We start from the raw sequence: 72,089 nt of genomic DNA, 5'->3' as shown, positions 1-72,089 counted from the left end.
GCACAAACAAGTCACTGGGTAAAAAGATATCACCGACCAGAACAGGGCAAAATGAACAGAAATGGCCTAATATTATAGTCTCCCCAAGGGCGTGGATACGATCAATCCCTCACTAGCAGACTCTGTCAGTAAGCCAGTCGATCGGTTAAAATCCTCAGACATGAATGAGTGCAAAGCACCAGAATCAAATAATACTCAGGCGATGCATGAAGAGACACGAAGTATACCCTTAATGACTCCTCCAAAGGTCTGTGGGTCCTGCTGAGCTGCATAAAATCTAGCCTGAGCTGGCTGTGGAGGTGCCTATCCCCTCTGAGGTCCCTAGTGTTGTGGCTGTCTCTGCGACGCCCTGTACTGCTACCTTTGCTACTGCTGGGGCCTCGGCGGCTGAGGTGGCTACGGTCGCTACTGCTGTAGAAGCTGCTGTGGTGCTCTTGGCTGCTGCAAATGAGGGCGAGGGCACTTAGACAGGCGGTGCCCTATCCCACCACATCCAAAACAGGTCCCTACAAATCGCTGCTGGGGTGGCGCTGGAGGTGCTGCAGGGGCGCTGGAGATACAAGCCTTACCTCAAGTACAACAACCCATCCCTACCCAATATGAGTGGTGATAATAATTACCACTATTAAAATTCTTAAGGCCCGCCTTAACATTTATTTCTCATTCAACTTGATCATAAGGTCCCAAGGATTTCAATGGTTTCAATGGTTGGATAGTTTGGATGAAGAGTGTGGTCCACATGATAAATAGATCTGTCTTATTTTGGTCTCAAACCTAAAAATTATCTTTAAAAAATGGTTGGACGGTTGGATGCAACACATGCATCATAGTGGATCCCATAGGGATGGGAAGGATGGATGACAAAGATGAGGTACATACCTTGTGGTGGGGCCCACACTAATGGGAGGTGTGGATCACAATACATATATAAGTGGGTCCCAAGTAGGACCCACCATAATGTTTATTTTCCACCCAACCTGTGGATAAGGTCACACAGGTCCTGGGCCTACCATAATGTTCATTTTCCACCCAACCTGGGGCCCACTGTAATGTTTATTTGCACCCAACTTGTCGGTAAGGTCACATAGACCTGGGGTTCACGGTGGTGTTTGTCTGCCATCTAAACTGTTGATAAGGCCACTCAAACCTGGGGCCCATCGTACTGTTTATATGTCATCAACCTATGGATGAGGTCACACAGACCGAATGAAGAGGAAAAACAAATATCATATCTAATCCAAAACTTTTGCAACCCAAAAGGGTTTCAATGCTATGGGTCCAATCCAACTGTTCCCTGTGATGTGGGCCACCTGAGCGCCACATGTGGCTAATTTTTGAGCGTCCCACAGTTGGGAGGAAGGCCCACCAAATGCAAGGTGTTGATGGTCGACACACATCATGGTGGGGTCCATAACTGGGGCCGTGGGTCCCAGCCCGCCCATGCATGCCAGCGTCCACGCAGACGCTACTGCGTCCTCGTGTCAGCGGCTGCTGCCTCATGTCTGAAATTTTTTTTTTTTTAAATTTACAAATCTTGCGGTTTTTCCCATGTGGGGCCCGCATCAGATAAATCCACTCTAGTCATTGGATTCCACGGTCCAAGACTGACCAAATGAGTCCAATATATAGCCTGTTTTTCAACGGTAAACACCACTATTTCCTATGGTATGGCCCGCCAAAAAAATGGGATCAGCTTCATTTTTCGGCTCAACGCCTAAAATGAGCTGGGGAACGGAATGATGGCTTGGATTATATACAAACATCAAGGTGGGGCCTACATGAGTAGCCCACCTCAAAAGCACCCCTTTTTTGTGTTAGCTTTGTTAGTACACACCCATGTCAGTATATGCACCCCATGTTAGCTACACACATCACTTGGACCCACGTCCAGCGTCTCGATAAACAAGGATATCATGGTGGGTCCCACATGCACGTGGCCCACCTGTTTAGACCACCTGATATTTATGTTTTCCTTCCATCTGGGCCCGCTATGGCGTAGATCCAACACATTCATCCGATGGGTCCCACATGCAATATGTGATTCATGGTGCGCCACACTCACCCCTTCATCATCATCACCATTCAAAGAGAGAGAGAGAGAGAGATGGTAATAGAGGGACCCCGCCACTATGGGCCCCTCATGGATACAACACATCCATCAAATGGGTCCCACAACAAGTGGGCCCTTAATGGAAATTAACGGTGGATCACCCACCTATTGGCCTTCTCCTTGGTCCCTTAGCCTCCTTAGCTCCTTACCTTCTCTTTTGATGGTGGTTGATAGAGTTTTGATGGTGTGGATGAGAGATGAGACGGTGGGGAAAGTGGGCCACACTTGTTGTTTAGGAGGGGGAGAGCTTGGACATGGGATGCTTGGGAGATTTGAGAAATGAGAAAGAAAAAGGGGTGATGGGATGATATGGATGGGATGATGTAAGGAAGGGGATGGGAGGTATGGGTGAGTTTGATTTTTTTGTAAAAAGGGGATGGGTTTGTTTGAAAAATTGTAAAAGAGGGATGGTGAGGGGAGAGAGAGTTGACTTTTGAAAAGGTAGGGATGGGTTGTTGTACTTGGGGTAAGGCTTGTACTTGACATTGATTGATGGGACATATCGTAGAGATTCCCTCGAAATTTGCAACGCGCGGCGTTTCTTCGAAATAAACACGGGCCCACATCTTCTGACCTGGGTATCAGTTCGGTGCGCAAGTCGCTGCGTTAGAACCACGGCGACGGCACGGTGGCTAAGGTACAAGTTTTGAATCAAGCTGACATTGGTATGTGGGACCCGGCTTAGGATTGCGTGCAAACGTCAAATATGGGTCGAGGATTGCCGAAATTCGATCGGAGGGACCGCGGAAGCCTATGGAACGGTACGGACTAGGATACGGGCCTTACACGTAAGCATCTGGTTCATCTAGAGTGAGCAGGATGTCGAAGTCTTGGATGAATTCCATCATTTCCCATTCTTTGATCATCAGATTAGCTAATAGTGAATGCTTCTTCTTCCGACTCAAAGCATCGGCCACAGAGTTTGCCTTGCTGGGGTGATACAAGATATCAAAGTGAAAGTCCTTGAGCGTTTCCATCGATCGACATTGCCGCATATTCAAATCCTTCTACGTGAATATATACTTCAGCCTTTTGTGGTCGCAGAATAACTGAAAACTCTCTCCATAGAGGTAGTGCCTCCATATTTTCAACACAAAGACCACGGCCGCCAACTCTAGGTCACGAGTCGGGTAATTCTCCTTGTGCTTCTTCAACTGGCATGACACGTAACTAATCACCCTGTCGTTTTGCATTAATGCACAGCCCAGGCCCATTTTTGAGGCATTGCTGTATACTACAAATGTTTATCCCTCTTGCGGAAGAGTGAGTACTGGTGCAGAGGTCAGCCTCATCTTTAGCTCTTGAAAGGTTACTTCCGTGTTCTCATCCCACGTAAACTGGTTGTTCTTTTTCGTCAGTTGGGTGAGTGGCCACGGAATCCGGGAGAACTCCTTGATGAAGCGCCTGTAGTATCCAGCCATGCTGAGGAAACTCCGTACCTTGGTAACTGTAGTGGGATACTCCCACTTAGACACTACTTCCACCTTTGTTGGATCAATTGCTATCCCATCACCCTTGACTGTGTGTCCTAGGAACTTTACCTCTTCTTTCCAAAACTCACACTTAAATAGTTTGGCATATAGCTGATTTTCTCTGAGGGTACTCAGAACTGTGTGCAAGTGATGTTTATGCTTCTCCTGGCTCTCATAATAGACCAGGATGTCATCAATGAACACAATCATGAACCGGTCTAGGTACAGCATGAAGACTTGATTCATGAGGTTCATGAACATCGCTAGAGCTTTTGAAAGCCTAAAGGACATTACCAGGAACTCGTAGTGCCCGTAGCAAGTTCTAAACGCTGTCTTAGGCATATCCTCATCCCTGATTCTCAGTTGATGTTACCTTGAGCATAAATCTATTTTGGAGAAGTACTTGGCATCCTTGAGCTGATCAAATAAATCATCGATGCGCGGCAGGGGGTATCTATTCTTTATCATGACGTCATTCAGACGTCGATAATCAATCCAGAGGTGCATCGATCCATCCTTCTTCTTCACAAAGAGGACTGACACCCCTAGGGTGAAACGCTGGGGCAGATGAAGCCCAAAGTCAGCAACTCATCGATGTAGCTTCTCAACTCCTCCATCTCGCACGGAGGCATGCGAAATGGGGGTAGCAAAATGGGGGCAGTCCCTGGCTTGAGATCGATGTAAAAATCCACTACTCGCCTAGGAGGCAGCCTCGGAATTTCTTGGAACACCTCTGGGAATTCCCCTACAACCGATATCTAACTAATGAAGGCTTCCTCTGTTTCATCTTCAGCCAGAGCTTACAAGCTCCCGAACTCTTCGTGCCTACCTTTCCCTTTCAAAGTAAAGGGGGATTGCCCTGAGATGGTTATGGTAACTGTCTTGCTACAACAGTCCATGATTGCGCGCACGAATGTAAGCCGATCCATCCCCAGGATGACATCAAATTGTCTGACAGGCATGATGACTAGGTCTACGGTCACCTGATGGTTTGCGAAGACAATAGGGCATGTTCGGCATATTTTGTCTGTTTCTACAAATTTTCTCATAGGGGATGCTACTACTAGGGGAGTATGTATGCGGGTTGCATTCAGTTTTAATCTAAATGCAATGGTAGAATCTATGAATGACAAAGTTGCACCAGAATCAAGCAAGGTAAGTATAGGGGTACCATTAATGTGGGCAGTACCATGGATGGTCTGTAGTGGGTCCTGCTCGGCCTTTGAAGGGGCGACTGCATACACCCATGTCGAGAGCGCTCTCTGCTAGGCTAGGGATCCCAACCTAGGCAGGTGGGGCTTAGGTGCCGGCCTAGTTGTCATGGGGCCCTGCTAGGGACAGTTCCCTGGAAGTGGAATTCCTTGGTCGCGCATTCTCCTGAAATAGTTCTGGGTGATATGGTTCATCTTACCATAGTAGTCACAGCTTTCGCCGAAGGGCAAGGGCAGAGCTTGAGCCGGTAGCGGCCTGGGCCTCTCTACAGGAGCAGATGGAGCAAGAGGTGCCTGAATTTGTCTAGATTGGGTGTCTCGGGATGGGAGGCGGGAGTGAATGGTGCGCTCAAAATCCCTTTTCACCCTCATTACTTTGTCTACTAATTCCGGGGAGTTCCTGAAATCCCACATACATAGGCGAGACTGAATTCCGGGCTTGAGCCCTTCCTTGAATTTTTGCAATTTATATTCCTCATCTTCAAAGGCCTTTGGCACATACTAGGAGAGCTCGTCGAACTTTGCCTTGTATTGGGCAACCGTTAGACTCCCCTTCTCCAGTCGTAGGAATTGCGCGATTTTCTCATTACGGCAAGACCGTGGAAAATACTTCCCCAGGAATTTCGTTTTGAACCCAACCCATGTCCAGGAGTAGGTAGCTAAAATGCCCCGTTATATGCCTTGCCACCAGTCCCCTTCCAGTAAGTACGTGGCCAAGGTCACCATTTGTACATCGGAGCACTCTAGTGGGCGTATTAGTTTAGTGACCCTCGCCAACCAGTACTCTGCCTATACCGGGTCTGGTGCACCCTCGAATGTGGGAGGCCGCATCCTCTGGAAATGCTCGAAGATGTCCGAGCTCCTACCATCCCTTGCTTGGGACATTTTCCCACGATCCCTACCCCTTAAGGACTTTATCATCAGGGCGTGCATGTCTTGCTGTTGGCGCATAAACATGTCCTGCTGCCGCTGCATGGTTGCAGCCATTTGTTCGACGGCCGCAAAGGCTGCAGCCCCGGTCTGCCCTTCTGGGGATGCCTTGGCAGTAGGCGTCCTCTGTTCAAAATATAGTGGCGGTAGGCCAGATGTGAGGATCCAGGGGGAAGAAGACTCCCCAACTACTTCGAACCTATGGTCCATGTTGGCCACCCTAGGTGGGAGGCCTGGTGTGTACTCAGGACTTCGCTCCCTCTGTCGTTCAATCAAGGGTATGGGGTGAATATCCACTGTGTTGGTGCGATGCGACCGAAGTACTGGCGGTATGGATACTAGGAAACATTTTGGTTAAGACATCAGGAAAAATACTTGTAATGAATACTAGAGTTAGAGGTCCTATTACTGTCCTCACCGTGTGGCATTTTAAGTTTCATTTTAGTTCTAGATGACATCTGATCAAGATTCCAAGGGGCTAAGGTTCTGGTTCCATCTCGATGCTTCCCAGGGATCCTATAAGCTCAGTCTATGTTTCGAATTTCTCTTTAGTTAGTGTAGATGTAGTTCATTCATCCTACAACTATCCGAGTATTCTGTGTCTAAGTTCATTTGTTCTGGTTTCTTCCTAAGGGAAAACTCCTATGTTTTTCCCAAGTTATTTTGATGAGGCTATTAAATATGGATCCCACAATCAAGTTGTCTCATACTACGCTTTGATACCAACTTGTAACACCCCGATTTTCGAGACACAAGTATTTAACTCGTTTCCTAAAAACTTGGTGTTAACCGGTGATCAATAGATAATCAAATCAAAGTGCGATTAGTAGAAGCAGGCGTAGTATAGATATAACCCATCTTAAAGTGAATATCTTGGGCCACTTAGCTAGGGCCCATATACAAAATTTTAAAATATAATTGTTCAAAAGTAACCATAACAACTAGTCTATTGATTCAAGCCATAGTAGGCAGCCGCTTCCTAATACGACTCCTCATCATAAAATTCCTCTTCAACTGTGGCTGACTCTGAGTCCACCGCACGACCGTCATCACCTATACCTACCTCCTCTGTTGATGAATGAGTGGCCAGCTCAGTGTGATCTCCCCTTAAGATTACACACTGCTGTCGTAGACAAGGAATAACATAAAAGATATAAACAACCAAAACATAGTAAATGCAGTCTTGTTATATGCGTGGATGCGTGAATGTAATCATCGCCCCGGGGATGCACATTCGTGCAGAAGTTGGGCTCGTCACCCATGCAATCATTAACCTGGGAATGCTCAGCCAGTCGGAACAAACTGCGTACATCACATATGATAGCGATAGACGCTGGTCTATGCCATGTATGCATGATTAGCCAACCATTATCAGTCTGGTTACAATCAGCCATTTTTAGTAAGCTCAAGGTCACTATGGGGGCTTGACACCAGCTTAGGCTGACAGTTTGGGTATAGGTCCCATACCACCATCCCCAGCTCATGAGGCTATCACCTTAGGGTGTGTATAGAACCCATCAACACGTGACCAATCAATTCTCAATATAAGGGAACTACCACATTTGCCTGACTAGGAATAAAATGTAGAAATCATTAAATACAATGACTAAAGTAAAACTGTATGCATAGATCAATGCGAGTAAACAATGGTGGGTAAAAACATGGTGTGATTCACTTTACAGTCAGGTAAGTGGAATCACTCCATAGAGAGTGAGCCCTATAATTAAATCGCCACTCATTATAACCTCCATGTTGAGGGTCTATTCATCGCATTCGTTTCCGTTACATCCTAAGCTCGGACTCTCTTTTAATATGAGTTTTTATAGAGAGGTTTCAATCATTATGTGACTTGCAACCAATATAATCATATGATACATCAAGATATAACATGATTTACTTCTAAACATATAGTTCTAGTAAAATTAATCAAATGCTTTAGTGAATCTAGGACATACTTTTAGATAAGAATAATTATGTGGTTCAATGAATTTCTAAAACATGTGATAATGGTAAACTAATCAAAGGATCAGATCCATGATCAATGATCAAAAGGTTAGAGATTTAGTCCTTTCCAAAATATCTGCTCAATAATCGACCAATGGCTAAGTTCAATTATAGGGCATGTATTTAAGCAAGCAAGTCGAATGGTCATCCATTCCTAGGATATCATTTGCAACTGCCAAGAAAAACTATCCTTAATCTAGTTTAGAGATGGAAAGCTCAAGGGGAAGAAATCATCACATGCGTTGGTATATTCCTTCCCTGGATCTAAACTTTCAGGTGTAACTAGTGACTCCACGCTATGCATGACGATCCCTAGAGTTTAGTTATGTCAGATAGCTATTTCATAGAGTTTCTAGCATAGGATGATGAAAGGGTTAGGTGGGTCTAAGGTAACACCACGTCGGGCAAGCCCCTAATCAAGGGGCCCACCCTAGTTTACATGTTGCTTTTTCATGCCGTCCATCCATTCTTCTTACTCATCTCATGACTTGGGGTAAAAATGAAATGGATTCAACATCAGGTAGACCACACTATAGTAAAGTGGTCACTAGATCCCATTATTAAAAACTTCCTGGAATCCATCGTGGTGTGTGGTATGGCCCACCTGATTTGAGCGTGGCCTGCCTTGTTGTGTATCGTGGGGCCCACTTAGTATCAGTTGCGGCCCACCAGATTTCACGGCCAGCAAGGCCTATTTTCTAGCCTAGGAACAACCAATACATGGGCCATTTTCAGGCCCAGCCTTTGGATTGGTTTTAGCCCAGGATGTGGGCTGCTTTTCACCCACCGCACGCATGCTGAGACCGTACACATGGCCATTTTCAGGCTTGTTTTCACGGTTAGGTTGGAGCCGTTAATGGCTGCCCATTTCCGTCTGTTTTCAAGGCTGGACATCAGCCAATTCGTCATCATTTCTAGCTAGATCTCAGTTCGTTACAGATTTCTGCCACTTTCTTAGCCCATTCGGAGGCCATTTGAGGTAGTTTTTGCAGCTGCTACCCAGCTGAAAACTCAGCAATCATATGCGGTTAGGAAGCTAATTTTTCAGCTGCTCTCTAGAGCAGAAAACCCGATGTTTACTGCTAATTTTTTCAGCGGTATTAGAGCACCAGCTGACACTGTTCCACAACCTGCTTGTAGGCAAAATTGATGGCAATTTTGTAGCCATTATTCAGGCTGATGTTTCGACCAATTTGTTTTGACAAGAAAATAAATGCATTTGATTTGGGGGATTTATTCAATGATAACAAAGAATTCGATGAGAGAACAATGATCACATTTATTTTGAGTTCATTTACATCATCGGATTCCCTTGATTCTAAAAACAGAGTACAATTAATCAAAGTAACGAATGAAATATAAGACAGTCCGATGGCAATTTCAGCAGCATTTCGACGCTTTTTGATCACATCTCTAGGGGAGATGGGTTGTGCGGGCTTAAAACCCTTAATCTGACCATTGAGATTAGTTCTGATCATCCTTCCCATCATTCTTCCTTGATCTGACCGTTGAGATCAATTCTGATCATCCTTCTGTTCATTCTTCCTTGATCTGACTGTTGAGATCAATTCTGATCATCCTTCCCTTCATTCTTCCTTGATCTGACCGTTGAGATCAGTTCTGAGCATACTTCCGTTCATTCTTCCTTGATCTGACCATTGAGATTAATTCTGATCATCCTTCCATTCATTCTTCCTTGATCTGACCGTTGAGATCAATTATGATCATACTTCCATTCATTCTTCCTTGATCTGACCATTGAGATCAATTCTGATCATCCTTCCCTTCCTTCTTCCTTGATCTGACCGTTGAGATCAGTTCTGATCATACTTCTGTTCATTCTTCCTTGAAATATGGAACGACGATCATCCCTTGAAATGTGGAGCGATAATCATCCCTTGAAATGTGGAGCGGTGACCATCCCTTGAAATGTGGAACGGCGACCATCCCTTGAAATATGGAGCAACGATCATCCCTTGAAATGTGGAGCGACGACCATCCCTTGAAATGTGGAGTGATCCCTTGAAATGTGGAGGCCATCTGTCTGAGGGCGGGAGTGCACAAGCCTAGATAGGGAATGTAGAGTGCATGGATCTTACTTTAGGGAACATGGAATGCATGGAGCTTACTTAAGGACAAAAACCATGCATAAGGGCATGTCTCCTCATAAGGTGGCCCATGGAGTTTCCTTTAAGACAACATAAGGCTTGTCTTAGGACAAGTGGCACATGGACTTTCCTTTAAGACAATATAAGACTTCCCTTAGGACAAGCTCCTCTTGATGTGGCGCATGGATCATTCATGAAGACAACATAAGGCTTCCCTTAGGACAAGCTCCTCACAAAGTGGCGCATGGGATTTCTTTGCAAAAGTGATTGCGCAATGTCTTTTCTGCAAACATGGTTGCGCAGTTCGTGCAATGACTTTTCTTGCAGAAGTTGTTACACGGATGGCGCAAAGGACTTTTCTTGCAGAAGTTGTTGCGCAGACGGCGCAAAGGACTTCTCTTGCAAAAGTCTTCCTCAAAGAGTGGCGTTGGAAGCCATGTCTTAAGACAAGCTTCCCATGAGAAGTGGCGCACCAAGGAGTTCCTCAGGACATCCTTCCTCTAGAAGTGGCGCACCTTCTTTCTTCTCCTGTTTCAATTGCGCGACCCGCGCAAACCATTTCTCTCTCTTTTTCTGTTGCGCCAACCGCGCAACTCTCTTTCCTCTCTTCTTGTGTTGCGCCAACCGCGCAACACTCTCTCTCCTCTCTCCTTCTGTTGCGCCAACCACGCAACTCTCTCTCTCCTCTCTTCTTCTGTTGCGCCAACCGCACAACTCTCTCTCTCTCTCTCTCTCTTCTCTCTTCTCTCCTTTCTTTTATTCTCACTTCTATCCTATCTTCTAACCTACCAACCTCTCAAATGTGGCATGGGGAGGGGTATTTATAGGCATCCCAGTCCCCTCCCTTCTTAAATTGTGGTGATCACCACCACCTCTTCCTTCACATAATATCCAGTCCACTCTCTTAAACAATGGTGTCCACCAAGCTCCCCTTTAAATGGTGGTGTACAACCACTTCTTCCTCTATACAAGACAATACCCATCCACTCCTTTTTTACCAAAATACCCTCGGATACTGATTTTTACCAAAATACCCCCAGAGACTGATTTTTACTAAAATACCCCCGGATATTGATTTTTACCAAAATACCCCGGATACCTATTTTAGTAAAATACCCCTGGATACCAATTTTTACCAAAATACCCAAAATACCACCGGATACCAATTTTTACCAAAATACCCCCGGATACCGATTTTTACCAAAATACCTAAAATACCCCCAGATACTGATTTGTACCAAAATACCCTTGGATACCGTTTTTACTAGAATACGGAGTGAGTGGCCCTGGGAAAGCTCTGCACCATGGAATTCTCTGACCACTATAATGGAATATTTTTGTGCCTCAACAAATACACCCTCGATCCTTCTTTGATTAATTCCTGAAATCAAATGGAGGATCGATCTTCTTCCGACCAAAGAGCTGAATGAACTGCAATTGAAGGATGACTGGATGCTCATGCTTGCATGGAAGACTGAATGATCATACTTGCCCAGAAGATCGAATGATCGCGCTTGAACGGAAGACTTAAATGATCGCGCTTGATCGAAAGACTTGAATGATTGCACTCGAACGGATGATTTGAATGATCACGCTCAAACGGAAGATTTGAATGATTGCGCTCAAATGGAAGATTTGAATGATCGCTCAAATTGAAGATTTGAATGATCGCGCTCAAACGGAAGATTTGAATGATCACGGTCGATTGGAAGATTTGAATGACCGGGCTTAAACGGAAGATTTGAATGATTGCTGCAAGAAACATCAACCGGATGCTTCACTAGAGAAGATAAAATTCTCTTTTCATCGAAACTTGCCATTGTAACAGCTGTGATGACTTCGTCCCTAAGTATCTTGGTCAGAGAACTATCTTTCAATGTTGCTGCTACTGCAACGGTTTCTTTGATCAACTCTGGTGACTCTTTCTTTGAACTCTATATCTAGGGGTTGTTCTTTAATGCTGCTCCTGCCGTAACAGCTTTTTCGATTGTTTCCTTTATTCATGATCTGCATAACCCAAGTTTTCGAATGATAGTCTTTCCTGCCAAATTAATCAGAATTAGTATCTCAATACATTATATTAAAAACTTCTCCTCTTTTTAAGCTGATTGTGATATTCGCTCTGTCATCGTGCTTCGCATTGTATTCTTTGCTCATTATATCGCGCTTTTGGAGATTTCATCTTCAGCTCCAAAGATTCATCTGCTAAGTCTTTTGTTGAGTCTTTTCTGGTTTGTGCTCCTTGGCATTTCTTCATAGACTTTTCCTTAGATTTTTGCGGATTCTGAAAAATATACAAGACTTCTTTCAATTTCCATTTAATAACTTTTCAAAGGACATAGAAGTTACTGATGATGATTCCGTTTGTTCTTTGTCTCCATCAGATTTGGTACTTGGAGTCTTGCGATATCATTACTCATAATTCTTGGCATATGAATTTCTCCACCGTGCATAAGAGATTATCAGAAAGACCAAGGCATATATTACTTTGAAGACATAGATCCTCCCCCTTTCCAGGTCAACTTTGCATAAAGATTTCTTTAGAAGATAATATTTTCAAAGTGAAGGCTACTGATACCCCTGAAGGATGGATAATCTTTACTGCTTCTTTCAAAGAATCTCAATCCTTGTCAAAAGAATACGTATATTGCAATTGAAGGCTAGTATTTGATCTTGAAGACTTGAGCTTTTGAGTAGATAATTGCCAATATTTTTTGAAGGCATTTACTGTAATTTGAACCTAATTCAAGAGAAACGCATTTTTGCATGTTGTTTACTCAATATTTAAAATTTTCATAAGGCAATTGCATATTTAAGCATATCTAAAGTGAAATGTGTATCTGCAACATTTTGAATGCTACACTTAGTTTATGCTTTTGATGGAGCTAATGGGCTTTTGACTGGACAAGACTGAACTTATCTTGACTTGACTACTCTAGATTGAACTAGACTAGACTGACACTACTGGACTTGACTAGACTGACACTTACACACAGTTTAAGCTCTTAAGTAGTGGAGTCAGGTCTCATGTGATGGTATCTGTAACTCTTATGAGTTCGCTGGACTTCTCACTGCTTGGTGAGTTCACAAACCGCGATCCATCAGAGGGGCCCAGTGAAGCTACCGGGGTCGTGAACTCGGTTGGATTTATGCACAGGGTTAGTAACTCTTTAGAGTTCACGGGGCTCGCAAGGCAAGCTTTGGGGTACCAAATCTAGGGCTGTCAGTCCATCAATGAGTAGGTTGAGGCCCTTCTTCATGAGTTAATACTAAAATCAAGCTAAAGATCTGGGGGGTCTTACGTATGGTTGGCCTATCTATGGACATGGTCAAAGAGCTCACACTGCAGCCTGCGTTTTCTTCGCCTACAATGTTGGGCCCATTCACGGGAGGGCATTTTCCTCCGTTCCCTGTGACTCTCTTAGAAAGCTATACAGGTGGCATTGGTCTTACGTGTGACTGGTCGTTGAGGACTTTTTGGCCTTTTAAGGCTTTTAGTCACTGGCTTCGTCAGCTGCCCGCATGGGTATGTGTACGATGCCTTCATGGGCTTTTTACGGCCACTAGCTTCTCGCCGCTACCCGAATGACAAAATTGATAGGTCTTATGCGTAGTTGGCCATATAAGGCTTGGCTAGGCTACCTTAAATGATAAGCAACCATCACTATCGTCAACTTTATATGTGGTTGGCTATATAGTTTATTCCACTGCCAAAAGATGATGGATCAATAATTGATATTTTGCCATTGCTGATAATGTTATGAGAACATTCATATCATGTTTAAAATAGTGTATAGTGTATCATCTTGGTGATGATAGCAATTTTTATAAGCGATTGATGACGATAGTGATAGTTGCTAATTTTAGCGATAATCATCGGTACTTGGCGATTCTGACGAAAATCTTCGGCGTCGGTGACAATCGTCAATGCTTGATAGCAATCATCAACACTTGGCTATGATCATCAACGCTTGACAGCAATCATCAATGCTTGGCAGCGATCATCAACACTTGACAGCAATCATCAACGCTTGGCAGCGATCATCAACACTTGACAGCAATCATCAACGCTTGGCAACGATCATCAACACTTTTCATTTGGCGATCGTCATTAGCACTTCGCATTTGGCAATGACTTGATATGCTTGAAAGCCTGTATTTCGTTCATATACACAAAAGAAATACATCCTATGGTGAGAAATATATTTCATAGTTTTTTACTCACCTGTCTTGCCCCCTTTTGATTAGGAACATTGCTCTGGGAATCTTCATAATCAAAATCACGATGTTACGACCTTTAACAAATATACTAACGCCGCATCACTTCATACTTTTTGCCCAAGATTAGCTTTGCCCCCAGTCTCGAACTAATCAGGCCTATGTACTCTTATTTCTTCTTTTATGTCACACACCTTAACAATTTTGCCTTTATCAACCGTCTTCTGTAACTTGTTCTTCACGCTGAAACAATTTTTCGTTCAATATTCAACATAGGAAGTACATCATCTTCTTCGAGTGAATACATCCACAATCTTAGGCTGTGTAAATTCTTTCTTTATTTTCTTGGCCGTATATTTAGTCATGTTTCTCATATCAGGTACTCTTTGCCTATTCACTTTTCTTTCTTCTTCAACTGTATCTGCTAAATCTCTTCTGAGATTCGAAGTCAACTGGTTCGTATAAAAGTTAGACACCCTTGTAATGATCATTTCTAAGCCGCAAGCTTCTTCAATCAAATCTTGAAATGTATGATACGCTTGAGAAGCTTTGCCCCCTTTTTAGTTTTTGAAGTATTACGCTGTGAATCTTCTGAGTCGAAACTGCCCGTTCTTCTATCGAGTGACTATTTTCCATCGGGATCATATGTCATTACTTCCTCTTTTATTTCAAATGTCTTCTTTTATGACAATTTTACTATTGTCAATCATTTTTTGTAGAATATTCTTTTCTTCTTTGCTTTATTTCCTTTGAATACCGTAACTACGGCAGTTTGATTGCCTTCGCAGTTAGCGATTGATTCCTCATAAGCAATATATCGTCCTTCTTCAACTGTATGTTTCTCCTAGTCCTTGAATTGTCCAAACTCTCTCTACTTTCTTATTTGTAAAATCGTCGATGTCTCTTCATCAGAAGATTCAATTCTTTACTTTTTTGACAATCCTTCATTTTGCTTTTCTTTCTTCGACAATATCTGTTGTTGTTCCCTTAAGACTCTTGAAATAGCCGACTCATATGAGAGTTGAGTAGCTTTACTTTGACTCTTGCTCTTCTACTCTAGACGGTTGTGATGATGCCCCCTGGGTTCTCTATTGACTGATGAATTTTTTAATTCGCTAATTGATTCATCTACTTGTTGGCGTGCAACATCTGATTCAGTCGAATTAACTTCTCATCCAAAGGCTTTCCTTAGGGTTCACTATTGTTCATGGTAGTCGCTGTTGGAAAAGTAGGGTCTTCAGTAACACGGTCATCTAGTGAAGGCTGATTAATATCTGTTGATGAATTTCTATTTTCTACACACTTCAAATGTACTGATATCATATGAGAAAGTGAAAACTACATTGCTGATGTCGTCAAAGAAGGTAAACTGGCAGATCGAACCCTTCATTTTTCATTGATCGAACCTTTCATCAAATCTCAGCTATCCTCGTCCGCCTGCTCGAATCATCATTATGCCTGTGTGCACAACACCCTATACCTTTGTGTGGATCTGCATAACCGATCATAGTTTACGTGGGTCGCACAAAGGGCTTAACACACTTAGTCAGTCTGATGCTGCACAGATACGCACAACCTCCCATACCATTTGCATGGCCCCGCACAACTGGTCATAGTTTGCGCAAGCTGACACAAACGCATTAATATCTGCTCTTTACTTCATTCTTCTTTACGTATCCTTTCTTTTTAATCTTCTTTCTTCTTTCTTCCTTATCTTTGATATCTTCTTATCTCTCAAAATCAACGCATGATGGAAACTTCGTACACTTTTGTGTGTTAACACACTATCATCCGTCCTTCGTCTCGCCATGTTACTGATGAAACAGAAACTGCTTTGGACATTACCTGGCATTATCTGTCTTTGATCGCAACTGATTTGATCTTCTTAGATACCTTTTGGTGGAAATCTATTAGATGTGAAGTAGACAACTATGTTGGTCAGGAGAAAGGTCATTGCGGTATACCTGCCATTCAGAACAGAGTGTTAGTTATTTTGATTAAATAAAAATGTACTTTGTTTTTAGAGATGAAGGGGAGGATGTTCCCACTGAGAGTCACCATTTTGGCATCCATAAAGACGCCAAAAGGTGATAAATGTTCTCTTAATATTTTCTAAGTTACCATCGAGTAATAAGTTCCCCAGCAGAGTCACCATTTTGTTTCGACAAGAAAACAAATGCGTTTGATTTGGGGGATTTATTTAATGATAACAAAGAATTCGATGAGAGAACAATGATCACATTTATTCTGAGTTCATTTATATCCTCGAATTCCCTTGATTCTGAAAACAGAGTACAATCAATCAAAGCAACGAATAAAATATAAGATAGTCCAATGGCAATTTCGGCAGCATTTCGACGCTTTTTGATCACATCTCTAGGGGAGATGGGTCGTGTGGGCTTGAAACCTTTGATCTGACCGTTGAAATTAGTTCTGATCATCCATCCCTTCATTCTTCCTTAATTTGACCGTTGAGATCAATTCTGATCATCCTTTTGTTCATTCTTCCTTGATCTGACCGTTGAGATCAATTCTGATCATTCTTCCCTTCATTCTTCCTTGATCTGACCATTAAGATCAGTTCTGATCATTCTTCCTTGATCTGACTGTTAAGATCAATTCTGATCATCCTTCCGTTCATTCTTCCTTGATCTGACCGTTGAGATCAATTTTGATCATACTTCCATTCATTCTTCCTTGATTTGACTATTGAGATCAATTCTAATCATCCTTCCCTTCATTCTTCCTTGATCTGACCGTTGAGATCAGTTCTGATCATACTTCCGTTCATTCTTCCTTGAAATGTGGAGCGACGATCATCCCTCCTTGAAATGTGGAGCGACAATCATCCCTTGAAATGTGGAGCGGCGACCATCCCTTGAAATGTGGAGCGGTGACCATCCCTTGAAATGTGGAGCAGCGACCATCCCTTGAAATGTGAAGCGATCCCTTGAAATGTGGAGGCCATTTGTCTATGGGTAGGAGTGCACAGGCCTAGATAGGGAATGTAGAGTGCATGGATCTTACTTTGGGGAACATAGAGTGCATGGAGCTTACTTCGGGACAAAAACCATGCATCAGGGCAAGTCTCCTCACAAGGTGGTGAATGGAGTTTCCTTTAAGACAACATAAGGCTTGTCTCAGTACAAGTTCTATAACAAGTGGTGGACTTTCCTTTAAGACAATATAAGACTTCCCTTAGGATAAGCTCCTCTTGATGTGGTGCATGGATCATTCATTAAGACAACATAAGGCTTCCCTTAGGACAAGCTCCTCACAAAGTGGCACATGGTATTTCTTTACAAAAGTGATTGTGCAATGTCTTTTCTACGAACATGGTGCGCAGTTCGTGCAACGGCTTCTCTGTTGCGTGGTTCACGCAAAGGCTTTTCTTGCAGAAGTTATTGCACAGATAGCACAAAGGACTTTTCTTGCAGAAGTTGTTGCGTGGACGGCGCAAAGGACTTCTCTTGCAAAAGTCTTCCTCAAAGAGTGGCATTGGAAGCCATGTCTTAAGACAAGCTTCCCATGAGAAGTGGCACACCAAGGAGTTCCTCAGGACATCCTTCCTCCAGAAGTGGCGCACCCTCTTTCTTCTCTTGTTTCAATGGCGCGATACGCGCAAACCATTTCTCTCTCTCTCTCTCTCTCTCTCTCTCTCTCTCTCTCTCTTTCTGTTGCACCAACCGCACAACTCTCTTTCCTCTTTTCTTGTGTTGCGCCAAGCACGCAACACTCTCTCTCCTCTCTCCTTCTGTTACGCCAATCATGCAACTCTCTCTCCTCTCTTCTTCTGCTGCACCAACCGCAACTCTCTCTCTCTCTTCTCTCCTTTCTTCTATTCTCACTTCTATCCAGTCTTCTAACTGATATACATGAAATATTGACAGTTATACTCCTAAAATTATGCCTTTCAGTATCTTATTTTAGCCTAATTTCATCTGATTTTGTGAGTGTGATGATACTTACAGATAATGGAAGATGATGTGAAAAATGGAACATATACGAAAGAATGTACCTCTCCCAGATTTACGGTCCAGATGAGTCGTAAAGTTGTCCAACCCTCAGGAAATCATTCAGGGCAGGTCATGGAATTTTATTGGGTGAAGAAAATGAATGGAGATATCAGATTGTAATTATTTGGAAATCCAGGGGGCCACATGTATGTTGAATATGAAATTTTGGGATGATACTGTGACTGTATGGTTAAAATAGTATCACGACTATGCCAGATGGTCCAGATTGAATGACAACAATGTGTGTGGGCCAGATTATAGCGAGAAAGCATAAACACTACGTACAACAACGTTAAAATATCGACTTTTTCATGGAGAAAAATCTTGATCTAATTTTTTTACCAGTGTGAAGAGTACGTCAAAAAATGCCAAGGTGTCAAGTTTCACTTCAATCTGATGATCGGGAAGGAAGTTAGAAGAGAAAAATGAAAAGTAGCAATTTTTGTAAAAAAAAAAAAAAAGAAGAATAACAATTTGATGAGCTCCTCGTGTATGCTTATGTCATCCTAATTCCTTAAAATTTTGGATTATAATTAGGGATCCAATTTGGCCCATTTGATCCGTTCACCTTAAAGAGCACATGAAATTAGGGCTTAGGTGCAAATTTGGTTGGAATACGAGATGCCAATACGCCAGACGATCAGGATCTAATCAACGGACGTTTGAGTGATTTTTTTACAGTTATGGTCATCCATTGCTTGTGTCAACGATCCATTTAGGCAAATAACATGCCTGAAATACAGTAGATGATTCAGATTTCCAATCACTACCGTATATTTTAAAATAAAAGAGAAATTATATATACAGAAGGAAAGAAAAGGGCACGTCATGTGTGTTGGCTGCTGGAAAAAAAGAAAAAGGCGACTACCTCTATTCGGTCCTATGTAAAAGGGAAAAAAAAAAGAAACAGGAGAGAGGAGTCGCTATTTTGGGTTTTCAACTGGCGAAGAAATGGAAAGTAGTTTCCATTTTTCCTCCACAGAGATGAAAGAGGAAGCAGTCGTTGAAAGTTTTGGGGTAGCTTAAACAGCTATAAAGCTATGTGAAATCATCTCCTCTAAAGGGAGATTGCTTGAGAAGAGATTAGTCCAAAACAGATTGCTCCAAAAGAGATTTCTTTTGACGGTGTTGGGGTTGACAGATTCATCACAGATTGAAAGAAATCAGAGGGTGGTGTAAGGGATGTGCTTCTTATCCATAATGTGTTTCTTCTTTCCAATTGAATCTATGTTACATCCTATGAATTTTTAATTTCTTTGTTAGGGATGAGATGAACCCCCTAATTTGAATGATTCTTGTTGATTGTTGATTTCATCCGAAATTGATTGATTTATTTATTTCTCTATTATGATTAAATGAAAACTCCATACCTCTCCAATCTATGAGCCTATCCAAAGTCTAGAAATGGATGTTGTTTGGAATCTTATTCTAGATGTGCTTGTGTCTGACCATGAATAGGTTTTCCTACAGAGAAAGAAATAGGAATTTACATCTATTTTTGCGTAAACATGGATGGAAAGATGTGATCCTTGAGATTTTTTCCCAATTTCATTTTCCGTGATTCATAATCAAGATATTAAATGGTGGATGTGGATTTAAGTGGTTTGGTTGATTCTTAATGTCTGTATATACATGACAATTGATATGCATGCATTAGGGACAATTGATGTTTATTAAGGGAAAAATCACTTGTGCTTCAAGGAAATTATACATCCTGTGTGCCTGAACAAGGACACAGATTATGCTTTATTTATTAAATTTATATCAATCTGAATTACGGTGAATCAACAAGTAAAACAAGAGTTAGGATAAATAGGGGTGGATTCAAAAGTCCTAGTGTTCTCCTTGAGTGAATTTTCCTTCTTGTTCTCAGTTATTTTTCACTGATTTTTGTTATTTTACTTAATAACTAGCAAAACTATTTGTTGGATTAGTTAAGAAGAATCATAAAATACAAATTGCGACAACCAGTCCTCATGGGAACGATCTCGTAATATGTACTATGTCTACACCTGATTCGTATACTTGCAAGTTTAAAATCAATTTAAATCAGGTTGGTTTAAATAAAACATCAAGTTTTTGGTGCCGTTGCCGGGGACTGTTTCGGTCTAATTGGATTTAGTATTCTCACTTATCATAACTCATAACCCTAGAATTTTTCTCGCATCATTTCACAAATTTTAGGAAACTTAATTTTTTTTGTCTTTATTTTCTACAGGAATTGAGGAAGGAAGCTGAAAAAAAAAATTATCTTCAAAGTGACGGAGGAGCTCCCAATTCTTTGGAAATCAATCATCTCCTTTTCTGGGTTCTTTCTTCCAACTCTTGTTTGCATAGTTTCATCTTTTTTTTATATAGGAATTCATGATTTTTTAGCTCTAGTTTTATTTCTCTTAGGTTGCATCTTAGTTTAGCTTTCTTTCCTATATTGCAATAACTCAGTTTATGCTAGGACGTAGATCTCTGAACATAGAACTAACACCTTTTGATCCTGAAATAGAAAGAACATTTCATAGAAGATTGAGAAACATTCTATTTGAAATGGCGGACGAGAATGGAGTTAAAGCTCTTAGGGATTATTCAGCTCCTGTCCAATTTAATGCGCCTTCATGCATAGTGTTGCCAGCCACCACGGCAGCACACTTTGAACTTAAACCTGGGGTCATACAATTGTTGCCCTCCTTCTATGGTTTAGATAAGGAGGATCCACATCATCATGTGAAAGAATTCCTAGACATTTGCTCTACCTTTAGGTTCTAAAAATTTTCAAATAATTTGATCCATTTGCGCCGTTTTCCTTTTTCTTTGAAGGATAAGGCGAAAGCATGGTTGAATTCTCTAGAAGTTGGGTCTATCGCTACATGGGACCAACTGTCTAAGAAGTTCTTAAATAAGTTCTTCCCCATTCACAAAACTAATGCTCTCCGCAGAGAAATTACTAATTTCACACAAAAAGAGGGTGAGCACTTTCACGAATGTTGGGAAAGATGGAAGGACTTGTTTCTTAAATGTCCACACCATGGTTTTGAGAAGTGGCAACAAGTTCAATACTTCTATGCCAGTTTGACACCCCAAAATCGTCGCATGGTTGATGCCACCAGTGGAGGGTCATTCATGACCAAAAGTGATGTCGAAGCTTGAAGTTTCTTTAAAACCTTGTGTGAAAACTCCCAGCAATGGGACTATTCAAATAGAGGTGAAAGAAGTCCCCAAGCACAGAAGAAAGGTGGTATATATGAGATAAGAGTCACGCCAGATCTTTATGCCAAGATTGATAGCCTGACAAAAAAAAGTTGATGCTTTAATGTTAAATAATGGACTTTAAAAAACAACTCAAATTGAGTCATGTGTCATATGTTCCAGTCCTGCCCATCCTACACAGTCTTGTCCATCTGGTGCAGCATTTCTGAAATTTCTCTCTGAACAAGTGCATGCTATGAACACTTTTCGAAGAACTGGGAATGATCCTTACTTAGACACTTACAACCCAGGGTGGGCTAGACATCCAAATTTTTCTTGGGCAAAAGGACCACATCAAGGAGGACCATCTGAAAATCCTCCTATGCAACCTTACCCCCAAGTTGGTAGTCAACAACTTCAACAGTTTCCGCAATATCAACAACTTCCTTCACAATCAAGGAAACCATCTCTTGAAGATACACTCAATCTTTTTATGTAGAGTTCTCTTCAATTTCAAAAAGGCACCCAACGAACTTTACAAGCTAACCAGCAAAGCTTACATGCAAATGCATAATCCATTGCCAAGCTGGAAGTATAGTTGGGTCAACTTACTATCACATTGAGTGAGAGAGAGAAGGGTAAGTTCCCTGGCCAACCTGTGGCAAATCCAAAAGGACAGTATAAGATTAGCTCTAATTCAAACCAAGAACAATATCATGAGCAAGCCAAATTAATCATTACCCTTAGGTCCGACAAACAGATCGAAAACAAAGTAGAGATGCCTAGGGAAGAATTAAATTCCAAATCGGAAGACTAAAATGAAGCGGAGAGACATACTAGTGCATCCAAAGTCCAAAAGCACTCTGACTCTCTAGGAACCACTCATGTGCCATCCTATGTGCCTAAAGCACTTTTTTCTCAACGTCTGGCACCAGTTAAGAAAGGAAACAACTTTAATGACATATTGGAGATGTTTAAGCAGGTGCAAATTAACATTCCATTGCTTGATGCTATCAAGCAAGTCCCTGCTTATGCTAAGTTTCTTAAAGATTTATGCTCTCAAAAACGTAAGCTAAATGTTCACAAGAAGGTCTTCCTTACGAAGCAACTCAGCTCCATGATTCAACACAACATCCCTCCTAAATTTAGGGATCCAAGAGCTCCCACCATTTCTTATGTCATAGGAGAGAAGGCATTACTTGATTTAGGGGTGAGCATTAATTTGTTGCCATATTTTGTATATGAGCAACTAGGACTTGGTGAGCTGAAAGCAACATAACACTACAACTAGCTGATAGATCTGTCAAGGTGCCCTGTGGTGTTATTGAGGATGTGCTAATCCAGGTTGATAAATTTTATTTTCCAGTGGATTTCATCGTTCTAGATACTCAACCTGTCCAAAATCCTACTAGTCAAATCCCAGTTATCCTGGGACTTCCATTCTTGGCCACATCCAATGCTATCATAAATTGTAGGAATGGAGTTATAAAGTTGTCTTTTGGTAACATGAAGATTAAACTCAATGTTTTCAATGTTGGACAACAACCGTCAGACTCGGATGATATATTTGAAGTGAACATGATTGAGAGTCTAGTGCATGACTCTTTCCTTAAATCTTCCGAAGACGCTCTTGAGACTTGTTTAGCACATTTTGGCATAGATTTTGACATAGAAAGTTCCATTCAAGAAGTCAATGCATTGCTTGACTCTAATCCTATAATGGATACTACAAAATGGAAAGCTAAAGTGGAACTTCTTCCACCATCTGAGTCTAAACTAGTCCCGTCTATTGAGAAACCACCCGAACTTGACCTTAAACAATTACCTGAAACTCTCAAGTATGCATTTTTAGGTCCTTCTGAGACCCTGCTTGTCATCATAGCTTCTAACCTTGATAAGGAATAGGAAGGTAAATTGCTTAATGTTCTTAGAGAACATAAGGCAGCTATTGGGTGGACAATAGCAGACATAAAGGGAATAAGCCCCACTGTGTGTATGCATCATATTCATCTTGAAGAAAATGCAAAAACATCGCGTGAAATGCAAAGGAGGCTTAACCGTAACATGAAAGAGGTCGTTCGGGTGGAGGTGCTTAAATTGTTAGATGTTGGTATCATTTACCCCATTTCAGATAGCACGTGGGTTAGACAGCCCAGTTGAAGTTGTTCCCAAAAAGTCTGGGATTACGATGAACAAAAATGACAATAATGAATTAGTGCCAACCCGCATGACCACGGGCTAGCGAGTTTGTATTGATTACCGTAAATTGAACCTAGTCACAAGGAAGGATCACTTTCCTCTTCCTTTCATAGATCAGATGCTTGAGAAATTGGCAAGGCATAACTACTATTGTTTCCTGGATGGTTATTCCGGGTATAACCAGATTCCCATTGCTCCCGAAGATCAAGAGAAAACCACATTTACATGTCCTTTTGGTACATATGCCTATCGGTGTATGTCATTTGAGTTGTGTAATGCGCCTGCTACTTTTTAACGATGCATAATGAGTATTTTTTCAAACATGGTTGAGCGTTTTCTCGAGGTTTTCATGGATGATTTTTCAATTTCTGGCTCTTCATTTGATGAATGTTTATACCATCTATCTCTTGTCTTGGAAAGATGTAAAAAAAACGAACCTGGTATTAAATTGGGAAAAGTGCCATTTTATGGTTCAAAAAGGGATTGTACTCGGGCATGTTATTTCAAGTAAAGGCATTGTAGTTGATAAAGCCAAGATTGATTTAATTTATAGTCTTCCTCCACCCAGAACGGTGAAGGAGATTAGATCTTTCTTAGGGCATGCAGGATTCTACATGAGATTCATTAAGGATTTTAGCAAAATTTCTCGACCCTTATGCAATTTACTAGCTAAAGATGTTCCATTTGTCCTTAATGATGATTATCGAAAAGCTTTTAATAAGTTAAAGCATTTATTAACCTCTACTCCAATCATCCAACCACCTAATTGGAGTTTACCTTTTGAGCTTATGTATGATGCTTCTAATTATGCTGTTGGAGCCATCTTAGGACAAAGATTGAACAAAATGCCTCATGTCATTTATTATGTTAGTAGGACTCTAAATGATGCTCAACTTAACTACTCTACCACTGAAAAAGAATTGTTGGCAGTGGTATTTGCTCTAGACAAATTCAAGTCGTATCTCATAGGATCAAAGGTTATAGTATTCTCAGATCATGCAGCATTGAAATATCTTCTTTCTAAAAAAGATATTAAACCTTGATTGATTCATTGGGTTCTCTTGTTACAAGAATTCGACATTGAAACTCGAGATAAAAAGGGTTCCAAAAATGTGGTAGCCGACCACTTGTCTAGACTAGTCTTAGAGTCCACAATGGATCCTTTGCCGATGAACGAGTCTTTCCCTGATGAACAACTTTTAGTTGTCTCTCAATTACCTTGGTATGCGGATATTGTAAATTATCTTGTTACGAGTCAATTTCCTTCTCATTGGACTAAACAGGATAAATCCAAATTTCTTGCTGAGGTTAAACATTTCTTTTGGGATGACCCATACTTATTCAAACTTTGTCCTGACCAGGTTATTAGGAGATGTGTGCCTGAGAGTGGGTTTCATAGTATAATCTCCTTTTGTCATGACTATGCATGTGGTGGTCATTTTGGTTCAAAGAAAACAGCTACAAAAGTTTTACAAAGTGGATTTTATTGGCCTACACTTTTTCGAGACACTCATGCCGTTTGTTCCACATGTGATAGATGCCAACGTACAGGTAATATTTTCCGCAGGAACATGATGCCACTTACCACTATTCTCATTATTGAGATATTTGATGTTTGAGGTATTGACTTCATGGGTCCATTTCCCTCGTCATTCGGTTATATGTATATCCTTGTGGCTGTCGATTATGTCTCTAAGTAGATTGAAGTAGTGCCATGTAAAACTAATGATCACGAAGTTGTGGTCCGTTTCTTGAAAGAAAATATCTTTTCCCGTTTTGGTACTCCTCGAGCAATTATAAGTGATGGGGGTACTCATTTTTGCAATAAACTGTTTGAATCTTTAATGAAAAAATATTTCATCACCTATAAAGTTGCAACGCCATACTATCCACAAACAAGTGGTCAAGTAGAGGTTTCAAATCGGGAGATTAAACAAATTTTAGAGAAAACAGTTCGCCCTGATCGTAAGGATTGGTTGCAACGTTTGAATGATGCTCTTTGGGCGTATTGTACAGCTTTCAAAACCCCGATTAGAATGTCTCCCTATAGGCTTGTCTTTGGGAAAGCATGTCACTTACCTGTGGAATTAGAACATCATACTTATTGGGCCATCAAAACCTTTAATTTTGACTTAAACAAGGCTGGATCGCACCGTAAACTGCAACTCAATGAGTTAGAAGAAATTCTAAATGAGGCATATGAGAATGCAAAAATTTATAAAGAACGGACAAATTTTTTTCATGACAAATCAATTCTTCGCAAGACATCTGAACTGAACCAGAAAGTATTATTGTATAATTCCAGGTTACGCCTCTTTCCTGGAAAACTACGTTCAAGATGGTATGGTCCTTATCAGGTAGTCAAAGTATTTTCTCATAAAGCAGTTGAGATTCAAAATCTAAAGGACGGGAATATTTTCAAAGTAAATGGTTAACGGCTGAAACCATATTTAGAAGATTTGGTTAATAAAGATGTTGAGGAAATTTATTTAGAGGACCCAAGTTATCAAGATTGATTGATTCATGGTTCATGGTTGCTTGCATTGCTTGTCTGGCTGAAGACGTTAAACTTAGCGCTCCTAGGAGGCAACCCAACCTTTCATTTCATTTCTTTTTCCTGGTTAGATAGTTCAATCATTTTGTTTAGATTGTACAATAATTCAAGTTTGGGGGTGCTTTGCATATCCTATCTTTTATCCTTTTACTTGATTATTGCATGCTTTTACAATGCTTTATTGCTTACTTCTCTTTTGGGAGTATCCTTATAGGAGCAATTCACCGAGGTAATACTTTATCCAATCTTTTGCTTATCGTCCTTTCTTTTTATAAACATTGCTTGTGCCTATTGATTTTTCACTTGAAACATTGAGGACAATGTTTGTTTTAAGTTTGGGGGTATGGTTTTCAAAATTTTGGTGACTTTGAAATAAATCTTCGATAAAAAAAAAATTGTTTTGATGATTGAGTAGTAAACTTCCCAATACAATGATAAGATGAAATTTGCTAGAATGATGCACGATGTGCAAATAAGCTAATATTCAATGTATGGTGTGAAGGAAATGCATGAAACAAAATTTTGGACTTTTAGCTTATCTATTGAAAAGATCAACATAAATGGTATATACTATCCTTTTTCTAGATTGATCTTATGAATTTTTATGCTTGACAAAAACAAAAATAAATGCACATAGCCATATGAATGTGATTTAGAATGGATGAAAATACTTAAATCAATGAACCGGAAGAATACTAGTGGTGACTAATAACCTTAGTGAGCGTTGAACCATTCTATATTTTCTGAGAGTTATAAGTAAATTCAATGTTTTCTTGAATCCAACATTAATTTTGTTGTGATCTCATTATTCTTTGTTTTGGTCAAAATTCTAAGAATGACATTTTGAAATTGGATTATTACACCTGAATTTTTTCTAGATCTATTTGAGACATGAGATTAACCATGTGAAATCTAGGAAATGAGAGAGGCCATTTTTGGAAAGTTTGAGCCTTTTAACAATGTCCTTTTACTAAATGATATCTCTGTAGCAATCTTTTTGAGCCTTTATAACCTTTCTTTGTTAACCACATCAAAATTTACCATGCTTTTCATAGTAAAATGCAAAGAATGATTATGTTGAGTGGCAAAGAAAATATGTTGAAAAGGTGAATTGAAGAGAGAAAAAGAGAGAACGATATTGAAAAAAAAAAAAGAAAAGAAAAAAAAAACAAGAAAAAGAGAAGAATATTGGTAGTCGGGAATGGTAATCATAACAATTTCTGCATCAAAGCATGGGTTTATAAATATTTTGATTCTTAACTTACCTTTCTTTAACAATCCTTTCCTAAATCTCGTTACAACCTATATAGAAGTCCTGCTTGATCTTAAGATGTAGTGTGGTTATAATGTGGAGAATAGTGAAGAAGAGACTATGGTGTGTCATTCAACATTCTTAAGTATTTGATATTCCTTTCATGAGATCAGAATTTTAATTTTTTTTATACTATCGTCTTTTGAATGCCGTATGTGAGATACTTGCTTCATTTATTCCACTCACATATAAATGAGAGACAATTTAGCCAACATCTGAGTGACTTTATTGTGAGTGAATATCCTTGGTGAGATTTGAAGTCAAAGCACATTTTTGGATGGGGAATTGAGTTATGCATATTTCAAACATTGTAAGTTATGTTGATATTGGCTATACACACACAACACTTTGAGCATGAACATGAGTAGGATGTTTCTACCAATTGGATAATACATAAGATTTTTTTTGCTGACAATTTTTCTAAGATAGTTGAAAATGAAAAGAGTGGTTGAATGTAATTTCCATAGCACTATGCATATTGTTGGTAATGAAGTCTCATGGCCTTGAAAGATGGGAGGTTAATGATTCAATTCTCATTTTCAATTTTTGGTTCAATGTTTGTGGGTAACATTGCTACAAACCCTCACAAGACTACAACTCATCCACTAGGGGCAACCTAGGAGTTTAAAGGCTTGTTGCATACGCTAAATGCAATCGAGAGTACCTGCAAAAATGGTGTAGGTAGGATTTTATTTTTGTTATTTTTGTTTTGCTGGAGGACTAGCAAAATGTAAGTTTAGGGGTATTTGATATACATGAAATATTGACAGTTATACTCCTAAAATTTGCCTTTCAGTATCTTATTTTAGCCTAATTCCATCTGATTTTGTGATTGTGATGATACTTAACAGATAATGGAAGATGATGTGAAAAACGGAACAAATACGGAAGAATGTACCTCTCCTAGATTTATGGTCCAGATGAGCCGTGAAGTTGTCCAACCCTCAGGAAATCATTCGAGGCAGGTCATGGAATTTTATTAGGTGAAGAAAATGAATGGAGATATTAGATTGCAATTATTTGGAAATCCAGGGGGCCACATGTATGTTGAATATGAAATTTTGGGATGATACTGTGACTGTACGGTTAAAATAGTATCAGGAGTATGCCAGATGGTCCAGATTGAATGACAACAATGTGTGTGGGCCAAAGTACAGCGAGAGAGCATAAATGCTATGTACACCAACATTAAAATATCGACTTTTTCTTGGAGCGAAATCTTGATCTGATTTTTTTACCAGTGTGAAGAGTCCGTCGAAAAATGCTAAGGTGTCAAGTTTCACTTCAATCTGATGACCGGGAAGGAAGTTACAAGAGAAGAATGAAAAGTAGCAATTTTTGTTAAAAAAAAAAAAAGAATAACAATATGATGAGCTCTTCACGTATGCTTATGTCATCCTAATTCCTTGAAAATTTGGATTGAAATTAGGGATCCAATTTGGCCCATTTGATCCGTTCACCTTAAAGAGCACATGAAATTAGGGCCTGGGTGCAAATTTGGTTGGAATACGAGATGCCAATATGCCAGACGATCAGGATCTAATCAACGGACGTTTGAGTGATTTTTTTAGAGTTATGGTCATCCATTGCTCGTGCCAACGGTCCATTTAGGCAAATAACATGCCTGAAATACAACAGACGGTTCAGATTTCCAATCACTGCTATATATTTTAAAATAAAAGAAAATATATATATACAAAAGGAAAGAAAAGGGCACGTCATGTGTGTTGGCTGCTGGAAAGAAAAAATAAAGAAAGAAAGAGGTGACTGCCTCTATTCGGTCCTATGTAAAAGGGAAAAAAAAAAAAAAGAAACAGGAGAGAGGAGTTGTTGTTTTGGGTTTTCAAATTGATTGATTTATTTCTTTCTCTATTATGATTAAATCAAAACTCCATACCTCTCTAATTTATGTGCTTACCCAAAGTCTAAAAGTGGATGTTGTTTGGAATATTATCCTAGGTATGCTTGTGTCTGACCATGAACAGGTTTTCCTACAGAGAAAGAAATAGGAATTTACATCTATTCATGCCTAAACGTGGATGCAAAGATGTGATCCTTGAGATTTTTTTCCAATTTCATTTTCCATAATTCATAATCAAGATATTAGATGGTGGATGTGGATTTAAGTGGTTTGGTTGATTCTTAATGTCTGTATATACATGACAATTGATATGCATGCATTAGGGACAATTGATGTTAATTAAGGAAAAAATCACTTGTGCTTCAAGGGAATTATACATCCTGTGTGCCTGAATAAGGACACATGTTGTGCTTTATTTATTAAATTTATATCAATCTGAATTACGGTGAATCAACAAGTAAAACAAGAGTTAGGATAATTAGGGATGGATTCAAAAGTCCTAGTGTTCTCCTTGAGTGAATTTTCCTTCTTATTCTCAGTTATTTTTCACTGATTTTTGTTATTTTACTTAATAACTAGCTAAACTATTTGTTGGATTAGTTAAGAAGAATCATAAAATTCAAATTACGACAACCAGTCCTCGTGGGAATGATCTCATAATATGTACTATGTCTACACCTGATTCGTATACTTGCGAGTTTAAAATCAATTTAAATCAGGTTGGTTTAAATAAAACATCAAGTTTCTACCAACCTCTCAAATGTGGCATGGGGAGGGGTATTTATAGGCATCCTAGTCCCCTCCCTTCTTAAATTGTGGTGATCACCACCACCTCTTCCTTCACACAATATCCAATCCCCTCTCTTAAACAATGGTGTCCACCAAGCTCCCCTCTAAATGGTGGTGTACAACCACTTCTTCCTCTATACAAGACAATACCCATCCACTCATTTTTTACCAAAATACCCTCGGATACTGATTTTTACCAAAATACAAAAAATACCCCCGGATACCGATTTTACCAAAATACCCAAAATACCCCCGGATACCGACTTTTACCAAAATATCAAAAATACCCCCGGATACCGATTTTTACCAAAATACCTAAAATACCCCCGGATACCGATTTTTACCAAAATACCCTAAATACCTCCGGATACCGATTTTTACCAAAATACCCTAAATACCTTTGGATACCGATTTTTACCAAAATACCCCCGGATACCGATTTTTACTAGAATACGGAGTGAGTGACCCTGGGAAAGCTCTGCACCATGAAATTCTCTGACCACTACAATGGAATATTTTTGTGCCTCAACAGCTGAAACCAGCCATAGCATGTTCATTTTCAGCTACCTTCCAGGTGGAGCAACAGCTTGTTTTACTGCTGATTTTGAGGCTGAAAGTCGACCACTGTATTGGCATTTTTCCAGCCATTTCTCAGGCTAAGAAGCATGTCAGTCAGCTGCTAGCTGTAACCATCCAGTAAGGCTGAAAATCATCAATCCTTCTAGCTGATTGCAAGGCTGAAAATCGGCACTTGCATGGACCGTTTTTCAGCCTGCAGCAAGGGCCAACAAGGCCTGATTTTTGGCAGTTTACAAGGCTTGTTTCTCAGCTCTTTCTTGGGCTGAGAATCAACATTTCCTGCCACCTGACCTCTCAGCCTAAAAACGTGGCTATCTTAAAGGAAAAAAATGCAGAGAATGGAAGAAAAGGACCTGCTGGAGTCCTTGGGCTGATCGTCCACTTCCCACACTCCCACTTTTCTCTCTCTTTTCTCTCTTCCTTTCCTTTCTTTCTCCCTCCTTTTCCTCTCTTTCTGGGAGAGCTGGGCCTCCCTTTTATAGGCTAGGAAAGGTGCATCCAACGACTGAGAGAAGCTCTCCATACACACGGTTGGGATCGGATGCTAGCCGCTCGTGGGGCCCATCCATGTTTGGGGATGCATTGGTGGTATCCAGGGCTACTTAGAAGTACAATTTCTAGGCCTGATGGGGCCCATCTTGAGTTTGTGGTTGGGTGGGTTTTTGAGAAATGACCCACCCAACAATGGTGGATTTTTATCTAAGGGTTCTCAGGGCATTCCAAACCGTTTGATTGGTCTGGATAAGTCCCATAAGCGGTGTGGGGTCCACTTTTTAGACCTCGGGCGAGATCGGGCTCTATCTCATGAGATCTCTTTGCTATTTCTTCTTTTTCTCATGAGATAAGAGAGTCTCCATCTCATCTCGTACCTTCCACTTGGGAGGGCTGAGATGATGAAGCCACGTGGCCCATTGGATGGTCACAAGTGTGACAGCCTCCACTATCCAAAAGAAGGAAATCTTCTTTTCTTCTTTCTTAGTTGTCCAGCCATTTTTGGGCTGTGAGAGGACTCCTCTCAACTGGCAAAAGGGGAGGGCCATAATCCTTTGGTCAATAGGGTGTTGGCTTGCCAACAAGCCACCTAATGGCCCCTCACATTGAGCCTTAGCCCCACATGAAGGGATTGGACGGTTGGGGCTGATCTTCACCGTTTCAATGCATGGGTCTAAGACCTTATACCGTTTTGCTTAGTGGGCCACCATGAGTGGAATGGACGGTTTGGATTATCTGGAAAGTGGCCAGGGTGGCCCACTTTTGAGTTGAAGATTTTCAGATTCAAATTCAAAAATGGCGGGGAGAGCTCTCCTTGCTTTTGTGTGAAAGCTCGGTCAAAGGTCCTTTGGCCGACGAGTGTAGTCTAGTGCACTTCATGTATTATGTTGGTAAAGTGCACACGCACCACTTGCAGCCTTACATGCGATGGTGATGACCCATCCACTCCGTTCAACCACTACATGGGTCCCATCTGGGCATCTCGGGCCATTCTGGGCCGTTGATGTGGTCTAGGTGGGTCATTACACTCCTTTTGGGGCCCTATTTGGCCCATATGCCACGATCCGACGATCAGATGGGCCAGACATTTGTTTTCAATGGCTAAATATGCTTTTATAGCACGGTGGTACTTCGTTGGCTACCCACTGACCTTCATGGGTTGAATTTTCAGAATATTGTCATCAATAATTGACTCAAAAGCTGATTGAACTTAAATCCTTTGTTCATACCTCACTGGCTGGTGTGAAGTGCAGCCCGAGTTCTTAAGGCCCATGGACGGTTTCAATGTTGACGGAGGGTCCCTATCCTGCATAGATTTTATCACTTAATCAGTTGTTCTCGTTTCTCATTAACATTGTTTTGAGAAATAACACCCATGTACTTTAGGTACAGGGTGTTATAGATACCTCGGGCATCCTCTTCAGTGAAGACTATGCTGTATTTTTCCATCTTTTGCTCTTTCGAAGGTCGACCGAGGAACAAAACTTCTTCCTCATGACGACTAATACTCCTAGCATGCGCTTTCTGAGCATTATTCGAGTCATCTCCTCCTCCATGGCCTCCAAAGATAGTGTGGATTTCCCAGTTGGCTGATTGTTAATCGGTTGTTCCTCAGCGGCCTTGATCCAATCTCCTCTGTTGTCAACGTAGTCCCCGAGATGACCATTGTGAATAAGTGCCTCAATTTCTTGCTTGAGGTCGAAGCAGTCGCTCATATTATGCCCATGATCTTGATGGAAGAGACAGTATTTTTTTTTTTGCTTCTTTTGTCGGGGTTAGACTTCAACTTATCCGGCCAACGAAGAGGATGCTTGTCCTTGATCTCCATTAGGACTTGTTCCGGCATCTTGGTTAGAGGACTGTAAGTCTTGAACTTATGGTTGGGCCGTTTGTTCGATTTTCGGTTGTCTCGAGATCGTTCATCCTTTCTCTTCTTATTGATTGAACTGGGTTTGGCCTTCATTTGCTCTTTAGCTGGAGGATTTTTTCTTTGGGCGGCGTCCCGCAATATCCGGGATTCCTCAACGTTAGTATACTTCTGCGATCTGTTCAAAAATTCGGCCAGAGTGGCAGGAGGGTTCTTATCCAGAGAGAAGAGGAAAGGCTTATCTCTCAGCCCGCTCATGATGGTGTTCAGGGCGGTTTCTTCTGAATATTTTCGAACTTGTAGTGCTTCTAGGTTGAAGTGCTTGATGTAGTCCTTCAAGAGTTCGCCTTCTTTCTGGATTATGTCAAGAAGATGAGCAAGTGCTTTGAGTCTCTTCTTTCCTCCGATGAAGTTCATGACAAAAGCTTGGCTGAGCTCCAAGAATGAGCTAATGGACCTCGGTTTTAACTGTTTAAACCATAGTCGAGTAGCGTCGGCCAGAGTCAAAGAGAATGCTCGGCACATGACCGCATCAGAAGCGTCATGGAGTTCCATGTAGATCTGAAAGGATTCCATGTGTTCTGAGGGGCGTGATCTGAGGCAGTCTAAACCTATCCGACAGTCGTGCTTGCAGAATCTCAGTAGTGAATGGGGACTTAATTTCCTCCATTATGATCATCACAACATTAGCTCGGTAAGTCTGTTGCATGTTGCTAAACTGGTCTCATGGGCTTTTCAGTTCGGCTTTCCATGGCTCCCCATCGGTAGCTTCGACCGGGGCTTTACCGCGCCTCTCCCGATCTAACTCGTGTCGTAGGTTAGAGGCGGGTAAAGGGGTAGTTCCAGAAACGTGAGACGGGATAGGCATGACCGAACTGCGCTGCTGGCTCGGCTGGGGCACAATATGCATGCTGGAAGGTCAAGAAAGACCATGGCTAGGTTGCCCGTCCTCTTAGTCGACTCTCAGTGCATGTTGGGGTTGCATCTGTTCCAGCATCCGTTTTACATAGCTCATGTCTGCCCTCATATCTCCGAATTCTCTTTCGAGATTGTTCAAGCGGTCGTTCCTTGTACGTGTCTGCTAACCACGTCTGCCTGAGCCAGAGGAGGAGCCCTAATGGCTCTCCCGTGGCTCGGGTTGCCTTGGTTGTACTAGCGATTCTGGGACACGACTAGTCGTAAGTAGGGTTGCAATCAGAATCGCCACTAGAGGGGATTGAGCTTTCTTCTTTACCATGGTCATTATAGATGTTTACTGGTAGAGTTGAGAATGGCTTACAATGTTGTTCCCACAGACAGCACCAAACTGTTGATGCAATTTTCCAACAGACCCTCCGCAGTTGAACCTCTTGCACCTGCACACATGTTAAGAAACAAAGGTGACCCTGGCTAGTGCAGGGGACTCTCCGATGCCTAAGTCAGGAACGAGGTCTTTTTTGTAGGCTAGGATCTCCAGAAAAGAGACACTAGTCAAATGTTAGGGTTAGAATGTGCATACCTTTGATGGTTAGGGATACCTCTCTCTATATATAGAGAAAAGAGTCCAATCAGATAAGGACTCGTCCCGATATCTTGGAGATCCATCCGGATCCGGGATCTTTACGAGATTGGCGGATTCTGACGTTATCGGTATATGATCTTATCCCTCGAAGATTTTAGGAGATCTTTGAGATTATAGGAGATTCCTTGAATCTATAGCCCGGATTTAGGCCGGCTCCCATAGGCGGGTGATGGCTCGGGAATGAGTGACTCCGTCCTTCTTAACAGTTCAACATTCACCATCTTCTACCAATGGTGATAGATCAGCATTCACCATCTTCGACTAATAATCGGGTCGGAGGATCCGTGTTTACCTTTAGCTAGGCGCTAATGGTCCTTGACCTTGTCCTGGGACGTCGCTTGACCTGTGACCGGACGTTGTCGATCTATGGTCGTCCAATGGATGAGTTACGACCGATCTATGGTCGAACAATAACTGATCTGGAGTAGATCTAAGGTCGACCTATATCCGACCAATAGTCGATCTATGATCGATCTGTAATTGACCCATTAGGTCAGAACATGGTCTATCCAAATGGGCTCTTTATCGTGTTCTTTGAGTGTCCTTACCATTGCCTCGACCTCCTTAAAGGTCGACCTATTTCTAGACGTAGATGCCTTATCAGGCTTGGGTTTCGCCAAGCCCACCCTGGCTAAGTAGAGTTGGTCCGTTCCATAATCTGACCTATGAACTTGTTAATTTTCCCCCAACAATAGACATATTCTGTATATCAATGGGACCCACAATTTAGACATCAACGCAACATGCCAGAAGAATGAGTCGCCACCAATTTTAGAATGTTGTTGGACTTACATAGCAGCCGAGCTCATTAATTAAATATGTAAGTGAGATGTATGAAACGTGGACGTAATCAACGGACGCGCATTTATGCGAAAGCCTTTGCAAGAGTTCCTGTGCTGGAAACTTAGGTGCGCCCACCGTGATGTTTGTCAGGAATCCACTCCATCCATCCGTTTTATGAGCTCATTTTAGGAGATTAGACCAAAATTGAAAAGGATTTAAGACTAAGTGTGGAAATTCCTACTGTTGAAGCCTCCCTCAGTTCCACGATGATGTTTGACGGTGATGTTTAAATGCCATCCATACCGTTAATAACGTCTTTCCTACTGGGATGAACCAATATATATATATATATATATATATATTAGCACGATTCAAAACTTCTGTAGCCCCTGAATATTTCAACTGTGGACATTCAATTATGACGTTTTCTGCCCACTTCATTTTCGGCCTCATATCTTAAAATGAACTCCCAAAACAGATAAACGGGAGGATTTTTCACAAACATCACAGTGAGCCCCACCTGCGTTCCCAGTGCAGTAACTTCCTGAAAAAAGGCTTTCGCAGGAAATCCGCGTCCGTAATCAACCGCGTGCTTGGTCGGACGATCGCACATTTAACATGCGAAAGCTCAACTCATATGTATGAGACACGTGTTAAACATGGGACCACATGATGAGCACCTGTAATATCTTTTAGGTGTGTTGATTCACACGTACGAGAGGCTACATATGATAAACTTGCTCGTATTTTCTGAGGCCTTGTTTGGCTTATAGAATAAAAAATATTATAAAAATCAAGATTTGAATAATGCCAAAGGGAGGTTGATCTAGAACATTCGGCATTTTTGGTGAATTCTAGCCTACCATACCACCGTTGGAGATAGTGAGTGATTGCGATTGTACAGGATCTATCTCTTGATTTAGCCGCCTCGATAGAGGAATATTGACACATTACGGGATCTTTTGTGGACACGGATGCTCCACGAATGAACATCTATGAGAAAAAGAATCGAAAAGCGAGGGAGTTCAAATATGACTGGAGTCTTTTTTTTTTTTTTTTTTTTACAATCCAAATTGCCAGTTTTGGAGCAATCAAAGAAATTCCCCATACGAAAATATATGACAAATGATCAATTTCATACATTTGTTATTTATGTTTACCAAACAAGTTTTTGTGTGAAAAAGTGTTATTTACATATATCAAAACTTTTTAAAGACAAATTACTAAAAATAAAATAAAATTCAACACTTACAAGTTCTAAAATTCAACATTTTAAGTTTTAAACACTTAAATTGATTTTCATATCTTATTTTTCAGTTTACTAAACAACACCTTAACCTTGAAAGAGTACTAACCTCCTGAACTCATTAAAATTCAAAATCATCCCCCATAATAGTTAAATATTAAAGAAGAGAGTGTATAAATAAATTGAGTTTAACGATTATAAGATACTTCATACCCTACAAGAAAAGGGGGCTTTAGCCTTAGCTCAAAACTGAGGCTAAAAATGTTAAAAACTGAGGCTAAAGCTTTTAGCCTCAGTTATCCAAACCGAGGTTGGAAACACCATGGCTAAAGGCTTTAGTCTCAATTTTAGCAAGCGAGACTAAAAAAACTTCTATAGCCTCGGTTCTTCAAGTGAAGCTAAAAGAACATTTTAGCTTCGGTTGCCTTGAAATGAGGCCAAATCAAAATTTTAGCTTCTGTTGTTTCCAACCGAAGCTAAATCTATTTTTAACCTCAATTCTCAAGAGCCGAAGCTAAATCCTTTAGCCACGGGAGTTGTATTCTCGGTTTGGATAACTGAGGCTAAAGATGAATTTAGCCTATTTAGCCTCTGTTGGCATCAAGGCTAAATTCAATGTTTAACCTCAATTCACAACAACTGAGGCTAGCTGAATCATTCATTTTAATCTATTTATGAACATGTGCGTAATCATTCATTCAATCAAATCAAATACAATCATTCATGTACATAGTCAGGCCCATCCAACGTACGGATTGGATCTTGCACCAATGTATCACACTGATACATCCAATGGCGTGTAAAAGGGATCCCTTGTACACACATGCAGGCTTAGCTAACCTTGACTAAAATAAATAAATTTCTAATACATGTTACAGCAAGATTTTAACTGAAGAAGGAAAAAAACTTTCTCGAGAATCCAAGTTACATTGATTTGGGAAAATATTGCCAAGAGTGTCCTAGAAACCAGTGTGGATAGGTACTCTGCAATTAGGTGTGCAACTCGGGCAGGTTGTGTCAGGTTGAGGGAGCAACCTAGGCCCAACTCATCCTCAAAGGACCCAACTCGCAACCCGACCTAGCCTGAATTCCAAACCAAGGTGCCAAAGCCCAAAGTCATTTATACTCGATCCAACCCAACCCAGCCTAGCCCAGCACAAATATACATGAGATCCAATCATTCATTTGGAACACAATGAGGAAGTTTGTTGCACCTCATTCACTTGATGAAACTTATTTATTCAATAAAAAATAACAACAAATTTGCCATAATAACTCCATACTAGCGACTTTAAAGCCATATTGCGAAGTCATACCAAAAACAAGAATAGCTTAGTCTAAAAGCCTACTGGCCCAAATAAAATACCTTTCCTGCAATATCTCCAACTTGAATATAATGATTCAACAACTGAGTGAATATAGCACGTGGCTTAAACTAACACGAACATACTGCTTTGGACCTGCGATGCAGGGTTCAACATCTGCAAGGTCCAGCTCTAGATAAGATGAATATACTCTCTTTTTAAGGCTGATCCACAAAAAGAAATCAATTACATTTCACAGTCAAATGCTCAATTAAAATTGAATGGTTAAGAAAGATGTATACCTCGTTGTAGTCAACGAACATGTTGTTTGCTCTCAGATAGGCTTCTATCATTGCCACCTGGTATATAAGAGGGTGGTTTCCTCATCAACCAAATTTCTAATCCCCCCATTCCCCAGTCAAAACATTCACAAGTACAATACTTACAGTTTCGTCACTTCATCTTGTTAGCTTGAGATATTGTAGAGTGACATGATCTACAGGAAAGAAACCCATGGTTGCTCCATATTCGGGAGACATATTAGCAATCATAGTAGCCCTATCAGCCAATAATAATTCACCCATGCCCCCAACTATATGAGAAAAGCAAAGATTTAGAACAACAGATTTACGTAAGAATAAATGGAACAGAAAGCCTGCGGCCTAATCTATTCAACTCCATGAAAATGAGATTACCATAAAACTCAACAAACTTGCCAACAACCCCATGCTTCCTCAACATTTGCGTCACAGTTAAAACTAAGTCGGTAGCTGTAACACCATTGTTCAATTTTCCAGACAACTCGAACCCAACAACACCAGGCAACTGCTTTGTTGATTGCTGAATTGAATACACCTCAATGATGTTATGCCCACGACAGTCAAGTAGAATAATTATCTGGATGATGTGAGCTGAAAGAAAAAAAAAACACACATCTTCATGAAATGGGTATGTGTCTCAAGTACAAGTTTCTGCTTCTATGGAGTTGGAACTCTCAACACCTGTATAAAATGACACTGACAAAGGCCCAACCTGTTGTGTTGCGATAATTCTGAATGTAGTTATGGCTGAAAATGAAACAAGATTGGTTTTTAGTAAATTTCTGAAAATTGGGATCATTTCATGCGTTCTTTGATGATTTTGATATCTTGTTTACTTGTAATTGCTTCATATTCAAGAATGATGAAACTTGCAACCATGTGCAAGAAAAGTAGGCACCAGAAAAGGGAAAAGCAAGTAAAATCAGGTCTGACAATGCTAGAAGCCAAGTGATATCTGACAAAAGTGAAATAAAAGTTGATGTGGAATTCCGAACAATTCTAGTGAGGAATGGTTAATTGATTCAAATTAACATATGATGCAGCATACTTTTCTAGCTCATGTCTGATGTGAAGTACTGCTTTTTTGATAGCAATTACCTTATAAAGGCACTTGTAACCGAGTCAAGGGAAGAGGTTCTCCATTTGCTACATGGATCTGCCACTCTACAAGGTGTTGGCCAACAATCATCTCAGTTACAGGGTGCTCAACCTATGAATATGCTCAGCCTCGAAAATAACCATCTGGTTGAGAATATTGAAAGTAATAGTGGATGTGTACTACTTGTTAGATGAGCTGGTAGAGACAAGTGCACTTCTGTAAAATTGCCTATGGATGGCAGTTGATTCCACCTCTGTAAATGTAGAAGGGAGACCCTGGATTGGGACCATCCACCTAATCTGGTCCTGCTTTGCATGAACCATGGCTAAAAGCATCTAGCTAGTAGGACAATGCTCTCTCTCCTCGTCACTGATGAGATAGAAAGGAATATGATCATCTAGGATTTCCAATGTCAAGTCTCATTCATCAGTCAGAAATACTAAGTAAAGAATAGGAATTTAGAAATAAAACTCATTATTCCCAAGAGCCAAAAGGATGAAAAGGCCACCATATTTTCCTTAAAATTAGTATGGTTTAGCAACGAAAAAACCTGATATCAGAGATTCAACCTGAGAATCAAACGCCCATCATAAAAAACTGCAAATCCAGAAAAAGGAAATGAAACCAATGCATGTCGATTAGAACACATTTTCAGATTTCTAATCACAATCTGGCACATCGATGAATAGCAGAATCGTTAAGATATAGAATTTCAAAAATAGAACACACTAAGAAGAATTTAAAAAAGAAAAAAGAAAAAAAGCCATCAAACAGGGTGGACCATATCAAAAGCTCAAGTGGACCACACCATATGAAATCAGTGCTAATATCTACTACATACTAGTAATGTACCACATATTCTACGTCCAAACAGGGAATGCATCCGATAATCACTTTCTAGCTGCTCAGCGGCAGGATAGTATGGATTATAGGTAGCTCAATCCCCAAACAAGCCTCGTTATGCAGAGAGCAACAGAAGAGATAAGAAAATCACCAAAGGATCTTTCGAGAAGATCACAACTGCGTGATTTAGCTGAGATTTTCTTATTCTTTGCATAATCAAACCTCCAAAATCATATCATCAAAAATCGCATAATCAAACCTCCGAAATCATATAATCAATTGCACCCATTCTACTAAAAACACCGGAAGGTTTAATTGTTAGTGGGGAAAAAAGCAAAGCAGATTAATGTATTTGTTTTGAGAAAAATAGGGAAATAGGTTTATTCAGATTATTGATGTGAGTGTTGGAGAGATATGTAGACATTCTTCATGCGGTATTGTCATACATTGCTTGGCTCAGATTACTGGCATTTCTCATACTAGACCACATTTCATACAGGTCTGCTCATCTTTCATTGATCCAGATTGCTCAAATGGTGACCCCAGCCATGGACGGCAGTGGGCCAAAATGCCTCATCTGCCAAAACAATCCCAGCAATTGGATGGTGGATTTCTTTAGACTTGAGAAAAATGAGATCGTGTGGATCTGTCATGCGATCTCGTTCTTCTGATTTCGATCTCTCTCTTTTTTCTTTTTCTTTTTTTTCCGTTTCAGCAAAAAATAAAATAAAATGAGATCAAAATCAGAAGAATGAGATCATGCGGCTGAAGCTCGATCTGGAGCTGTCCCAATCAATTCACAGAGATTTTATTCTTGAATACGTTAAAAAAAGGGAAAAAACAAAGAGAGAGAGAGATAGATAGAGAGAATTGTTACTATTACTCACTTCTTGCAGAAGCTTGTTTTTCTGCGACCTATCAACGCTCTTCACGGCAAAGTACTCGATCGTCTTCTTCTTCCGTCCTTTGTAAACGGTCTAAACGATACAACACAAAAAAAAAAAAAAAGGAAAGAAAATGAGATGAAAATCAGAAAAATGAGATCGTGGGGATCTGTCACGCGATCTCGTTCTTCTGATTTTGATCCCTTTTTTTTTCGATTCAGAAAAAAAATGAGATCAAAATCAGAAGAATTAGATCGTGCGGCTGAAGCTCTATCTGGAGCTGTCCCAATCAATTCACAGAGAAATGCCAATAGATAGAGAGACTACAGAATGTTTGCCCTTGCCGATTGCTTCATATATGTGGTATTCATTCATGCTCAATGTTGTTGTTCTTTCGCTTTGAAAGGTGTTTGGAAATGAGGAGATATGAGGGAGGGATAGCTCAGAGAGAGAGGGGGAGGGAGAAATGGAGATGAGGGGATAGAATCCTAACACCACCGTTTCGAAAAAGGACGGTGATTCATCCTCACATGCCAGTCATATACGGATATCCAGACCGTCCAGTTTGTAGAGCAGTAGATCGATAGAGAATGTGTCAAAAATCACTCTAATTACGTAATCCTAGCCATCCAATTTATGTTTATCAAATGGATGGTTAAAAATTAAATAGTAAGTGGTCGAAATTCCGAAGGAAAAAAAAAAAATCAAAATGTTAATAGCATCATCTCACTTTCGTTCTTTAATTTATACTCCATCCACATGTGGGACAGATATTGGACGGCCGCAATTGTTTTAAAAATATGTTCAAGTAGTGTTTAGGTAAAAAGTAGACTTTTCGCCTCGGTTCCATGTAACTGACGCCCAAAAGTAAAATTTTCACCTCAGATTAAAAAGTAGATTTTTCGCGTGGTTACTATGCAACTGAGGGCAACCGAGGCGAAAAAGTAAACTAGTGGCCTCGGACCCAACGGTAAAAGTAGACTTTTCACCTCAGTTCCTACGTAACTGAGGCTAATAAACAGACTTTTGGCTTCAATCCTTATGCAACTGAGGCCAAAAAGTAGACTTTTAACCTCAATTCTTATGCAACTGAAGCTAAAAAGTAGACTTTTGGCTTCGGTTTCTATGCAATTGAGGCTAAAAATTAGACTTTGGGCATTGGTTTCTAGGCAATTGAGGCTAAAAAGTAGACTTTTAGGCTCATTTCCTTAGCAACTGAGGCGAAAAATGAACTTTTGTGTAACGGAGACTACAGCTCAAATAATACACATAAAGGAGCCAATGACCTAATGACATGCAACACTATGTAATCATGAGGATAATAATAAAGTGAAAAATTAGTGCTCGATTTTATTTATTTATTTTTTAGATTTTGTTTTCTTTTAAATAGAGAGCTAGTTTCCTTTGTATTTAAAGTTTTTGGATCATTGATCATGGTATGGAGACTCGTGATAGCCTTAGCGTTTACAAGCTTGGATTAGCCCAACAATGCCATTGGTCTCACGTGGTATGAAAATTGAGATTAACCCTCTATGGCCTATCACTAGGAGACCCTCCATGCCAAGCACAAATGTTGTATTAGGCCTGGCGCAGATTAGTTATTGACCGGTTGAGTAGTGAGACTCACTAATGAAGCGACATCACCAAATTCCGTAACCGCACCATGATATATGTTTCGTATCCACACTATCCATATATTTAGATATATCATTTTAGTGTACGATCCAAAACGCTGGAGACAATGACACCCACAATTAAAAACTTCTTAAAGCCACATAAGTTTTAGACTAAGCTGATATTTGTGTTTTCCTTTCTTTCCTGTCTTTTTTTTTAAAAAACTTTTGAACAAGTTGGATTTAAAAAAAAAAATAAAAAATCATGGTGGGCCTCAGGATAGTTTCATCGGTGGGAATCACTCTCCCCACTGTTTTCTGTGATAGGTCCACTACAGCTTTTTAGTTGCCTCATTCTTTGGCTCATGCCCTTAAATGATACCTCAAAATAAATGGACAATGTGGATACAGCATATATATATATATATATATATATATATATATATATATATATATATATATTGGGCTCACAGAATTTGGTGACGTCACTTTGGTAGCCAGTTTCGCTAATCAACCTGTCATACCTAATCCACATCATCAGGCCAACACTTTGGCATCTGGAGTCAAGGCGAGAGGAAGAGACTAATATAAAGATGGTTACATCGCATTTATGGTCCTTGAATGGGGCTGAGGAGGTACTCTACACGTAGGTGCATATGCTATAATAAGTTTGAGTGTAAGCTCAGATCCCAGTCCCTTGAGTTTTTGGCACTGTGCTCTCACATTGGGAGTGGAATATTCAGATAATTGAGGCTAAACTTGGTGAGTGTGTGCTCCTGAAGTCCCTTGTAATATGAAAAACATTTGAATACCCCGATTTAAAATGAGTGCAGATGGCTATTTATAAGTTGTGAGGCCCAGATTTCTAGTAGAAGAGGCGGTGGGCACATGGCACTTCATGATTGGCCATTGAATCTGTTAGTCGGGGCATTAGTTTCTGCCCTGGTAGCCTGGCAAAGGGTGCTCTGCACGTGGCGCAGTGGTTTTTGTTGAAGAGTTCACTCCTTGAGACTTTTGATGGTGCTTTCATGCACAAGCAAAATGGAGATGAGTGGGATAAGAGCAAGGGTGCCATTGGACTCATGGAGGTCTGTTTAATAATAGTGTTGAACCCTTTGCCAACACAAGGATACGATGTACAATATTTTTATCCTTCACAAAAGTCACATTGATATACACAGTAAATCAGTTGTATGGTATCATGTATGGGTGGTCATTGATACCGATATATTGTACAGTATTTAAAGTTCCGTCTGTGTCGGGAGTGGAAGCGTCACCTAGACGTGACCTAAATATGAATCAAACAAGCATAAAGATAGACAATTTTATCATATATAGAGAACACATCGATATACATGGAAAAAATCTTGCAAAAAAAAATCACGGCATAAGGCGACAAGCAATCCGCTATGAAAATGAAATACAAGAGATGACAACTTACAATTAAAACCTTAAGAGTATAAAACCCTAGATCTCGTTTCTCCAAACCCTAACTTATTAGTGCATTTATTTGTGTACATTTTTTGTCAATCATGTGAGTCATTGTGTTAGGGAGTCAGTTGAGCTATTGAAAACTGAAGACCAAAAATACAAGATAACATGAGCATTAAGGAGTAAAGAATATGTATATAAGGTGCCTTGGTGATTCTAACTCTTGTCCCAAAATAATCCATTGAATCTCTAGATGATCCTAACCCTATAAGTAAATCTTGTTGATCATCTCTTAGCCTTAGAAGCTTAATTATAATATGATAAGTAAGGATAAAAAGGTGCTAAGTTACTGTGAAATCGTATGCCCAAAACAACAGTTTTCGAGTGGTTTTCAATCTCATCGATAGGTTGTCAATGAGACTCAATCCAATTGAAAGTCCACATGATTAGATCGAAGAATGAGTCCAGCAACCATAAAAAAAATTCCTGAGTTTTCTTGATGAGATCAACGCACTATTCGATCACATTGAAGGTCCTTCAATCCCATCAATAAAGTCGTTAACTAGCTATTTTATAGCCATTGCAAATAAGTTTCTTATAAAAGGCATTTGGTTCTTGGGCATTCGTATGTGTTTTTGGTGTAATAAAAGCATATGTGATTGCATAGTTATATCCCTCATCCTAAGTTTCTAAGTCCATGGGATCTAAGTTATCTTCCTTGTAATTCATCTATTGAAAGAGGATTTCAACCTTAATAAAGAAGATGAACTTGATCTCCACCTTGTTCTAGAGACTAGACTTCAACAAATAGTCAAATCTTTGTCTAAACCTTATAGAACACCGATCTAGGTAAATCTTCTAGGATTACAATCTTCCATTAGTTGTACGATATTCACCCAACCTCTCATTACCTTGGTCACCTTAAAGGAGTAATTCATGCAAGACGTTGATCTTGGAGCTGCAGCCTTAATAAAGCATTAACATCAACGATTGGGGGAGCAATATGGGAGATGATTAAAACATGGGAGAGAATCGATCAAGTAACCCAAGATAGCGCATTAATGATGCTCAATTTGATAAAGTAAGGTTGTCATATGTAAAGTCTATGTACACTCCTTCCTTGTATAGAATTGAGTGTAAAGTTTGATTAGAAAACTCGATTAAGTTCTTGTATAGGACCTTGGTTTTTATGTAGGACCTAAATCAAGTACTTGTGTAGGACCTAAATTAAGTCCTTGTGTAGGGCACCAGCACGGGTGTATACGTCATTGTTCTTGTGTAGGACTGGGGTTCATGGCGAGCTTACAAAAATCCACATAAGTCTCTGAGAGAGCCGGTCCTTGTGTAGGATTGTAAAAGTTAGAGGTGACACTAATTTAAAACATCTAATAGTTAACTTCAGTACGTTTATGGGTTGAGTGTGTCCGTTGGGAGTGGAGTAGGAAAATCAATCTACTATACATGCTTGTATTTGAGATTGTTGTCTGAGCACTTTTCTAATTGTTCTTTTGTGATTGTTTATATTAATTATATGTATGCATGATTAGATGAATGCTAAGAGTTAATAGTTAGCACATTCCACACATATATGTGCACTATCATTTATAAACTAGTAGCTTCACTAGCATATCATTTGTAATCTATGTGATTGGACCCTCTATTGGCTTGGAAGCCTTAGAGTTAATTGTTTTGCTTAGTTTAAACTAACATATTAGTTTAAGTAAGCGATTGTGTGTTAAAAGTCATAAATTTTAATTGGTCATAATGTTCATAACCCCAAGTGTAGGGTCGCGATGTAGTAATAATCTTGGTGTGATCGATGTCGAATCCACAGGGTGTCACGCCCCAAACTTGGGAACCGGGCTCACAAAATTCTCAGCCGCTGAATCCGCTGTCGACAGCCTCCGTAGTACCTCATTCTCAGCTCTCAGCTCCCATATGTCAGGTTTCGATCCTGGGATCCTACAAGGAGGATTTTTAGGGTGAATTTTTTTTTTGTAAAGGAGCATAATCACAAGTGTACCCAAGTCACCAAAACATCATCACCACATATTCACTAATATAGTATTTGAGTACAGTGTTGAAAGGGAAATACATCAAATAACAAAATTCTAAAAGATCGAGCACATGCTCCTGCCTCAATGTTGCCGCGGTCTAACATAACTTGCACGCAAAGAGCGTGTATAATCTTATTACGAAGCTTATAGAGTGCGTGCGTGTGTGCACAATGCATGTGACAAGCATACAAATGTCAGAATAATCGAAAATGATGGAAAGCTAAACTGGCAAATCCATAAATGATGTTGGCCATACCAAGGCTATACAATGCAAGGCCTACATGGCCAAATATCCATATGTTAGAGATGCAATGCAAGCATGTCAATCCTTAACTAGTCCACATATCAGTATGATTCATCATTGGAAATATCACCGAGGTCTAGCACACTCCAATAATGGCTGTCGCCCCATCGCGCGCATGACCAAGTTAGTGGAAAAGACCTTACTAACTGCCTTGCTAGTGGTATGCCAATGCCCACCTGGCTCGTCGATGGCGGACCCATTTACAAGCTGGTCAAACTCAACCTAGCTTACAACCCTCTACCCTCGGGCAGATAAGGTCACACCCTCTTTCAGCCGACTACAACACAGTGGGAGACGCGACCTACTGGTATTCAGCACTCGGGCACTCATATTATTCACTCGGTCTCGACGTTGAAGCATCTTACTGGTACATAAGGGTTTAAGGACTTTCACCCAAGGACATCCATAGTGCCTTAATGCTAAAACAGATATTTCCAGTATCCAATCTGGCCATCCACAATATGCCCGTGGAGGCCATAACCCTTATGTCGCTAGGGCGTAAAGTGATCATGACATATAAGATACGAAATGCATGAGTCATACCATCCAAGTTATGCATCAAACTTGAGCGTACAGCACGATCATATGAGGCAATCCTATCTCATATGGGGTCCCCTGAGTATCTCAGTCCAATGACATATGTTATGATCAATCACCACCCACAACATGCATACAAATGATGCGCATGGGCATATGTCTAGACATGATGTCATTATAATAAGCATGTTCTTAGTGTGTTCTACCAGGCCAAGTACATTAACATGTTATCAAACATATCAGACAATAATTGGCCTTAATCGACATATCATATACAGAGAGTGAGAACTGAACGACATACCCCACTAGAAATATAGAAGTCTATGTGGTATGGCCCACGTTAGACTAACATTAGCTTCTCATGTAGCCTGCAAGGCATGAATAAAATATATATAACAAGGCAGGGTCCACTTGGAGTGACCCGGATGGACACCCAGATATACAACACGTGTGTCACTAGGCTACCAATTCATTTAGGCATATGGCCCACTAATGATGTCCCAAAATAATCAAATTATCAATGACATCACTATAATTACTTTTGGTAGAATGATCTGCACCGTCTAATCACTACTAATGTAAATTGACGGTTACAGATCATTGGTTAGTCACTAGGATGTGATCATATGCTCATGGCCCATCTGAGTCTTGGGACTTCATTAGTTCAGGAAAAGTATATGCCTAAATGGATTTTAATATAAACATAGTTTCAACATTCACACGTCAACTAATTTAAGGATTTGAATTAGAGATGCTAAATATAACCAAAGACCTAAGAGGTCACGATTCCAGGGATTCCCAAGTCCAAGGGATCCCAAAACTAGGGATTTCCAAGTCCAAGGAATCCCAAAACCAAGAAATCCCAAAGTCTAAGAGGTTTCTAGCCCCATATTACCCTATGGTATGGCCCACCTAAGATCTGGATAAACCTGAGTTTTGGGCCCACGACCTAACATGATATGATAAGACGGATGAATGGAGTGGATTTGATAAATACATCATGTAGGGTCCCAAGTGTGAAGGCAGCCTAAGGAGGCTTCCTCCCTCACGTCACTGGGCAATAACGCCAGTGACACCTTCCATTTTCCTTTGTTTTATTTTATTTTATTTTTATTTTTAATTTATGCACCATTAGTGCGGGCCCCACATGGATTTTTTACTCCGTTCATCACGTAGTCCATCTCGAGCGGGTCTAATGGGCTCTGATTTGAGTTTATTTGGACGAACAGGGACTTCACAGTGGGCCTTGGAAGATTTCAACAACAATGGTTTGTTTCCCTCATTATGGTCCACTTGAGACCCGAATCTGTCTCATCTTTTAGCCAATGGCCTAAAATGATCTTGAAAAGACGGTGGGTGGTGTGGATCTAAGAAATACATCAATATGGGTCCCACGAGTGAAAACTCACTCCAAACCTCCCATGTAAAAAGTAAGAAATGACATGGGTAACCCAACCCCTTAGCATTTATGGTATGGCCCACCTGAGATTCGGATTAGCTTCATTTTTGAGCTCAATGCCTAAAATGAGAAGGGAAATCAGATGGACGGTGTGGATGATACACACACACACACACATATCATGATGGGGCCCACGAGTGAAGTCCAGATGGTGACTTTAGAAGGTAATTGTGCCAGAGACATGTCTTTAAACATTTTTGTGTCCAGGGACATGGTGTCACTACCCCTCTCCCTCTTTTGTGTTTTAAGGGTGAGGTAGGGCCCACCTAGGAAATCCACTCCATCCATTTGAATGTCCAACTCATGGTGGGGCTAAGAAGCTTTGGATCACATCAAATTTTGGTGTATTTTCACCATCCAAGTGTGCTTATACAATCAAGTGGTTTAAAAAGAAAATAAATATCATAGTCGGCCACACAAGGTGGTCCACGATATGATAGCGTGAGGGACACGCCCTCCAATAGCGTGGCCCACTTGTGGGTCCCACAACACCATGAGATAAGAAAAGAAAGGGAGAGAAAGGGAAATAGATCTGGCCATTGGGGTGGCCCCTCGCTACTATGGTGTCCACCACATATTCAATACATGATCAAGGTGGTTCCCACCCTTATGGGCCCACCAAAGTAGAGAGGGTTTTGACCCTCCCATGCACTCACTTAGAAGGATGGACTGTTGGATCGTCTTAGATCGGCGATCGGATGGCCCACCAAGCTTCTCTTCCCCCTAATCTTCTTAAATCTCACTTTTCTCTATTCTCTTACTCTTACTCTCTTGATCTATCCTAACACTCTTATAAGCTCTCTTTCTTTTCTCTTAATCTCTTCCTAATCTTTCTTTCTTTTCTCTCTTTCTCTCTTAATTTCTCCCTAATCTTTCTAATATTTTTCTCTCTCTCTCTTAATCCCTCTCTACTCTTGGTAGGAAATGGTAAAATGAGAGGGAGTTAGGGAGTTATTGTGGTAGAGATTTTAGGGTAAGGAGGGAATAAGGGGAAGATGGAGGGGTAAAATGGAGAGAAAAAGAATAAGAGAATGATGGCTAGCATAGGTAGGGGTATGAGTTGCATGAGAATGGCATGAATTTGTTTGACTAATGGGGAGAGAGTGACATGAGTGATGGAGGACTTGATTGATGGATGAGTTGATGGATTGATGGATTGATTGATTTGACAACATGGGGATTTGCGCAAGTGGAGCCTATATGCATTATTCGGCCCATCTCGGATTGTGCTAAAATTGTAACTTCTAATCTAAGGGTCAAAATGGGTGTGTCGCGCGGCGTTAGAATTGTAACGCCTGCGCAGTCATTAGGTACAAGTCACAAGGTATCGCGGTACAAAATATGGTAACGATCAAAACTCGTTGATCTGGTCTGTCGAGAACATGTTGTTGTTTAAGTAGAAGTGTACGGAAGGTCTTGCGAGGTTACGAGTCTTACAACTCTCCCCTCCTAATAGAAAATTTCATCCTCAAAATTTACACTACAACTCAAACTAGATAAAGCTCATAAAGGAAGGGAAATCATATCACTATATATATAATTAGAAACACAACATATACACATAATCAGAAATTAAAGAGATGGGGATAATGCTTGCGAATTTCAGCCTCTCGCTCCCAAGATGCCTCATCCACACTATGATGACCCCACTGAACCTTCACCAAGGGGATGACGTTGGTCCGAAGGACTTGCTCCTTTCGATCAAGGATACGAACTGACTGCTTAATATAAGAAGCATCCTCACGAACCTCTAAAGGCTGCCAATTTATCATTGGAACGACGTCTGACTCACACTTCCGTAACATAGAAATATGAAAAATGTTATGGACGCCAGGCAACTAAAGTAGCAAGGCAAGCCGATAGGCCACAGTGCCAATGTGCCCAGTAATCTCAAAAGGTCCAATGAACCTCGGGGCAAGCTTTTGCTTTCGCTCCAAAACGAACTACACCCTTCATAGGTAAGACCTTGAGATACACATGATCCCCAATGACAAACTCAAAGGGATGTCACCGACGATCTGCAAAACTCTTCTACCGACTCTAAGCTGTGAGCATCCTCTTGCTAATGATATCGATGGCCTCTAATGTCCTCTGCACAAGCTCATGACCTAGGAGATGGTGCTCTCCAACCTCGATCCATCAACTCGGGGATCTGCAAGGTCTGCCATACAACACATCGAAGGGGGCCATGCCAATGGTCGCCTGATAGCCGTTATTATACGTAAACTCAACCAAACGCAGGTGATCATCCCAGCTACCTGAGAAATTCATCATGTAAGCTTGAAGTATGTCCTCAAGGATCTAATTGACCCTTTCACTCTGCCCATTGGTCTACTGATGATACGCGGTGCTGAACTTCAAGGTAGGCCCCATCGCCTTCTAGAAACTCCTCCAAAACTGAGACGTGAATCTTGGATCTTAGTCAGAAATGATCGAAACCAGAACACCATGCAGTCTCACAATCTCATCGATGAACAATCCAGCAAGACGGTCCAAAGGCCAAGTTGCACGAATCACAAGAAAGTGTACCAACCTCGTCAGACGATCAACGATAACCTAGATGGCGTCATAACTGCACTGAGTCCTTGACAAGCCCATGATAAAGTCTGTGGCCACGTGCTCCCACTTCCACAATGGAATGCTCAACGGCTGTAAGGGACTTGAAGGTGTCACACTCGGCCACAAAACTAGTGATCTGGCGCTTCATCCTTGCCCAAACATACTGCCTCCTCATATCGCGATACATCTTGGTAGAGCCGGGGTGGATAGTAAACCTCGATTGGTGTGCCTCGGTCATAAGATATCTACGTTAACTCTAGAATATCCGGAACACACAATCGGCCTCTGAAACAAAGTCCATCATCGGACCCAATCTGCCAATCCGACTGACCCTCGGATGTGGCCTCTACTTGGTAATCCTGTAAGACCCGTGTCCTAGTCCGTACCATTCCGTTGGCTTCCGCGGTCCTTCCGGTCCAAATTCCGGCAACCTTCGCACCATATCCGGTGTTTGCGCATGATCTTAGGCCAGGTCGCGCCCCGACGTCGGCTTGATCCAAAAGTTGTATCATAGCGACCGCGTTGCCGCGGTTCCAACGCCGTGACTTGCGCACCGAACCGATACCCAGGCAAGAAGATGCCGATCAGCGTTTATTCCGAAGAAACACCGCGCGTTGCGAATTTCGAGGGAATCTCTACGCAATAAGTCCCATTAATCAACATTTAATGCATCCCATACATCAAGTACATCACCCCATCCCCTTTTTTTCAAAGAATCTACCCTCTTTCCACTCACCACTCCTCTTTTTCCCATTTTCAACATCCACCATACCCCTTTTTCAACTTTTCAACCCAAACCATCCCCCATCACACCTCACCCATCCTTATCACCCCTCTCTCTCTCATTTCTCATATCTCTCCAAGCAACCCCCCAAGCCTCAAACGTCCAAGCTTCCTCTCCCTCTCAAGTGTGGTCCACCTTCCATCATCCATCTACACCCTCCCATCTCTCATCCACACCATTAATCCCCCATCATCCACCATCCAAGGCATAGGCAAGGTGCATTTGAAGCCAAGGGAGCAAGGAGAAGGAAGATAAGGTGGGTGATCCACCGTCATTTCTCCTATTTTTTTTGGGCCACATGTGGTGGGACCCGTTTGATGTATGCATGTATGAAATGGAGGGCCCATAGTGGCGGGGTCCCTCCTCTATCTCACCGTGTATCTCTCTCTATTTCTCTCTCTTTCCCTCTCTTTCTCTCTTCCTTAGAATGAAGTGGGCCCCACCAATATATTAAATCTACTCCATCCATCAAATAGGGAGGCCCACCTCATTTTAGGAGAGATTTCCCCCTATTTAGAGTAAATGATATATTATAATATTTTATTAATATTTATATATATGTAGGCCATGATCATGTGGGACCTACCTTGATGAACATGGGCCACTCACGCGTGGGACCCACCATGAGGCAGTGTTTATCCAAATCGTCCAATGTCCAGAGACGCTGGACGTTGGCTGAAACTAAAAAAAAAAAAAGAGATTTCTTTGGGTTTTGGGGCGGACCGCTCATGCAGGTCCCACCTTGATGTTTGTGCTTAATCCACGCCGTCCATCCCATTCAGGGGATCATTTTAGGCGTTGAGCCTAAGGATGGGACTAATCCAATTTTTTGGTGGGCCAGAGCATACGAAAACAACTTCCTTACCGTCAAAAATCACCCTACCGTCTCTGTACTCCGAAAAATACCCAATGTTGGGCTCGTTGGGTTTGTATTGAGACCCAGCAATTGATAGTTGGGACGGATCCACCTGATGTGGGCCCCGCACTCGAAAAACCCCAAGATCATGGATTTTCAAAAAAAAAATATAATGGACACTGCTGCTGCAGGACGTGTAGGCAGCGCCTGCGGTTGGCGGGCGGGCGGCCAAGAGGCAGGGACCCACGGCTCCATCCGTGGGCCCCACCATGATGTATATTTTGTATCCACACCGCCCATTTGGTGGGCCACTATCTGACGTGGACCCCCCTCTAAAAATCAGGCCAATCCAACGCTCGGGCGGCCCACATCACAAGAAACAGTGTGAATTGAACTCTACCATTGAAACCCTTTCTGGGTCCACAGAAGTTCCAGATCAAGCTGAAATTTGTTGTTCCCCTTCACCCTGGCCCGTGTGACCTTATGAACGGATCAGATGGAAGATAAACGCTATGGTGGGCCTCACATGGGACCCACAGTGATGCATGTGTTACATGCCCACCGTCCAGACGGACGATGGGGCCTGCTTGATGTATGTGTTCGTCTGCACCGTCCTCCTGGACGGTGGGACCCCCTCCCTGCTGCACGTGAGTGTGCACGTGTGTGCACGTGTGTATGCATGTGGGTGTGTGTGCACGTGTGTATGCATGTGGGTGTGTGTGCACTTGTGTGAGTGTGTGTGGATATACATACATACATATTTATATATATATATATATGTATATATATATAATATTATATTATTATTATATATAATATTGTATATATTTACATATATTAATATTATATATAATATATATATATATGATGGTGGGCCTCTATGGGCCCCACCATGATGCATGTGTTGCATCCAAGTTGTTCAACCATATGGCCGTTGTTGAGGCCCACTTGATGTGTACTTGTGGCCGTTGTTGAGGCCCACCTGGATGTGTATTTGTGGCCATTGTTGAGGCCCACCTTGGTATATACATAAGGCCCATGTGATTCGACCCATTTAACGTATTTAAAGGCCCATGGGTTATGGCCCATTGCAATGTACATAAGGCCCACTAATGCGGCCCACTTGATTTATATAAGGCCCATATGAGATGGCCCATTTGATGTATCTGAGAACTATGGGTCGAGGCCCAATGAGATGTATATTGGTCCATTGCAATGTGTGATTTCCTATGGTTTGTGTAATGGTACTTTATGGCGGGCTATGCCTTGGGAACAATGTTGGTTTGACGTCCACATTGTAAGGATAATGTTGGTTAAATGTCCGCATTGTCACACTCCTTAAGGCCACTGATAGGTCCATACTTATACTCTGCAGGCCGTCTAGGCCCATCTCTGTGATACGCAGAGCCCATCCCTATATGCATGTTTAGTATAGATCCATGATTTATTATCATACGCATCATATGTATGACTGGTATGAGGAGTGATTGATCATAGCATATGCCTTCGGGCAGACTGTTACGAGCTCCCTGATAGGCGGAGTTACCCTGTATGAGCGCATGGGTTACGCAGGACTATTGCATGACTGTTAGTGTGACTCATGCACTTGCATTGTGTGATTGTAGTTACTGTATGCCCTAGCGACACCAGGGCCATAGCCTCCGCAGACACATCGTGGGTGGCTGGATTGGATACCGAAAATGTTTGGTTCTAGCATACGGGCGCCATAGATGTCCCTGGGTGAAAATCCCTAAACCCGATGGTACCAGAGGATGACTCCAACGTCGAGACCGAGTGGATATATGAGCGCACGAGGGCCGAATACCGAGGCCGCGTCTCCCACCGTGTCGTGGTCGGTTGGAAAGGGGTGTGGCCTTACTCGCCCGAGGGTAGGGGCAATACTAGGCCGAGTTTGACCAGCTCGTGAATGGGTCCGCTATCGACATGCCAGATAGGTATTGGGAGACTATTGGCAAGGCGGATAGTGAGGTTTCTTATGCTCACTTGGACTGTGCGGCTGGGAGAGCGGCAGTGCCATTTGGAGTTTATTGAACCCCGGTGATTATCCAGAATGAGAACTGTACTGGTATATGATAAGGATTGGCATGCTTGAGTTGCATCTCGCATCGCATGGCTGTGTTATGGCCGATAGCATTCATATCTTGCACCGCATAGCCTTGGTACGGCTGATTGCATTCATGTGCTCATCACCATGATTCCGCATCACTCTGACCTTGCATTTTGAGCACGTTTATATTGCGCACACACTTACACCACCCTCTAAGCTTTCCATAAGCTTATGCACGATTGATGCGTGCAGGTGACGCCAGGACGCAGCCGCAGCCATAGTCTCGCCATAGTTGGACCGTGCAGCCGAGCTTCTGGAGTTTTGTTTCTTTTGTGGCATTGTATTTCCCCTTTCTGCCGCATTGTACTCAAAAGTTTTTGATCATAGTGGATTTTGGTGGCGGTGTTCTTGTGGTTATTGTTTGTGGGTTATGCTTTTGTTATGCTCATTATGAATCGTGATGACTTGAAATCCTCCTTGTAGTATCCCAGGATCTAACCTGGTGAATGGGTGCCGGATCCGAAAATGGGGCCTCTGAAACAAAGTCCATCATCGGACCCAATCTGCCAATCCGACTGACCCTCGGATGTGGCCTCTACTTGGTAATCCTGTAACATCTGGTCTGCCTATTAAGCCTCGATCACACTTGCGATAAGAGAGGATTGAATCGATAAGCTCGATAACTGAACAATGAAAGACTGCAGACTTAACTCAAAGTCATACTCAGCAACATCCTCGAGCATTCTCCACTATTGGAGGATCATATGTGCCCTCAGGCCCTGTGGCTGACGGGTAAGGGCATCCTCCACCACGTTCACCTTGCCAAGGTGGTACTGAAGATCGAAATCATAATTCTTCAGGAGCTTCATCCATTGCCTTTGTCTCATGTTCAACTCAAACTGCGAGAAGAGATACTTCAAGTTCTTATGATTAGATGAGAGCTCGAACCCAACCCCATAAAGGTAAAGCCTCCACACTTTCAATGCAAAGACAATTACAGCCAATTCTAGATCATGTATGGGGTAGTTCTGCTCATGAACCTTGAGTTGGCGAGACGCAAAGGCTACAGGCTTCCCGCATTGCATCAAGACAACACCCAACCCAACATGCGAAGCATCTGCAAAAACCACAAATCCTTCACCCTAGAAGGGAGAGTGAGCACTGGTGCGGACGTAAGACGGTCCTTTATCTCTATGAATTCTCACTCACATGCGTCGCTCCAAATGAACTCAGCCCCCTTCTGGGTTAACCTGGTCAACAGGGTTGCAGTACGGGAGAATCCCTCAATAAAATGTTGATAGTAGCCCGCTAACCCAAGGAAACTACGGATCTCGGACGCGTTCGTGGGCTGGTCCCACTAACGCATGACATCAATCTTCGAAGGGTCTATTGCTACGCCCTGCCTCATCACCACGTGATCGAGGAACTTCACTTCCTCTTGCCAGAACTAGCACTTCTCCAGCTTTGCATAAAGCTAGTGTACATGGAGGGTCTGTAAAGTGATCTCTAAATACTGCTCATGCTCCTCTTGGGTCTTCGAATATATCAAGGTGTCATCGATGAATACCATAACAAACTGATCAAGATATGGACGGAAGACCTTGTTCATCAACTGTATAAACGCTGCGGGCTCATTAGTCAGTTCGAAGGACATAACCTAAAACTTAAAATGACCATAGCGCGTCCTAAATAATGTCTTTAGGATATCGTCCTCTCGGACACGAACCTGATGATAACTGGACCGCAGGTCTATCTTTGAAAATAACTGCGCCTCTTATAGCTGGTCGAATAAATCATCAATCCTTGGAAGTGGGTACTTATTCTTAATCGTGACCTTATTGAGCTCGCAGTAATCCACGCAAAGCCTCAACGAGCCATCCTTCTTCTTCAAGAAGAGTACCGACGCTCCCCACGGTGAGCTACTCGGATGGATAAATCCTAACTCACGTAACTCGTCCAATTGCTTCTGTATCTCCCATAACTCCAATGATGCTATACGATACGGGGCCTTTAAAATAGGCATGATATCGAGCACGAGATCAATTTGAAATTTAGTATGCCGACGAGGTGGCAACTCTGAAATCTCCTAAAACACATCCAAAAAATCACAAACGATCTGCAGCTGGTCGATGCTAATGACAGCTGGCTCCTCTACAGCACATGACATAAGACAAAAGAGCTGCTCACCTCTGGGGTTGGCTACAAACTGAAACTGTGACATATCGGGTATATAAAATGTGACTATCCTCGAGGAGCAGTCCAATATGACATAGTACTCGGCAAGCTAATCCATGCCCAGGATAACATCAAATTCGGACATCGATAAGGCAAACAGGTCAGTCGGCAAAAAGGTCTCTCCCACCAGAATTTTGTAAGATGAGTAAAACCAACCTAATACTGCAGTCTTCTCTAAGGGCATCGACACTAATAGACCCTCACGCGCAGACTCTAGCAACAAACCAGTTGATCGGCAAAAATCCTCGGATACAAATAAATGTGATGCACAAAAATCAAACAAGACATGTGCTATGCATGAGGAAACAAGGAGTGTACCCTCGACAACTCCTGCTGATGCCTGAGGATCCTGCTGGGCTGCATAAAACTTGCCTTGGGCCTGCTAGGGAGGTGCATGTCCCATCTGAGGTCGTCGCTACTGCACTACTGTGGCGGCCTATACTACTACCTCTGTTGCTATAGGGGAGGTCTCGGGGGCTGATGTGGCTGCCGTTGCTGCTGTTGTGGTCTCAGCGACAGATACTGATGTCACTACTACTATTGTAGAGGCTGCTGAGGCGCTCTCGACTGCTGCTGTAGGTGGGGGCACTCATGCCTACGATGCCCCGTCTAACCACATCCGTAGTAAATACCTAAGAACTGTCTCTGTGGTGGTCCTTGGGGTGCTGATGGTACCCGAAAGGATGGATGGGTCGTGCGCCTCTACGATGGTCGAAGCTGCTACACTGGGAGCTACCAGAGGGGGCCTTCCTCTTTCGATCTTCTCTCTGATTATGGATCCATGAAAAGGGTGAGCTCTCAGTCCTAGAGGGGGAGGGGGGGGGGGGGGGGGTGAATAGGACTATGCCAAATACAAATAAAAAGCAGAATATAAATACAGATAGCTGAAATAAATAAAAAACCTCAAATGCACTAGTCTTGAGAGGTTGATATAAACTTTGTTCAAAGGACAACCTTACACCAAAAACCAAGGTTTATGGTACGACAACCTGATTTCTTGAACTTAGTAAGGATAAAAAACTCAAACTAATACAAAAGGCAAATGAAACAAATCTAGCTATTACAACATTCACCACAAGTACATAAAAATAAATACAAGCATTCACCACATCACATACATCATCATTATCATCATCCAAACTCCAAGAATTATAGTGGTTCGGTGTGTACACCAACTGTTCTCAAACAGCCACACCTACTCCACTCCTAATATCCACAACCCACATGATATTGACTTTCACTATGAAAGAAGGTTTTCCATGGTTCACCTTAAAACCTTTACAATTGTGTTTTTAATGAGCTATCACAATTAAAATCCCGCGCTGAGATTTTCTGGCTTATCTCAATCAAAACCACAATGGAGATTTTTTGGCTTATCTCGCAAACCAAAAAATAAATAAATTGAACAATAATACTTATCTGAAGATTCTTCTTCGATGTAGCCCAGTAGAACCGCTTCTTTGAAGACGTAGATGTTCAATGTTCAATCTCACAAATGAAAGAGTTCTAAATCTAAGTGAATTTAAAATCAATTCTAACCTTGGGCTACTTTGATTCAATTTCTTGGATCTCAAAAAGGAATAAAAGAGAATTCCATTTTATCAAGTAAGATTGAATAGTAAGAGATCAAGAAATTAAAAACCAAAAAGCTATATTAAAGAATGTTAATTACCATTCAATAGCTTCACAATAACGGGGACTTATCTCTCAGAGTAGTGACTTGAATTGGCTTGGAATTAATGAAAGAAGCTGAGAAAAGTCCTCTATTTATAGGCTGAAATTTGGTTCCCTCGACGAGTCTAAGGTCTGCCTCGACTGGTCCTAAGAACAACCAAATTTCAAAAATTCTGGTGCGATCGGATAAAATAGACTCTCAACTGGTCGAGTGGCCTTCTCGACTGGTCGAGCATGGCACTCGACTGGTCAAGTGGGGCTCAAAATGCTTGTTGGAGTTTGAGTTGAGACCTACTCGACTGGTCGAGCCAGTCTCCACGATCGGTCGAGCAAGGTGCTCGATTGGTCGAGGACCTACCAGAATTATTTGAAATTTTGAGTTAATTTCTGGACTGGTTGAGCCAGTGCTTAGACTAGTTGAACAATGACTAGGACTAGTCAAAGCAACACCTAAAATAAGTACAATGACCCAAATTCAATATGCAATATGAATGACCTAAGCCTAAGGTCTTTATAGGGTCACGAATACCTTAAATGTGAACATTGAACTTGTAACTTTGGTTGCTTCGGTAGATAGTATACTTGAAGTACTTGAAGCTTGAACTTGTATACTTGAAACTTGAACTTGTATACTTAAACATGTAATGCACTTGGACTTGAAATCGCACTTGCACTCGGTCTAGTACGTGAACTTGATCTTGTTCCTGCAGTTGAACATGCACTTTGATGTTGATGTAGATGACTTGAAACTCATCTTCGTATGAAGGTGAACTTTCCATCTATTAAACAATCAATCACTCCAGGTTTGTCACTATAAAATTTGACAATACAGGGTGCTAATCTACAACATAGCACTTATAATCTCCCCCTTTGTCAAATTTGTGACAAAACTAGCTTAGAAGATCAACCTATTCATAATACACAGGTTCACAAACTACACCAAACTTTCAAAAACTCCCCCTCAATTTGAGCTGAGTGACTTGTAGAGACCTGTATTAAAAAAACCATACACATACATACATCTCTCTACATCATTCACTAATCAAACATATTTAACCATACCATTTTACAAAAATTCTCCCCCTTTTTGTCACAAAATGACAAAGGAAGAAAGACATAATAAAGAGCAAACATGATTGTGATTATGAAATATGTAAAGAGTAGTAGAAAGAGAGTGAAAGTTAAAACATAGTGAAGTAAAGTGTCAACATCAAATAGTTATACATGTCCAAATATCAAATAAGCAACGAGAGAAAGTATAGAGTTAATCTTTAATACATGCCCAAAACCAAAAATCAAGAAAAAGTAAATTAGTCCGAACCAGATGAAGAATTAGGTGGAATGGACGGATCAATCTCATGTAATCCCTTTATAATGCATTGAAAATATTTACGCATATATTTCATTTGACTATCCTGGGATATCTTCAATCCATCCACCTTCTCCTCTAAGGCGCAAAGGCACTCATCAAACTCGGAAGGCTGAAAATCATGATCAACCTCAATATCATCTTCATCTAATTCATCAAAGATATCGTCCATCATAGTGTTAGTTGGTAACGCATCTTCTTCTCCAACTTCCTCTGCTTCCCCATCCCTTTGACCAGGAGCAAACTTCAAATTCATCTTGTTTATATTTGAATTATTGAACTAAAGAAGCGTAATAAGAGCTTCACCAGGCGGCATGACCACATTACAGTGAAAAGCTAGGGCGGTCATCGAATAAGCAAATGGGATATAACTATGGCATGGATGAAGTCGGAATTGAATAATGATGTAACAGATCAAAAAAGGAAGACACATAGGAATACCAGACACGACTGAATGAATAATACGAACCATAAATGATGTCAATTCAGCTTTGTTTCCAGATCGGGGATAGACATTGGAAATAAAAATGTGATGCAAAACTCTGTATTTGGGCAACATTTGGTTGGCCCGGAGCGCATTCCCCGAACTCCATTCCGAGTCCATGTTACATAATTTGCAAGTCATGGAACACTTTTCTGACTTATAGTTAGGCCTGTCGATGACGAATTGACCGTCCACTCAACCTCTCGATGACGAATCCCACACATACTCGGGGTCATCTCCGGGAGGTCGTAGTGTTCGCACCCTAACATGAGTGGACCTTGAAGAGGAAACTCTAGTGGTTTTCTTAGAGGAATGGCCTTCCATTGCAAGAATCAACTAAGAAATGCAACAAAGGAATCAAGGGTTTTAAACCCAACAGATTTTTCACAAAAAGAACTAAGAAATCACTAGAAAAGATTAAATAAATGCAAGAATCTAGCAATGTAAGATCCAAGGAACCTAAATACGAAAGGAAATAAAAAATGGAGCACTTACCAAGCACTAATCGAAGATGGGCTCGACGGGTCAGAGAAGGGGCAAGTGAGGAAGAAGAGAAAAATGGTGAAAAAGGTGATTTTCTAACTCATAAAGGGCCCCCAACTGTGCGCCACGACCGGTCGAGTACATGCTTGACCCGTTAGCCACGACTGGTAAAGTATATGCTTGACTGGTCATGCAAGCACTAAAAATGAACATTTCATTTAATTTTTATTCAAAATTATTTGCATAAAAATATACAAAAATAAAGCATGTAAGCATGATAAACTCAGGTTGAATTGCACATACCAATATCCATTGTTAACTTAAAAAACCTATTCCTGTCAAGTGGTTTAGTAAATATGTCCGCAAGCTATTTTTCCGTTTGCACATATTCTAATGAAATGACTTTCTCTTATACTAATTCCTGAATATAATGATACCGAATGTCAATATGTTTGGTACAGGAATGCTGGATGAGATTTTTAGAAATATTAATTGTGCTAGAGTTATCACAATACAAAATCATTGTATCTTGCGCAATACCGTAGTCATTGAGCATTCTTTTCATCCACACAAGCTGGGTACATGCATTTCTGGCTGCAATATATTCAGCTTCAGCTGTGGATAATGATACGGAACTCTGTTTCTTGCTTTGCCAGGAACTAAACAGTTCCCAACATAAAAGCATCCGCCATTGGTGGACTTTCTATCATCTATATTCCCAGCCCAGTCAGCATCCATATATCCAGCTAATTGAACATTAGTATTATGTGTAAGTGCAATGGTTATTTGTTACCTTGATTGTCAAATTTTGTAGTGCCAAAACCACAATCTGTCTTGTGTAGCACATTGATATATCTGTTCAAGGCAATGCATCACATGTACAAGGACAATGCTTCAAGTCAAGAACAATGGTCTACTTCAAGTAATGCAAGGTCAAGTACATTGTTCTCTTCTCTAAAGCTTCAGAGTTTTAAAGCTACGAGATCTTGTTCAAGACTCAAGGTGAAAAACAACTCAAGAACTACAAGTTCAAGGTTTCAAAGATCTCAAGTTCAAGCTTCATCATGTGTCGAGATCTCAAGTCTCATGAACTTCAAAGATCATCCATCATCTGAAGAAATGAAGGTTCAATGTCCATACTTCACATTTAAGGTATGAATGACCTTAGATTGACCTTAGGGTAGGTCATTTTGAAAACATAATTCAAATTGAATCATTTTATAAGTGTTTGGTTTGTTCTTGTACTAGTCCTGAACTCTGTTCGACTAGTCCTAGAACTAGCTCGACCAGTCCAAGAAATTTCAAGACTAGTCCTAAGTTGTAGCAAAATTTTAAAATTTTTTGGTTGAGCTACGACCAGTTCTGGAGTCTGGTCGACCGGTCGTGTGAACAGTGCTGACTCGATCAGACCAGTCCAATAGGTATGACTCAAACTCTAACAACTATTCCTGGCTCCTCACGACCAGTCATGGGCAGGTCACGACCAGTTGTGGAGGACTCATGACCAGTCGTGAAGTGCCTACGACCAGTCGTGGAATGGTTTTATCCGATCGCGCTCAAAATTTCAAAATACTGTTGGTCCTACGACTTGTCGTAGTGTCCATAGGACTAGTCGAAGATGCGATTTCTGTAACTATAAATAGAGCACGATTTTCAGAGTTTGATATCCAATTAAAGTAAAATCAAGGCATCACTCTGAGAGATAAGTTTGTGTTCTTTTTAAGTTACATTGTGCATATTTAATATTCTCTTTTGTTAGCTTTTTATATTTGATTTTGTTTCTGCATTCCAATCTGATTTGAAAGAGGAATTGTGATATTCCACTTCTTGGAATCAAAATCAAATAGAGCTAGCCCAACTTGTTTTAATTTAAAATCAATTAGAACTTAGAACCATTTCAAAGTGAGTATTGGATATTGAACTTCTCTATTCGAACTTCTACTTCGATTTGGTTCTTCCGGGCTGCTACAAAAGGAGAAATACAGGTATTTTACATTTGTGTAAATCTTCTATGTTTTTGGTTTCTTTGAAATTAAGCCAGAAAAATCTCTAAGTGTTGGTTATTTGAGGAGAGCCAGAAAACTCAGAGTGTGGGGGTTTTTTGAATTGTGTAAGCCCATTTGAAAGACACAATTATGAGGGTTTTAGGTGAACCTTAGAAAAACCTATTTTCATAGTGAACACTAATATCCCCTGTGTGAGGATATTAGGAGTGGAGTAGCAAGCTGTGTGGCTGTTGTTTAACAGTTGTTGTACACAGGCGAACCGCTATAACTCTTTGTGTTTTATTGATGTGTGATTTATTTTCTATGTCTTTAATCATTCAAGTTTGTGAGATGTATGTGTGAATGTGAATGTTGTAATATCTTGTGGGGAATATTGTAATAGTTTAGACTTTCATTTCTTGCTATTTCCTTTCATTCCTCTTCAGTTTGAGATATTGATATTTAAACCGTTCTAGTAAGGTTGTCCTACCATAAACCCTTAGTTTTTATAGTGTAAAGTTGTCCTTAGAACAACATTTGTATCAACCTCTCAAGACTTGAATTTTGAGGTTGCTTTACATTTCCGTATTATGAATTGCTTAAAGTGCTATCTTTCCTTTATTCATTTAAATTCCGCTATTATCATTTTAATTTGGCATAGTCCTATTCACCCCCCCTCTAGGACTCATAGTTAGGCCTTTTCAAGTGGTATCAAAGCCTAATAGCTCACCTTAATTGTTATTTTTTTTTTAGATTTATTTCCTGAGCTAATCGATCTAAGCTATTTATAATATGTCAAATTTTGATAGCCTTTCAGTCAGTAGGCCTCCTCCATTTAATGGTTCCAATTATGCCTATTGGAAAGCCAGGATGAGAATTTTCTTAAAATCCATAGATTAGAGCGTGTGGCAAGCCACAGTGACTGAATGGACCCCTCCTACCATTGAAGTAACTAGTATCGATGGATCAAAATCAAAGAGAGTAACACCTTATTTTTCTTGGACCACACTTCAGAAAAGTGAGAGTAGTGCAAATGCAAAAGCACTAAATGCAATCACTTGCGCACTATCACCGAATGAATTCAAAAGAATTATATCCTGTGATTCTGCAAAGCAAGCTTGGAAAATTTTATAAATTACACACGAGGGAACATCAATTGTCAAGAAATCTAAAGTCTAAATCCTCACAACCAAATTTGAGAAAATACATATGGAAGAAAATGAAATGTTTATAGACTTCTATACTAGATTAAATGACACTATGAACTCTATGTGGGGTCTTGGTGACAAAATCTCTGAAAGTAAAGTACGTGCAAAGATATTGCGCTCACTTCCTGAACGGTTCAATTCTAAGGTAACTGCGATCTAGGAACTTCGTGATATGGATAATATCAATGTAGAAGAATTAGTTGGTCTTTACAAACCTATCAGTTAAATTTTAAAGCTCCTAAAGGTAAATCTATTACGCTTAAATCTTCTAAAAATGTTTCTTAAGAAAATAATAGCAATTCTGATTTAAAAAACTCAGAAGATGATATGGCCCTTCTAGCGAAAAAGTTTTACAAAATTTTTTAAAAGTAAAAAGAGGGTTGATTTTCAAAAAGCTAATGATAAGAAAAGATCTAAATCTAAAACTTGAAAATCATTAAAAGATAGTCAATGTTACAACTACCAAGAATATGGGCATTTGGCAAACAAGTGTCCTAAAAAGGACAAACCCAAAAAGAAGAGTATGTTGGCTACTTGGGATGAATCTTCCGGTTCTGAAGCTTCTTCTAAATCAGAAGATTTTGAAACTGAGTTGGGCAATGAAGGCAAAGCCCTTATGATTCTAGCTAAGTTCACTTTTTCAGATAACGACGATTTAACTAGTGAAGAAAATCTCAATAGTGATCATGAAAATGAAGAAGATTTTCAAGATGCCTATAATGCCATTTACAAGGAAAGTTGTAAAATTGCTGTTAAATTAAAACTTCAAAAAGAAAAGTTTTCAAAGCTTAAAGAAAATTTTGATTCTCTTATTTTAGAAAAATTCGATATTTTAGATTGTTTTGAAAAATGCAAATGCGATTTAGAACTCAAAACCTCCTAGATTGAAAATCCGAAATCTGAAAATGAAAAACTTAAACTTGAAGTTTCTTCACTTTTGAGTTTAAAGGATACATGGAAGTATGCCCAAGGTGATCCAAAATTAGAAAAACTTTTATCTGGATCAAGAAAATGTGGCGACCAACCTGGTTTGGGCTACGATAGAGATATTCCTCCTAAACAGAAGAATACTCCTAAGTTTGTAAAAGGAGAGTCCTCAAACTCAAAAGAGAAAAGTTCTAATCAAAAGTTTTCTAAAAATACCAAAACATTTCAAGCTTTTAAACCTAAAAGTAACCATATCAACTATAATAATCAGAACCAAAACCCTTTAGCTAAAAAAATAGTTGATTTGCTTAAGGAGCTCTTAAAATCTAACTCAGTGGGTCATTCTTACAACAACTACAAACATAAGATAACCAACTATACTCCTAAATTAAAAACTGTTATGAAATGGGTTCCTAAGGTTACTTACTTGGTTGTCCACACGGCTTTCAAAGCTATAAGTCATTCAAAGTGGTACTTAGACAGTGGATGCTTAAGGCATATGACCAGTGATAAAGGTCTATTCATCGATCTTAAAGACATGGCTGACGGGTCAGTCACATTTGGTGATGGAAGCAACTGCAGGATTATTGGCCAAGGTACGGTTCAACTCTTTAACCTTCCCTTATTTGAGAATGTGTTATATGTTGAAGGGTTAAAACACAATCTGTTAAGCATATCTCAAATATGCGATAAAAATCATAACGTAAAATTTACTAACCAAGTTTGTGAAATTTTAAACAAAAAGGGTTCTGTAATATTAATTGGTCATAGAAATTTTGAAAACTGCTATATTGTTAGTGATTCTAGGTCATCTAATCAATTGTATTACATTGTCCATACCGATGAGATTGAGTTATGGCATAAACATCTTGGACATGTACACTACCGCAATCTATGTAGATTGAGCAAAAGAGAACTGATAAGAGGTCTACCTAAACAAAAAGTAGACAAAATATATGGTGAATGCCAAATTGGCAAACAAACTAGGAGTATTCATACAAAGGTGAACTCCAATGCCACATTAAACCACTTGAGCTTCTCCATATGGATCTTATAGGACCAACCAGGACAGAGAGTCGAGGTGGCAAAAAATATATACTGGTAATCGTGGATGACTATACCAGATTCACCTAGGTAGCCTTCTTAAGGGATAAATAAGAAACCCTTGATGAAGTAAAAAAGAGTTCTCAAACGAATCCAAAGGGAAAAAGGTTCTCAAGTCTGTAAGATTCGTAGTGATCATGGATCAGAATTCGAGAATAGCAGTTTTGAGAAATTCTGTTGTGATCAGGGAATATCACATGAATTCTCTGCACCCAAAACTCCACAACAAAATGGAATTGTTGAAAGAAAAAATGGAGTGCTTCAAGAAATGACAAATGTAATGTTCAATAGTCTGAAGCTCCCTAAAAATCTTTGGGCTGAAGCTATAAATACTACATGCTATATAATCAACTGGGTTTATATAAGTAAAATTTATAATAAAATGACTTATGAAATGTGATTCGATAAGAAGCCTACTGTCAAATACTTTCGAGTTTTTGGCAGCAAGTGCTATATTTTATGTGACCGTGAAAATCTGGGCAAGTTTGACACTAAAAGTGATGAAGGGATCTTTTTAGGATATTCTTTAAATAGTCGAGCATATCGAGTACTGAATAAGAAGACCAGTGTTATTCAAGAGTTCATTAATGTGGTCATTGATGATCACTTGAATACACCTTCCACAAGTTAAGATAATGATGAAGTTCTTTTAATTGACAAACTAGATACTTCATCAAGTCAAAATAACTCTTAACTGAGGACTATCAAAGATCATCCAACCGCTCAGATTCTTGGAAACCCTCTCATTGGTGTGCGCACTCGTAGACAACTAGAAGATATATGTAATTACGTGTGCTTTACATCCCAGATAGAACCGGCTAACGTAAAAGAAGCTCTTACTAACGAAAACTGGATAGTAGCGATGCAAGAAGAGCTTTACCAATTTGTGAGAAATGATGTTTGGTATCTTGTTCCTAGACCTAAAGATAAACATATTATCAGAACTAAGTGGATTTTCAAAAATAAGTCTGATGAACTTGGTAATATAATTCAAAATAGGGTTAGACTGGTTGTACAAGGGTACACTCAAATTGAAGGCATCGATTATGATGAAACCTTTGCCCCAGTAGCCCATCTTGAATTAATCAGACTATTTATATCCATTGCTTGCTTTAGAAAATTCAAAAATTTTCAAATGGATGTAAAGATTGCCTTCTTAAATGGCGATTTGCATGAAAAAGTTTATGTTGAACAACCAACGGGTTTTGAAGACCCTAAGAATGCTGATTATGTCTATCGCCTAAAAAAGGCTCTCTACGGTTTGAAATAAGCTCCCAGGGCATGGTATGAAAAATTGACTAAGTTTCTACTAAGCCATAATTTTCTAATGGGAAGTGTTGATAAGACTCTTTTTGTTAAGAAACATAATGATAATATTTTAATAGTACAGATCTATGTTGATGATATTATTATGGATCTACCTGTATTAACATGATTATTGAGTTTGCAGATTTAATGAAATCTAAGTTCGAAATGAGCATGGTTGGGGAATTAAATTATTTCCTAGGGTTGCAAGTAAAATAACAACTACTTAATTAAAAAGTTCAGATTTGAGAATGGAAAAAATTTTGATACTCTTATGAGTACAACTTTAAGACTCTCAAAAGACTCTACAGGTAAAAATATGGATCCTAAATTATATCGTAGTATGACTGGCAGTTTACTTTATTTAACTGCAAGTAGACCTGATATTGCTTTTAGTGTTGGTATTTGCTCTAGATATCAATCTAACCTTAAAGAGTCTCATCTGACTGCTGTTAAGCGGATTATGTGATATGTCGCTCGTTCAGCTAATTTGGGTCTCTGGTATCCATATGATACTAGTGTTTAGTTGGTAGGTTACACTGATGCTGATTGGGCTGAAAATATCGATGATAGAAAATCAACTAGTGGTGGTTGTTTCTATATCAAAAATTGTTTAGTTTATTGGTTTAGCAAGAAGCAAAGTTCTGTATCACTCTCAACTGTTGAGGCTAAATATATCGCAGTTGAAAATGCATGTACTCAGCTTGTATGGATGAATAGAATGTTAAGCGATTACAAAATTGTACAGGATTCAATGGTTTTATATTGTGATAATTCCAGTGCAATAAATATATCTAAAAATCCAATTCACCATTCACAAACTAAGCACATTGACATTAGATATCACTACATTCATGAATTAGTGGAAGAAAAGACAATCTCTTTGGATTACATTCTGACCGAGACTCAACTTGCTGACATTTTCACTAAACTGCTCAAAAAAAACATGTTTAATAAATTGAAATTTGATCTTGGTATGTGCAGTTTAAATTGATTATTCATGCATTTCTATATTATAGTTTATATATTTTTTAAATTATAATTTTAAATTTCAGAATTATGTGAAAAATGCATGTTTTTGTCTTTGCACGACTAGTCGAGGACGACGACCCACGACTAGTCGTGTAGCGCGCTAGACCTTTTAATTTGAAAAAAAACCCTTTCTTCCTCTTTCCTCTTTCTTCTCCAACGGGCCGTAGCACGACTAGTCGTACCCAACTTCTTGATTCTTCAAGGTTAGTCCATTATTTTCATTTTCCTTCTAGATTTAAATGCGTATCGCTTCATTTTCTTCCTTGGAGTGCTTGATTTCAAGTTTCCTTAAAGATTTTGGAGTTTTCTTCACCCAAATCTATTTTTGATAAAACCCATTCCACATCTTTTGCAACTTCTTGCTTCTTTGATTTTCTTGTTGCAAATGGATGCTAGAGGAAAAAATAAAACTTCTCGTGGTGCTTCCTCATCTAGATCGGCTCCTTTAACAAGATGTCATCTTCGGTCACCCGAAGATGATCTCTCACATGTGCAAGATTTATGATTACGTAATGTTATTGTTGAGCGACCTGTGCATATTGAACACATTGCTCCTTTTGGTCTCCTTCCACTTCTCTAATCTGTAGGTTGGGATAACATCCTACATTGGGGTGGGCCAGCATACCAGTCTATTACGCAGGCTATGTTTGCTTGCATTTCTGATTTTTCAACTGAGAATTTAACGTTTACAATAACGACTAGAGAAGGTCCATTTGAAATTGACCGTCATCTAATTTCGGCTCTAATGGACATACATGTTAATGAGGAGAGTATTCCTATTCACATCTAGTTGAGAAACCTTCGGAATCAAAAAAATGCATGCTCACTAGAGCATTATGCAACATAGATGTGCAATGGACTTATAAGGGGAATGCGCTTGCTTCCAAGTACTTGTTACCCAGATACTGGGTTCTTCACAGAATCTTTATTTCAATTCTGTATCTACATTCTGGTAATAAAATAGAACTGACTTCCTTTAAGGTTTGGATTTTGCATTCTATCATTTCTGGTACTCAAGTTTGTCTTCCATCTTTACTCAATCATTCTATCATTCAATTTTGTCTCCATCCTGGACACAGTGATATTCCATTTGCCTATCTTATAACTGTGTTAGCTACTCACATGCTAGTTGCTATGCCTGTTGGAGAGGCTCCTATTCATCATCTTATTTTTAACAATTCAAATATAAACAAGATGAAATTGGAATTGGCTCTTGGACAAGTGGATGTGGGTGGTGGTGGAGCTGAAGCAGGGACTGTAGAAGAAGGTGGCGATCTTCCTCTTGATGATATAAATATGGATGACATTTTTGATGAAATTGAATCAGACTCTACAAATGATCATAACTATGAGCCATCCGATTTTGATGCTCGTCTTCGTACACATGAGGAGAAGGTAGAGAACATGAATGTTGCCCATGATTTGAAATTTAAATATATGTGCAAGTATCTTAGGTGCTTAAACAAGGGCCTTCATCAACTTGATCCTAACATACCTGCTCCTTCTTCAGGATCTGATTAGGTGTTTTTATCCTATGGTCTATAATAACTCTTATACTACTTTGCTTTCTTTCAGTTTGTGAGATTGTCTTTGGTTGACTTTGGTATATGTTGGTTAATGATATGTGAACTTTGAATTTTCTTATATATCTTTCATATCTTGCCTAATTAACCCCTTTATTACTCTCTTGTTAAGTCTTCCTCATCCATTTCTTCTTTGCTTCCTTTGTCATATTGTGACAAAAAGGGGGAGAATATTTCTTTGGATTGATTTTTTATGGATATGGAATGGATATGGATGTGGGGTAGTAGCATAATTTTTATGGATTTATGTGTGCTATTTAGGGGGAGTAAGTAAGGAGGAGTTTTGCCTACTTCATGATGATGTGTGCTAGTGGATGATAATTGATGCATGATTCTTTAACCAGGCTGTAACTGGTTTTCTTTTATAAGTGCATGGTTCTTTATTGAGCATGTGATGCTACTTTTACTCTTATTCTTAATAGAGTGTATTTTGTCACAAATTTGATGAAGGGGGAGATTGTAAGTGCAATGGTTATTTGTTACCTTGATTGTCAACTTTTGTAGTGCCAAAACCACAATCTATGTCTTGTGTAGCACATTGATATATCTGTTTAAGGCAATGCATCACATGTACAAGGACAATGCTTCAAGTCAAGAACAATGATCTACTTCAAGTAATGCAAGGTCAAGTACATTGTTCTCTTCTCTAAAGCTTCAGACTTTTAAGCTACGAGATCTTGTTCAAGACTCAAGGTGAAATATAATTTAAGAACTACAAGTTCAAGGTTTCAAAGATCTCAAGTTCAAGCTTCATCATGTGTCGAGATCTCAAGTCTCATGAACTTCAAAGATCATCCATCATCTGAAGAAATGAAGGTTCAATGTTCATACTTCACATTTAAGGTATGAATGACCTTAGATTGACTTTAGGGTAGGTCATTTTGTATACATAATTCAAATTGAATCATTTTATAAGTGTTTGGTTTGTTCTTAGACTAGTCCTGGACTCTGTTCGACTAATCCTAGAACTAGCTCAACCAGTCCAAGAAATTTCAAGACCAGTCCTATGTTGTTGTAAATTTTTGAAATTTTTTGGTTGAGATACGACAGTCTTAGAGTCTGCTCGACCGGTCGTGTGAACAGTGTTGAATCGTTCAAGACCAGTCTAGCAGCTACGACTCAAACTCCAGCAACTATTCTTGGCTCCTCATGACCAGTCATGGGCAGGTCACGACCAGTCGTAGAGGACTTACGACTGGTCATGAAGTGCCTACGACTAGTCGTGGAACGATTTTATCCGATCGGTCTCCAAATTTCAAAATGCTGTTGGTCCTACGACCTGTCGTAGTGTCCACAGGACCGGTCGAAGATGCGATTTCTGCAACTATAAATAGAGCACAATTTTCAGAGTTTGATATCCAATTAAAGTAAAATGAAGGCATCACTCTGAGAGATAAGTTTGTGTTCTTTTTAAGCTACATTGTGTATATTTAATATTCTCTTTTGTTAGCTTTTTATATTTGATTTTGTTTCTGCATTCCAATCTGATTTGAAAGAGGAATTGTGATATTCCACTTTTTGAAATCAAAATCAAATAGAGCTAGTCCAACCTGATTTAATTTAAAATCAATTAGAACTTTGAACCATTTCAAAGTGAGTATTGGACATTGAACTTCTCTATTCGAACTTCTACTCCGATTTGGTTCTTCCGGGCTACTACAAAAGGAGAAATCCAGGTATTTTACATTTGTGTAAATCTTCTTGTTTTTGGTTTCTTTGAGATTAGGCCAGAAAAATCTCTAAGTGTTAGTTATCTGAGGAGAGCTAGAAAACTCAGAGTGTGGGGTTTTTTGAATTGTGTGAGACCATTTGAAAGACACAATTGTGAGGATTTTAGGTGAACCTGAGAAAAACCTATTTTCATAGTGAACGCTAATATCCCCTATGTGAGGATATTAGGAGTGGAGTAGAAAGTTGTGTGGCTGTTGTTTAACAGTTGGTGTGCACATAGGCGAACCACTATAACTCTTTGTGTTTTGTGGATATGTGATTTATTTTCTATGTCTTAATCATTCAAGTTTGTGGGATATTTTTGTGAATGTGAATGTTGTAATATTTACATTTCAAGTATTGTGGGGAATGTTGCAATA

At 40.3% G+C, this 72,089-nt stretch overlaps 1 protein-coding gene, 1 non-coding gene and 1 pseudogene across 2 annotated transcripts; all 3 read right to left on the bottom strand.

Annotated features, from left to right (window-relative positions):
• Positions 1 to 20,988: 20,988 nt before the first annotated feature.
• Positions 20,989 to 21,095, bottom strand: LOC131222025 (small nucleolar RNA R71). Its single transcript, XR_009159734.1, has one exon. It is a non-coding gene; the product is annotated as a small nucleolar RNA R71 (small nucleolar RNA).
• An 11,651-nt stretch (positions 21,096 to 32,746) lies between these two features.
• On the bottom strand, positions 32,747 to 33,478 carry LOC131220011 (uncharacterized). Its single transcript, XM_058214986.1, has one exon. The coding sequence runs from the start codon at positions 33,476 to 33,478 to the stop codon at positions 32,747 to 32,749; it is 732 nt and encodes a 243-aa protein (XP_058070969.1).
• A 4,210-nt stretch (positions 33,479 to 37,688) lies between these two features.
• Positions 37,689 to 56,831, bottom strand: LOC131220010 (uncharacterized; annotated as a pseudogene).
• Between the last annotated feature and the right edge of the window lie 15,258 nt (positions 56,832 to 72,089).

This window comes from Magnolia sinica, chromosome 12 (assembly GCF_029962835.1).
Source record: "Magnolia sinica isolate HGM2019 chromosome 12, MsV1, whole genome shotgun sequence".
Lineage (NCBI taxonomy): Eukaryota > Viridiplantae > Streptophyta > Magnoliopsida > Magnoliales > Magnoliaceae > Magnolia > Magnolia sinica.
The sequence above is the reverse complement of the archived record's forward strand: the minus strand, read 5'-3'. Positions and strand labels throughout refer to the sequence as shown.

What these genes read in the sequence shown, in the direction of transcription:
- LOC131220011 (XM_058214986.1), bottom strand. Translation starts at nt 33,478, where the DNA reads ATGGAATCCTTTCAGATCTACATGGAACTCCATGACGCTTCTGATGCG.